This window comes from Gracilinanus agilis, chromosome 6 (genome assembly GCF_016433145.1).
Source record: "Gracilinanus agilis isolate LMUSP501 chromosome 6, AgileGrace, whole genome shotgun sequence".
Taxonomy (NCBI): Eukaryota; Metazoa; Chordata; class Mammalia; order Didelphimorphia; family Didelphidae; genus Gracilinanus; species Gracilinanus agilis.
The window spans coordinates 54,226,830-54,298,918 of NC_058135.1; the positions used below are offsets into that span (position 1 = coordinate 54,226,830).

The following is a 72,089-nucleotide window of genomic DNA, read 5'->3' on the forward strand; positions in this document are numbered from 1 at the left end:
TGATCTCCAAGGTATAAATGTTTATGCTGAAAATGTAATAATTAGCATTTGAAAGCTAGCATAAGTTGATTCCAACATATCCTTGATATACACATTATATTATCAGATGGATACATTTAGATTAAATAAAGATCAGGAGACTATAGTAGCTATTAGGCTGAATGCTTCATTATTCCAATCTTTTAATTCTTTGTAGAGGGCAGGAGTTCAAAAAGACATCAGAATTAACCTGGAGAATCAGATTGGGATCACAAAATGGATCTTGGAGGTCATCTTTACAGTGGCTTCAATAGAGGACTATAGGAGAAAAAGAGAAGGCTCAGGACAGAGCCCCGGCGACCTGGATGAAGATGCAGGAACAGAGAAGTAGAATAGTCAGATAAGTAGGAGGAGAATTAGGATAGAATAATGTTAAAGAAACCTGGAGAGAATATAATATCAAGGGAGTGATCAGCAGTGTCAAAGACTGAAGAAAGGTCAAGAAGGATGAAAGCCACACTGATACATTTAAATTCTCACTTTTCTAGACTACTTTGTGATGTTTATTACTAGTGGTTTGCTTTAATAACTGAAAACCACTTTTAGGATATGTCATTTACAAAAACAAAGTATGGGTGAGAATATGACAATATTAATAAAAGGAGGACTCATAAAAATTTTATCATAAGAAGGACTAAAGCTAGGTTCAAAATATTATTTAAAAAATCAAAAGAAAATAATGGGAAAAGTAACTAAGATAGAGAAGAGAAAATCTGAAAGGATCAATATGAGCAACTAACATTAATCCTATTGTGGCTAAAAACAAAGCTGTAACCTAGGTAAAGTAGAAACAGAACCTCTAAAAATAATTCAAATATTGAGAGGAGCTTCCAGAGCACAGAGTTCCAGAATCAAAGAGCTGAAAGGGATATCAGCATACATCTTGTCTAATCTGCTACCTGAAAACAATCTTTTCTACAACATTCCTGGCAAGTTGTTATCCAAAGTCTCCTTGAAAACCTCTAGTGATGAAACGTGAAACCCACGACCTCCTTGATCTATTAGGAATAGAGAAACTTGTGGACAGTTCAAGTTACTGGGAAATTTTCCCATTCATGTAGCCAAAATTGGCAATTTAGCAACTTCCAGTGTGACATAGTCTTAGACAGTAAATCTTAGGTTAAAGTCCTACCCCCAACACTTAGTAGCTATGTGAACTTGATAAGTCATTAAATCCATCAGTGTCTCAAATAATTCTCTATATATTGCTATATAACTTCCAGATGAGTTGCTAATCTACATGCACTGAAAGGCTCCCTATACTAAAATTTCTGAACTGATGAAAACAAAAATTAAAGCATTATCTCCTATCTCTCCTAGTGCTCTGATCTCTGGGGCCGAATAGAACAAATACTTTTTTTAAACATTTATTAATATTCATTTTTAACATGGTTACATGATTCATGCTCCTACTTTCCCCTTCACCCCCTGCATTCCCCCCACCCATGGCCAATGCACATTTCCACTAGTTTTGTCATGTGTCCTTGATCAAGACCAATTTCCAAATTGTTGGTAGTTGGTGTGGTAGTTTCGAGTCCACACCCTCAATCATGTCCACCCCGACCCATGCGTTCAAGCAGTTGGTTTTCTTCTATGTTTCCTCTCCTGCAGTCCTTCCTCTGAATGTGGGTAGCGTCTTTACCATAAATCCCTCAGAATTATCCTGGGTCATTGTATTGCTGCTGGTACAGAGGTCCATTACATTCAATTTTACCATAATATATCAGTCTCTGTGTACAGTGTTCTTCTGGCTCTGCTCCTTTCGCTCTGCATCTGTTCTCGGAGGTCTCTCCAGTTCGCCAGGAACTCCTCCAGTTTATTATTCCTTTTAGCACAATAGTATTCCATCACCCGCATATACCACAGTTTGTTCAGCCATTCCCCAATTGAAGGACATCCCCTCCTTTTCCAGTTTGTTGCCACCACAAAAAGCACAGCTATAAATATTTTCAAACAAGTCTATTTATTAATGATCTCTTTGGGGTACAAACCCAACAATGGCATGGCTGGATCAAAGGGCAGGCATTCTTTTATAGCCCTTTGAGCATGATTCCAAATTGCCAGCCAGAATGGCTGGATCAGTTAACAGTTCCACCAGCAATGCATTAATGTCCCAATTTTGCCACATCCCCTCCAACATTCATTACTCTCCCCTTCTTTCATTTTAGCCAATCTGCTAGGTGTGAGGTGATACCTCAGAGTTGTTTTGATTTGCATTTCTCTAATTATTAGAGATTTGGAACACTTTCTCATGTGCTTATTGATACTTTTGATTTCTTTACCTGAAAATTGCCTATTCATGTCTCTTGCCCATTTATCAATTGGGGAATGGCTTGATTTTTTATACAATTGCTTTAACTCCTTGTATATTTGAGTGATTAGACCCCTGTCAGAGTTTTTCGTTATAAAGATTTTTTCCCAATTTGTTGTTTCCCTCCTGATTTTGACTACATTGTTTTTGTTTGTACAAAAGCTTTTTAGTTTAATATAATCAAAACCATTTAATTTACATTTTGTAATTTTCTCTAACTCTTGCTTGGTTTTAGTCTTTCCTTTCCCAGAGATCTGACAAGTATACTATTCTGTGTTCACTTAACTTATTTATAGTTTCCCTCTTTATATTGAAGTCATTCACCCATTCTGAATTTATCTTGGTGTAGGGTGTGAGATGTTGATCTAGACCTAATCTCTCCCATATTGTTTCCCAAATTTCCCACCAGTTTTTCTCAAATAGGGGATTCATGTCCCAAAAATTGGGCTCTTTGGGTTTATCATACACTGTCTTGCTGATGTCATTTACCCCAAGTCTATTCCATTGATCCTCCTCTCTGTCTCTTAGCCAGTACCATATTGTTTTGATGACTGCTGCTTTATAGTATAGTTTAATATCTGGTACTGCTAGGCCTCCTTCCTTCACATTTTTTTTCATTATTTCCCTTGAAATTCTTGATCTTTTGTCATTCCAAATGAAATTTGTAATAGTTTTTTCTAATTTAGTAAAGAAGTTTTTTGGTAGCTTGATAGGTATTGTGCTACATAGGTGAATTAATTTGGGTAGAATTGTCATTTTTATTATGTTAGCTCGTCCTACCTATGAGCAATCAATGGCTTTCCAATTGTTGAGATCCAGTTTTATTTGTTTGGAAAGTGTTTTGTAGTTGTTTTCATATAATTGCTGTGTTTGTTTTGGTAGGTATATTCCTAAGTATTTTATATTGTCTAGGGTGATTTTAAATGGTGTTTCTCTTTCTACTTCTTGCTGCTCTAGTGTGTTGGAAATGTATAGAAATGCTGATGATTTATGTGCATTTATTTTGTATCCTGCAACTTTGCTAAAGTTGTGGATTATTTCTACAAGCTTCTTAGTTGATTCTCTAGGATATTTTAAGTAGACCATCATATTATCTGCAAAGAGTGATAGCTTAGTCTCCTCCTTGCCTATTTTGATACCTTCAATTTCTTTTTCTTCTCTAATTGCAACTGCTAGTGTTTCTAGTACTATGTTGAATAATAGAGGTGATAATGGGCATCCTTGTTTTACTCCTGATCTTATTGGGAAAGCTTCTAATTTATCCCCATTGCATATGATGTTTGTTGATGGTTTTAGGTATATACTGTTTATTATTTTTAGGAAAGGTCCTTCTATTCCTATACTTTTCAGTGTTTTCAATAGGAATGGATGCTGTATTATGTCAAAGGCTTTTTCAGCATCTATTGAGATAATCATGTGATTTTTGTTTGTTAGACTGTTGATATGGTCAATTATGTGGATGGTTTTCCTAATGTTGAACCATCCTGCATTCCTGGTATAAATCCCACCTGATCATGGTGGATGATCTTCTTAATTACTTGCTGGAGTCTAATCACATCTATTTTTACTTTGGCTTTGTCATAAATCATAATAGCCCCTCCTGCCTTCTTTTTCTCATTTGACGCCCAAAAGATTTTGCTCAAGCCCTTAACCTTAAACTTGTGTATGTCCACCCATCTCATATGTGTTTCTTGTAGACAACATATGGTAGGATTTTGGTTTCTAATCCACTCTGCTATTTGCTTCCGTTTTATGAGCGAGTTCATCCCATTCACATTCAGAGTTATAATCATCAGTTGTGCATTTGCTGACATTTTTGTATCCTCCCCTATTCCTACCCCCTTTTTCTTATACTATTTCCTTTTAAACAAGTGGTTTGCTATTTAGCCGCTATCCCTTATCCCCTCCCTTGATTAACTTCCCTTTCTACCCCCTCCCTTATTTTTCCCCCTCTTTTTGTTTTTAAAGGCCTTATGAATTCCCTCCCCCATGTCATCTTAAATTATTTAGTGTTCCACCCTTACCCTGTGAATTATTCTTCTGATTACTATAATAGTGAATACTATAATAGTGAATAGAGTTCACTACAGAGAATTATACATAACATTTCTCTACATAGGAATATAGATAATTAGATCTCACTGAGGCCCTTAAAAAGGCAAATTTAAAAATTATAAGTTTTCTTTCTTTTCCCTCTGTATCTTATTTACCTTTTCATGTTTCTCTCGATTTTTGTGGTTGGATATCAAACTTTCCATTTAGCCCTGGTCTTTTCTGTGCAAATACCGGGAATTCTTCAATTTTGTTGAATGCCCATACTTTCCCCTGGAAATATATAGTCAATTTTGATGGGTAGTTGATCCGTGGTTGCAGGCCCAGCTCTCTTGCCTTTCTGAATATCGTATTCCAAGCCTTGTGATCTTTTAGCGTGGAGGCTGCCAGATCCTGTGTGATCCTGATTGGTGCTCCTTGATATTTGAATTGTCTCTTTCTGGCTTCTTGTAAGATTTTTTTCTTTTGCTTGGAAACTCTTGAATTTGGCAATGATATTCCTGGGCGTTTTCTTATCTGGATCGAATGTCGCGGGTGTTCTATGGATCCTTTCAATGTCTATATTGCCCTCTTGTTGTAGGACTTCAGGGCAATTTTGATGAATTATTTCTGTTACTATGGAGTCCACGTTTCTATTAATTTCTGGTTTTTCTGGAAGACCAATGATTCTCAAGTTGTCTCTTCTAGACCGGTTTTCTTGGTCTGTCACTTTCTCATTGAGATATTTCATGTTTCCTTCTATTTTTTCAGTCTTTTGACTTTGTTTTATTTGTTCTTGTTGTCTTGAGAGATCATTAGCTTCTAATTGCTCAATTCTAGCCTTTAGGGATTGGTTTTCGGCTATAATCTTCTGGTTTTCGGCTATAATCTTCTGGTATTCCTTTTCAATCTGGTCATTTCTGGTGTTCAATTTGCTTATAATTCATTTGGTTTCTGAGCCTCACTTTCCAATTGCAAGATTCTACCTTTTAAACTGTTATTTTCTTGCCAGATCTCTTCCATTTTCCTCAAAATCTCAGTTTTGAACTCTTTCATAGCTTGTGAGGAGTTTTCCTTGTTTGAGGAGGGTCCGGATGCTTGTTTGTTCTCCTCCTCTGTTTGCTCGGTTGTCTGGATTTTCTCTGTGTAAAAGTTGTCGAGTGTTAAAGACTTCTTTTTCTTGTTCTTAATCTTTCTCTTCTGAACTTCCTGAGACTGGGTAGCCATCATTAGCCCAGCAGCTTCTCAGGTTTATCCTCGTGCTCAGGGTCTGTCCGCGGTCTTTTGGCTCCTGAGGTCTGAGTTCTGGTTTTTTCCAAGGTCAAGCCCCCGGATGGACCCCCTTGCTTGATCCTCTGCCGGAGGTTTCTTTACAAGTCTCAGGGCGCTGCTTCCACAGTCGTATACCCGTCTGCACTGGTTCCCCACTCAGGGTTTCAGAGCCTTATCTCGTGGCTGTGTCTGCCTCCACCTGCGCCTCCAACCGAGCCTGAGATCTGCACCCTGCGCCCGCGCTCAGAGTTCGTTTGCGTTCTTTAGCTTTTTGGGGTCCTAAATCTTGCTGCTCTCAGGAACAGGCCCCGGAGCTGCCAATAACTCGATGGGTGCCCCAAACTTGCTCTATTTCTTTTTAGCTGGCTTCGGCGTTATAGGTGGTGTGTGTGTGGAGGGGTTAGGGCTGGGGTGGTTGCTCAGCCCGCGATTTAGTGAGAGCTGTTTCACCCCTTTATAGCATGGAAATGCCACAATTCCACGTACCTTCCACGCTGTGCCCTGTTGTGGGGTTCCTCCGTTCGTCTGGACTTGTTTTTATGTCCGCTTGAGGAGTTTTGTGTTTTTCAGTCAGGAGACGTTAAGAGCTGCTTCTTACCCTGCCGCCATCTTAACCCGGAACCCTCAAATACTCTGTTTTTATGAGTCCACTTTTCAAATAGTTGAAGATCACTATCATATCTTCTGAAAGATCTCTTCTCCTAATTAAATATCATAAGTTTCTTCAACAAATTCTGGTGTGGCACATAGCCAGTTTCTGTTTATTCTCCTTTGGAAATATTCCAGTTTCATCAATTTTTATTATTTTTATCAGTTTTATCCCTAAAAGGACCATGAGATAGTCATAATGACACAAAAAAGGAGAGGGGAAAGGAAGAATAAAATGAAACACCGAAACATTGTAAAATATATAGAGAATAGAAAGAAGTACAAAAGTTAATCTAGATAAGCAGGATAGTGCTGATACTACCATGTTCAATTTAATATATACTTTTAAAAAAGCTGTAAAAGATTCGCAATATCATATGCAACTCTCTTTTCCTGTCCTTATATGTGGAAATGTTCATATTTATCAAATTCATGATAATGAAAAAACTAAACATACTGAATACCCTGATAAAAAGAAAAAGGGTTATGTGATGGATTAAAAACAATAATTCACCAATATGTTGCATATTTGTGTATTACACAATTGATTTTAAAAGTTACCTAAGGGGCAGCTGGGTAGCTCAGTGGAGTGAGAGTCAGGCCTAGAGACAGGAGGTCCTAGGTTCAAACCCGGCGCAAGTCACTTGACCCCCATTGTCCACCCTTACCAATCTTCCACCTATGAGACAATACACCGAACTACAAGGGTTTAAAAAAAAAAAGTTACCTAAGTTCAAACATTGATGTAAATAATTATTCTACTGCTAATAAAAAAGAGAAAATTATCTGATGGTATTGACAAATTATAATTAAACCAGAAAGGACTGAAATATAAAGAAGGATATTATATTTTGCTGAAATTATATATTCAAAATGGGAGCCAATGCATTTAAAAATATTTGCTCATTTTATAGTAAAAATTTGTAAAGGAATAGTTTACTTTGTAAAAACAGATTAAAGATTAATAACAGTGAGAACTGTAAAGACTATATCAGAATGTTAAAAAAATCAAGAAATTACAATGTTAAAATGGTATATTAAATTAGGCTTAACAAATATGTAATGGCTACATGAAGAAAAGCTAATGTTTCCATAAAGCAAATACAATTTTTTTCATATAAACATGTTATATATGTAAAAATTGACCATTATGGGTAATAAAGACAAATTTAGAAAAATAGAAAATTTATATTTTGCAAATAAAGAGTATAATACCATAAAACTTTTTTAAAAAAACAACTGATTTGGGGGCAGCTGGGTAGCTCAGTGGATTGAGAGCCAGGCCTAGAGATGGGAGGTCCTAGGTTCAAATTTGGCCTCAGACACTTCCCAGCTGTGTGACCCTAGGCAAGTCACTTAACCCCCATTGCCTACTTTTACCACTCTTCTGCCTTGGAGCCAATACAAAGTATTAATTCCAAGACGGAAGGTAAGGGTTTTAAGAAAAAAAAAAGAAAAAAATTGACTAAAGAATTCATTGAAAAAGGAAGGAAATTATAAAAACAATATGAAATACATTATATGAAAAATGACAATATAAACAACACTCTCCAAAATCTATGAGAGATATAAGGAACAGATGCCGATCAATAGCTCTGAATGTCTGCTATACCAATAAGTAGCAGGATAACTTACAGAGTTGAGTATGTACTTTAAAAAAATGTAACTATTAAATCACCATGAAAGAAGAAACAAGCAAAATATGACTACAAATGAGAAATTTCACCAAATAATAAAACTAAGACCTGTTTTTTGAAAGGCCAGAAAACTATAAATAAGTAGCAAGTTTAATAAAAGTAAGAGAAAGATCCAAATTATTAAAAGGAGAAATGAGAAAATGAAACTCACCAGTCAAAAAAAAAAAATAAAACAAAACCCACAATAATCATCAGAGCTTCAAGCAACTCAAAGCTAATAAAAATACCCAAATTAACAAAATAAGAATCAAATAACATGAAGAGACCAATCTCAGAAGAAATCAGATACCTAGGTCATTAAAATTTTACCCTGCAGAAAGTCACTAAAACCAAATGGATTTTATAAGCAAATTCTATTAAGCTTTAAAAGAACAAGTAATTCCTATATTATCAAAGATGTTTCTGAACACAGAGGATATGGTAATCTATCAAATTCCTTCTCAAATAAAATGTGATTTTGTTATAGAAATTGGACAAAAAGAAGGCAAAAAAATCATAGGTCATCAAGTTAAATAATGTTGAAACAAAAATATTAAATAATATGTTTGCAAATAAAACAGGATATATCAAGGAACATTATACATTATAGTCAAGTAGTAAAGAATTTTTTTTTAAACAGCTCTGAGGTATCAGTTCACATTCATCAGATTGGCTACCATGACAGAAAAGGAAAATGACTAATACTGGATGGGATGTGGGAAAATAGGAATATTAAAGTATGAATTGGTGAAACTGTACCTGGTCCATTCCAGAGAACAATTTGGAACTGTGAATATCCTTTGATCCAGAAATTCCTCTAGTAGGTCTTTATAGACCTATGCTTTATAGACCTAAATGCTTATGCATAAGAAGATTTAAAAAAAGGGAATAGGACCTATATGCACGAAAAATAGTTAGAGAGGCTATTTTCATTAGGTCAAAGAATTGGAAAGTGAGGGGATATCCATGCATTGGGAAATGGTTTAACAAGTTATGGGAAATAAATGTGATGGAATACTATCCTGTAAGAAATGATGAAGGGGATAGTTTCAGAAAATCTGAGAAGACTTTTATGAACTGATACAAAATGAAGTGAGCAGAACCAGGAGAACAATCTACATAGTAACAGGAATATTATAAATAGCTATGAAAATTTTAGTAACTGACCAAAACAATGATCCACAACTCCAAAGGGATCATACAGAATGATATCCACCTCCAGACAGAGAATTGTCTCAGAGTGTGAATTGAAGCGTATTTTTTTCCTTTTTAAATTTTCTGTATTTTGGGGGGAGAACATGGCTATTGGGAAATACATTTTGCATGACTTCATATATGTAATGAGGATCATATTTCTTGCCTTCTCACTTGTGGGGTAGGGGTTGGAAGGAAGGAGAGAATTTAGAACTGAAAAAAAATTTTTTAATGGTTTAAGACCAGGAAATCGATGTCATGTGAACAAGTGAAAAAATATATTTCTAAATGGTATTATCATTAAACAGTAATAGTGTCTCTGTATTGAAACTCTAAAAATGGAGAAATATAAATTTATATATGTTTATATGCATAAATATATATTTCCTTTCCTTAACAAGATTAAAACAGTACCTTTTAAACTATGAAGTAATATAACAGCAAAATATGAGAAGCATTCCTAAGGGAAAAAAGGGTATAAAGCAGGACTAGACACTTGCTATTTTCTATTTGGCAAAGTCTTAGAAATGTTACCTAAAGCAATAAAGTATGAATAAGAATAATCATTGACAAATAAATTAAAATATTCTTATTTATAAGTATCATGACTGTATACCCAGGAGACCCACAGCACTAATAACTCTAGAGAAGTAGGAAAAGTAGACAAATATTGTCTGGATTCCCATGTACCTTTAGGACTAGGCGAAGGATCTCTTGGCTGTAGAGGTTTTAATACTGGGACAGGGCTAAGATTTTAAGCCCTAAGGGAAGCATGTGAAATCGAGGCAATAGATAAGCAATTGAGAACTGTCTATTTTCAGAAGCTTAATCTTCACTCCTTGATTGGCTGAAAAGTTCACTTTTACAAATATCCTGAGCTAAGACCACATGAAAAAGATATTTGAATTTCCTAGTTATCTCTGAAAAAATGCAAATCATGATAGCCTTAGGCTAGCAACATGAATCCACAAAATGAAAGTAGCAAAAAAAATTTTTTTTGTAAAAATTCACTGATGGTGGGGGGATGGGTTTTGTGGGGAACACAGACCCTCTATATCTTTAATGGCATTAATACAAACATGTTGGAGGATAAGGTGACAAATGTGAGTCACAGAACTGATTAAATCTTCTGATTAGCATAGAACATCAGAATTTGTTTGGAGGATCTTAAATCTAATTTTGGCTCTCCGGCTTATTACTTTAGTCACCCTGGACATCTTTAGTTTGAGTCTTAGTTTCCTCAATTGTAAAATGAAAGGACTGGACTAAATGACCTTTGAGGTCTCTTTACTTTCATCCTGTGAACCCCTTCAATCAAATTCTATCCTAAAGTGATTAACGTGAAGCAGACTGATATCTACACAAAATGATCCATAGTTTCATCATGATGAAGAATGTCTAGTGATGAAAAAATAGTTGGGGTAGTGCAATACAGTAGAAACGGCTCTGGTTGTAGAACCAGAGGACCTGGGTTCAACTCCTTCCAGTCCCTCATGTTTTACTTATAAAATGAAAGGCTTCTGAGGTTCCTTTCAGTTCTATAATACTCTGATGAAATGGTATATTCTGATGTATTAAAAATAAGACACATATGAATAATAAAAGCAATATTTTATGTAAAAATGAGAATAAGAAAAGTAGCATATTTACAACTATTACAAAACAAAGACAACAGAGCTTTATAAGTAATTGCTTTTGATTATTATATATCCTTATAATTGTTAAATTTGTAATAACATTTTAAGTTTTAAAAATTAACATAAAAATTTAAAATTAATCTTTAAAGGAATTTAGTAAAAATTTTAATTACATTTAAAATAAAATTTTAATAATTCTATTCAAATATATCAATCAATCAGGTATATCAATAAACTTTAATTAAACCTCTACTTTGAGCAAGGCATTGTGGATACAAAGTCAAAAATGAAACCATCCCTGCTCTCAAAGAACTAACATTATATTAAGAATATTGATCTTAGAAAGAGTCAGGCCAGGAAACTGGGAAACTACATCACTTGAGTAGAAATTATGTCGACTATTCTCTTCCATTATATACTATAATAAGCTCAAAATGGATATGTGGCCTAAGTTTAAAAGGTCATATTGCAAACAAAAGAAAAAGTCAGAAAATAACTATTAGATTTTTTTTTTGTAACTTTGGGTCAGGAAGATTCTTTTATCAAACAAGAAATATGTGGTGACACAAGATAAACCTGGTAATTCCAATTACATGAAATAAAAAAAAGTTTTTGCACAAACAAAATCAATGTAGCTAAGAAACCATTATGGGGGAAACAATTTTTGCATCAACTATTTTTAAGACAAAGAACTATTGTCCATTGGATAAGTGGTCAAAGGCCAGGAATTAACAGTCTTCAAAACAGTTGCAAACCATTAACAGGTTTATGAAAAATTAATCCATATCAACAAGACAAATATACATCGAAATATCTGTGAGGCTTCGCCTCCCTCTTGGCAAACTGGCAAAAATGAGACAAGATGGAGACACTGCAAGGAGGACAAGGCACATTTGATCTGAGGCAAAAGTATGAGAAGCTCTTTGGCACCAACTGTGGATTTGCTCAAATATTCTGGAAAGTACTTTGAATTGTGCTTTAAAAAAATTAGGTGAGTAAAATAGCCATATTTTGGTCCATGGACTTGCTAAACATATACCTTATGTAGACAAATATATGAAATGTCCATTGACTGATAAATCGTGCATGTGAATATTAAGAAGGCAGCTAGGTTATACAGTGGATAGAAGGCTGGATTTGGCAGTCAGGAAGACCAAATCCTGCATCAGCGATTTATTAGCTGTACGATCCTGGGAAAGTCACTAAACTTTTCAGCCTCAGCTTCACTCTCAGTATAATGGGAATAAAAGCACCTACCTTGACCTTGTGAGGTTGTTTTAAAGGTCAGTGCAGATAACATTAAGTAAAGTGCTTTGCAAACCTTCCAGGGCTATCTGAATGTTCATTATTAATATGAAAGGAATATTATTGTACTCTAAAAATGATACATATGAATTAATATGGAATAACCTGTTTTGTAGCTATAATGACCAAGCTTGGAGGAGAGTTGAAAAGATGTACCTCCCCTCCCCTGCTGCAGCTGTGCAATGTTATCTATACTGTTTGCGCCCCCTCTGTCCCCCTCTCTGCTTTCTTTGTTAAAAGTTCACAGGGGAGAGAAAAAGAGAAAGGACATATTAGGAGGTGAAAGGGATTATAAAAACGAGATATTAATAAAATAAACCTAAGAGACATAAAATAAGTAAGCCAGGGAGTCAGGATGGAGGCAAGAGGCACGAAAGATGTAGGAATCTATGTCCTTCTTGAAATATCCCAAAGGCTGGGGAATCCTGGGGCAAGGATTCGGGCCAGGAAAAAGAACTGCCATTGATTGCATCTACTCCCTCATTTTACATGCAGGGAAACTAATGTGGAGATGGTAGAAGGGGCTTGTTCAAGGTGCCCCAAAGAGAGCAGAACAAGAATTCCAGGCTGACTGCATGTCTGCTTTTTTTTATATTTTATACCTGCCAAGTAATTTGCAGTTCACAAGGATTATCCAGGTTTCTAGTTTCTGAAAGTAGGAAAGAGAGTCCATTTTAGAAAACAGAAGTTGTATCTCTGAATGACCAAATGAAGCTTTCTTAAGAGAACCACAAAATATAAATCAGTGTTAGCTAGAAGCAGCGTGTGAGAGAAAGGCTTGACTTGGAGCCAGGAAGATCTGGGTTCAAATTCAGCCTCTGACATTAGAGAGCTGTGTGATTTACGGTAAATCACTTAAACTTTCTGAGCCTCAGTTTCCTTGTTTGTAAAAAAAGGGGTGGGACTAGAAGGCTCTGAAGTCCTCTTTAAATATATCATCTTGTGTATAAGATTCAAAATTGAAGCAATTTTAGGGGAAACAGAGGTTGTATCTTCAGGTTAGTATTTTCTCTCACCTCAAAAACTGAGCAATAATGTATGCGTTAAACATAAACTAAGTCTAAGACATGGCAATTTGCCAAAGCCCTCTGAAGGCTTTTCCTCCTCACCCTCTCAAGATAAATCCCAGAGTGCAATGCCATAGAAAGGGGAAAAAGAGGTAAGGTCACCAGACCACTGGTCAGTCATAGCGGGTTGGGGGGGGAGGGGTTTCAGGAAGACGAATATATTTTTTTTGCCCTTTAATTAAAAAAAAAAATTTGCTGTTGAATTTCCATAAGCTACACTAGAGACCCTGAACATTATGAAATTTTTATTAAAAATTCTAGACAATTTTGACACCACATATTTTTAACAAAATAAAAATATATTAAAGGTAGATTAAAAAACCCAACTAGCTTTACAGTTTTGTCAAACAATATTTTCTGAAAAGAAACAATTGGATAGCTTGGTCCTGTAACTTTTTATTAAGCAACACATTAAATTTTTTATATCTTCAGCACAGAAGTTGTCACGTATGTTGGGTAAGACAAAGCAAATGGAGCTCAGCTATTTCTTAAGTTTCTTCTGAGCAGCTTTCTTCTTGACCATCTGTAGCCGCTTCATGGCATTGAGCTGTGACTCCTGGGAAGTTGGACCCTTGAGTGAGGAGGATGACGGGTTGCTGCTAGAATCGGAACTAGTTTTGGTGGTGCCCCCACTGGTCCCCGCTGCTCCACCACTCCCATTCCCACTGCTGAGCTGGCTACCACCTCCTGGAACTAAGCTACTTGGGCTGGGAAGGCCAACTTTGCTCACATTGTCACTACTCACCGAGCGACTGAGGCCAGTTTTGCCTAAGGTTAGAGGAGGCAGAGGTTTCAGGGATACGGGAGTGGTACTGCTGGTAGGAGAAGCTATCTTGGAACCGAGGCCTGCTTTAGACGTGGTTGCCAGGCCAGTCAAACCCACTGCTTTCTGGTTGGCTGAGGAAGTGGCAGGTTTCCCACCAGTGTTCTGTGTTGTTGAACTAAGCTTGGCTGTCGATGGTCCGGCAGAAGAGGTTTTGGCTGCAAAAGCTGCCCATCCTGTTAGGCCACTGGGGGCGGAGGAGGAAACACTAGAATTGGAAGAGTTTCCTGAAACCACTGTAGATGGCTAAAATAAAAAAATAAATATTACATTAGAACAAATATTCATTTCCTCAAACAGTATAAGAAATTTAATCCCTATGTTCTTTAAAGCATGGGAAATATATCAGAATGTTAAAACTCAATCCAAATATAAGGGGGATATGTGTATGTGTGTGAGACAATGAAACAGTTAAAAAAAATAAAAAATTAAAACACACATGCCAGAACTTAAAACCTGAGTTGCTTCTTTCATAATATGCATGCTGTGTGTGTGTGTGTGTGTGTGTGTGTGTTTTCCACACCCTGTGCTACAAAATAAGGTTCTGGTTCTGATAGGAAAGTTTTCACAGCTGCTTAAAAGTAGAATTTCTGTAGCCCTGACTTGTACTCAGATTCCTAACACTATTTCATTATAATTTCTCCCATTAACTGAGCTGGCCAAATTTAAGCATCCCTGAATGCAGACAGCGAAACCATGTGGAGAGCTCACCATCAATGACATTTATTTCTGCATTCATATTGTATACTAATTCCTTCAAAAGAAATTCATGTTGGCATCTTTACCCTCCTAAACCATAAAGCAATTTAATGAAAAACAATCCTGACCAAGAAAAAAACAGTGATATTTGCCCTGTCTAAAATAGTTCTGTATGTGTGGCAAGGGATACCCTGAAAAAACATACCTCCTTACATTAAAGCTGGCTTCATAATGTCTGTTTGAAAGCATTGTTATTTTTTAACCACTGTGATCAATAATTGAAACGAAATCTAAGTTGTCTACTTTGTATGGGGGAGAATAATGACTTTGGTTCGTCGAGTGTGACAAGTGCTGAGATTATTACAGGAGCTGTATAGGACAACAATCTCACAAGGTTATCAAAGGCAGCATTTGCTTCAAATAAACAAGCCACAAAGTAACACACTTAGGTCTTCCAAGAACAAATCAGTCTAGAAATCAAAAGGCAGGTGTAAGAAACTCATAATTTTCAGCAAAAGCCAAGCTAATGTTTTTTTCTTTTCTCTCTAAAACAAATCATCAGCCATATGGCAAAATGATCCCTCAATAAACTGCACAAAATACAGTCTGTTTGAAGTCATTAAAAAGACTAACACTTGTGAGGCACAAATAAGGAAGACAATCCTTCAGACTTGGTTATTTTATTCTAATGACTTGTGGGTTACCTAGCACTGCTATTCAGCTGGACAACAGATGGACCATCACATAATCAGAATCTAGATAATGAAAATAATGAAGACAAAAACATTTTCTCCATTGTTTCAGGTAAGAAAAGTTTTTTGTCCCTAAGCTGTTTAAACTTAAAACATATTCTTGGCTCTTATCCTAGTTAGTTTCTTCACCTACTGTGAGCAAATGAGAACAAAATGAAAATGAATTGTTCTGATGAATTCATTTTTATTTGCTCTTTTTATCATGTCATGAGAAGCACCCAACCTCCACCTTAAGGCAATAACAAAAATCTAGGCAAAAACTGAACAAGGAATACAGAACTTTTAATTGAAGTACTTTTAGAATCCTTCTGCTTGTAAAAATTTATCTCAAAAAACCTTTTTATCAATACATTTCCTATCTCAATCTTTACAGAACCTCTAGCCTATCAAAGTCCTAGAAAAACAGACAGGTGAAATTTCCCCATTTTCTTTTATGAGGCATTAGTTAACTTTACAAAGGCATAGCTAGATATTTCAATAAGGGATAGTCAGAAAGATCTGAATAGGTATATAGAATTTATAATTATTTTCTACCAAGAACCATGTAACAAATGATTCAAGTACTGTAACTTAATTTCTCTATTTGTTTCTAAAAAATTTCATGTTATATTTTTCAAAATCTTTGCTATATGAAAGCTATTTGAATGTAATCTATTTTAGAAGTGATTCAATTTAATACAATCAATCCTTATCTTTTGCAGGGGTAACATTCCTAAAAACAGTGGTGGAAAATAAAAAAACAATGTTGATATGTTGAATCTATGGGAAATAGGGAGTTAGGTGCCTGTGTCCACCAAAAAGTGTAATCATTCATTAAAAATGGTTGGAAATGCACTTTTCTGCATACAACTCTTTATAATAAAACATTAAATCTGATAATATATACTTTTCCTAAAATAAAAATCATGAAATATCCCATAAAATGCAGGGGAGAGGAGAGACAGTGCCTGATGGGACTGGGAAGGGTGAGAGCAGTGATGTCTAAAGAAGGGCAAGGTGCCACCTCTAATCTCCATTTCAGCTTCATGGTTGAATTGTTCCCCGATGAAAGGCACATGCCTTGGGGTGAATCTCTGAGCCCCACTCTGAGCTTCTCCAGCCTTGGACTGCTGGTCTGATCAAACATGAGGAGCCCACTCTGCTCTTCCATGCCATGCAGGAAAGGAAGCTCAGGTGCTGGCAGTGGGGGAGGCTGGACTCTTGCTTGGCCAAACAAGCAGTGAATGAGTGAAAAAAAATGAGGATACTAATAAAATCATGTGATCACTTGAAGTCAAGAAAGTTAAATGCATGAATGTTGAGGATTGGCTGTATATAGCAACTCACAAAATTAGTTCTTCTTGCTTGTACCAACTGGATCAGAAATCATTATGGAAGCCACAGTGACATGAAAATGATCAATTGTTATTGCTTTTTACAGAGATAGCACAAGGATCAACTCACAAGTGAAACAATATAATTTTTTTTAAAAGCCAGATTTCCTCATGTACATATTTTCTACTCTTAGGAGTTTCTGGATCTATACTACTAAGTGTAGCTTGGCATACAGAGTTTATTAGATTTTATTGGCACCATATTTAGAAAGCTTTGGAATAGTCATTTCTTCTACTCTAGTAGGTCACTAAATAAAACTAGAATACTGTTTATGTGTAGCTCCATGATAAAAAGAGAAGGGATATTTGAAGCATTATCAGGCATGGAACCTCTAACGTGATATAGCCACTCTAGATGATTCCATCTGGGGCTTCTAATATGAGATAGAGATGCCATGAAAGGTTTTTCCCCTTTAATGAATAAAAAATTAAACAGAACTCACAATGGAGGAACCTTATGATTTCAATTAACCTTAAAAAACACAAATCAAAATGAAGAGTGAGAACTTAAGCTCTGAGGTAAACACTTCCTTTTTCATGTCATGTTGACAGGAATAATCTCATTTGTAACATAAATTTTGATATATTACAGGAAAAATGCACAAAACTGAAGAAAAGTTCTGCTGAACTAAACAAACTTTATTAGAATAAAAATATAAATATACTCTACCTTAACTTCTGTTCTCTTGAATGCTAGAAAAGTTGTTTCTTGCTTCAGTTTAGTTTCAGGTTTTTTAACCAATGGATCTTTAACAGCAGGAGCTACTGAAACAACTGCAGGGGCTGGTTTCTGGGCTGGTTTCTGGGTCTTCTGAGCCTGTAGAAATAGTCAAGTACTTCTATGAGGAACACAATGTGGAGGCATTCAATTAAAACACCACACCGGAAAAAAGACCAGTAAGTCTCTTTTCTACATGAACTGATTTTGTAAGAAATTCTGGCAGTAGTTAATATTTTATCATTCACATAAAACATAGAATCTGGAGCAAACTTATTATATGCCACATTAATGAATCTAGCAGGCATAATTTCTGGCAAAGAAAATAGTACATATGGGAAATGATGATGATTAGATATAATACAATATTATCTAATGTCAGCTGAAAGGATTCAGAAAGAGAAGCCATTTAATCAAAGCAAGCCTGTTTCTTCACAGAGGCTAATCTTACTTGAGGTAGTTGGAAGAATTCTCCTTGGACCAGTAATTTGTCCTGAATCAACAGGTCAAAATTAAGAATAGGAGTTGCTCCCCTCCCTCAACCCCAACGTAAAAAAGACAGTAACAGATCTCCAAATAGAGATGGCAGAGGGAATCTATGACTCTTGCTAATACCCTATTCCCCAAACTAAGAGTCATTTCTGCTCTATGCTGAATTCTAATGATTACCGAGTACATCCAAAGCAGATTTTTCCTCCTAAAATCTACCCCTCTTTCAAATTTCCTATTTTCTGTCAAGGACATTTCCATTTTTCTAGGCTCTCAGGATTACAATCTTGTTATTATCCTCAACTTCTCTCTCCTTCACCTTGACATTTCTAATCTGTTGCCAAATCTTGCTTTTTCTATCTCTGCAACATCTCTCATATCCGTCCCCTTCTTTCTATCCACAAAGCCACCAAGACTCTAATTCATTCCCTTATCATCTTTCACTTGGACTACTGTAATCACCTCTTAATTAGTCTCCCTGTCTTGTTTCTTCCCACTGCAATCTATCTTCCACACAGTTGCTAACATGATTTTCCTTAAGTACAGAAGTAGTCATGCCATTCCTCTCTGCAATATAATCCAATGGCCACCTATTGCCTTGTGGATCAAGTATAACCTCCTTTGTTGTTTAAAAAAAAGTACAACCTTTACCTTTCATCTTAGACTCACTACTGTGTATTGGTTCAAAGACGGAAGGGCTGTAAAGGATAGGCAATGGGAATGAAGTGACTTGCCCAAGGTTACATAGCAAGGAAGTATCTAAGGTCTGATTTGAACCCAGGACCTTCTATCACTGGACTTGGTTCCCAATCCACTGAGCCACCCAGCTGTCCCCATTTGTTTGGTTCTTCTTCTTTTTTTTTTTTTTAAACACATGTCTATAAGCCTGAATTTATTCATATGTAATACTGGGATAATAGTTGTTTGGTTCTTAAAGTTCTTCACATCCAGGCCCCACCCTGCCTTTCCCATGACTCCTGGTCTCCCTCTCTGTTGAGCTAGTCCCACCCCCCTGCCTCAAACACAGCATTCTACTTCTTATCTCTCTGCTGCTTCTGAACTAGCTGCTCCTTATTCCTAAAATGTTCTCATTCTTCACCTCCTCCTCTTTATGTCCCTGTTCAAATCAAAACTTAGAACACATATCACCTTCTTCTGATCTCCCAGATACCCTCTTGCTCAAAAAATTATCTTGGTTAATTACTTTGCTTTATAAATCAAAACAAAACTAACTAAAACTCATTGAGCTATTATTGTTTAATATCAACATTTAAGTTCTTAGCCTACATAGAGAATATAAAATAAAGGAAAATGCATGGAAGTCTAAAGACCCAGATCGTAATACTAGCTATGACACTAATTTTTTAAATCTGTTTCAGAGAAATCATTTAATCTCTTTCAATTTTTCTGCTTCTAAAATTATCCCACAGAATTCAATTCAGTTCAGTTCAGCCAAATAAATATTTATTATGTGCTACCACACACTCTGAAAAGTAAAGAGTATTCTATAGTATAACGGTGGCATATTGAAGAGTCTGGAGCCAAAGTACCTGGGTGTGAATCCTGGATTTGCAAATTACTACCTTCAAGATTTTGAGCAAATAATGTCAGTTCTGTGGGCCTCAGTTTGTTCATCTACAAAATGAGGGAGTTGGACTGGATTTCTAAGGTCTTTTCTAGTTCTAAATCTATTATTACATAAAACATCACAATAGTAACTTTATTTAGTTACTCAAGAAGAGAGATTCAGTATGGTGTAGCTGGGAGATGGTTGGAAAACTAAGGCTTTATGTCAGAAATACACCAACTGCTGTATGACTACTGGCTGGCAAGTCCTTTGAGCCTCAGTGAATTCTAAGTCTAAAAGTTACACTGATCTATGTTTATAGAGAAGGTTTCTACAAAAATTAAATCAAAGGTCAAAGCCAAAGAAAACAAAACATCAACGTTATCTATGATTACTGTTATCAGTTCTAAAGTAGACAATACATTATGTTATTTGTCAAATGGAGGATCATGATATATCACGATGAATAATTTGCTAAATATGAATTAGTCTAACTTCCAAATTATAGTTGGACAAATTCTCAAGTTCAAGCAAAATGTTTTCATCTCAGCTTTTTTCCTAGTAAATTGTAACTTAGCTGAAAATAAACTATAATAAATATCTCAACCATTCACTCTAACTTCTTGTGATTTACAAAGATAGACCAGGTCAGACACATTGCCTTAGGTTTTTAGATGCTTGAAGTTTTATATAAGATATAAAAACTATTTTAATGAATGTCACTGTGCAAAGACAAAACTTGAAGACCAAATACACAGAAAACAACTGTATTTTTTTAAAGTCAGAAACATAAAATATTGTACTCCTCTTCAATAACATGACAAATAGAAATATTCTTTAGTTCTATATAATCACAAGTTAACTATGAGATGAAATAAAGGTGAGAGAAAGTAGAGGAGGAAAATGAGAAAGACAAAAAGAGAAAAACAGGGAACAAGAGATGTGAACATAGCAAAAAATTATATCTACAAGCTGAGAGGGGTAAAGAGAAAATGACAGACCCTGAAAACCACATGTAGTAATATCTCCATCTTCTGGCCTTTTCTGATATTACCACTAAAGACTTCCAGAACTACGTTGTATTTTCACAACTCTAAGCATCAATGAGATTACCACTTTTTGGTGCCTACCCCAATGGCCTGAATGAAATTAATCTCGAGCTCAGATCTGGACTGTGACTAGATAAATCACGGTTGCTATGGACTAAATAGAAAATACATACTTGCCTAATCTAATGCACATATCACATACACACAGTAATATAAAAATCCCAATATAACAAACATACAGCCATTTTAAAGGGTTTTTCTTTTACGCTTACATTTAAATTGTTATTAGGGGAAATTAACATAAGCATGAATTAATCTTGACAATAGAGACTTCAAAAAAGACAAAGAGCCAGTTCCTACCATTCTTTTCATTTGCCTGGTGCACCGAGCACAATACCAGACAAGGCGTGGGTCATTCACTTCCTTGTCAGTCACTTGGGGTTTATGGCAGTCCTGGTGGTAGAGATTATGGCATTCTTGACACTCTACTAACTGATTGCCAGATGCTACTGTCATTTGCCTAAGAGAACAGATTGTTTAAAAACATTATTTTATTAAATGCAATAGTTTGAAGTCATGTCAGAGGCATGGATTTTGATAATATTTAGTATTAAAAATAAAAATTAAACCTACCAATATTCAAAGTTTCTATATTTTCTATCTACGGCAAAAGATTCTTTATTTTGTTCTTATATTCAAATACTTTCCTGGACTTCTATGTATTTAGTTTATAATGCTAGATGCTATTTTATAAATATAAATTGTAAGTATTTCAAGATTTTAAAATGACTGCCACATGTGAATATAATGCCAAACTGGGCAATGGAAGGAAAACTGAGAAATGCTTAGTGCCCTAAGAGAACTGTGAATACCACTTCATTAAGATTAATATGGAAATTTTAAAGTTAGACAAAAGGAAAAGGAATAATAACACTATCCACTTTATAGGGAAATATGCACAGAATTTAAGATATAATTTTTAAAATCATGCAATTACAGAAAAGGCATTAGTCACAGTCTTGACTTTCAGAAAACAAGGCAGCTTATAATGAAGACTTCATTTCTTTAATTTATTTAGGTCTCTGGTGAAAAGAGTCACTTGGTATAAATGAAAAATTAGTGATATGCCTGTAAGTGGATGTACGTCTATGAATTAGCCAAATAGCATTTTCCAAATGATTTCTCTTTTCAGATGACAAATCAGGCTATTTAATTGCTAAGCGGCTTTTGTACATATCCCTGAGGACCAGGTATCTGGGTAACCATGGCAACTATGTTTGTGGATGGGTGGGGAAAGGTAATACCTTATTTCTTTACTTAATAAGAAACTGAAGACAGAAGAAATTGTGCAGATGGTTTTATTGAAATGTTTTATGAATATATTTTAAACTAAATATTTCAGATTTAGAATTATATATAGAGACACACATATATACACATTTCAGATTGTATTAAATGCTCTCCTGACTCAATTCACTTTTAAAAGTAGCATTTTATCTAAAATAAAAGGATCTTCACACTTGAAGACACTTTCAAAAGAAAAATTATTTCTACTAGAAGCTAAAATCAGATACTTAAGGTTTTAAAAACACAAACTGAATACTTTATATTAAAATAAGAAACGATTATATTTGCCAGAATCCATTAGACATACTGCTCCTTTAGAATTTCCTTAAACTTAAAGAAGAGGTCTTCAAAAATATATAAATTTAGACAAAAATGATAACATCTTTAGGTGACAAAGTTCAAGTCATGATTTTTAAAGATACTTTTTTCATCAATAAATACCTAAATGACCTTTGGGATTAAATCAATATATATATTTCCTATCTACCATCATTTCCTTTCCTCCTCCAAAGACTGAAAGGGCTGGGAGTTCAATTAATATAAATTCTTCTGTGACAGTAATCAGCCAATACTAGCTTAGAAGCAGTATGATTTGTCTCATCAAATTGGAATCATAATTCCTGGATTTTTCCCCCCCTATTCAGTTCTGACATAGGTTGACTTTAAGCAAACTATTTCCCTTTTTATTTTCTCTTTTGTAAAATGAGGACATTAGTTAATTTAAACAATAACCTTAAAATGGGGTTTAGTTTTATGATTAAAAGAAAGGAAGGAATAGAGGTGAAAAAAATTAATGCATTGCTCAAGTAGCACAGACTATCAGAAAGAGTACTAGAATGGGAGATAGGTCTGTTGCAAATAGACCCAAGTTCAAATCTCATGTCAGGCACTTAAAAGTTATCAACCAATGAACAGGTCACAACCTCTTGGAACCTCATTTTCCTTATCTGTAAAATGGAGATGATAATGCTTATACTACCTCCCTTCAAAGGGTTACTGTGAGGAATGTTCTCTATATAAACACCAAAGAATATATGAATATGATTTGTTATTATTATTTGGCTGCAAAGAGATCTCTCTCTCAAAAGAACATTAGCCTTCTCTTTGTAAGTCAAAATGATGATCACTAAGAGTCCACAAAGGAATTTGAAAATGGTCAAACTAATCCAAATGACAAAAATCAAACAACAAGAATCTGTTGTTCAGGCACTTGGGGCTTTCAGGAATTGTACGTAACCTAAATTCAAAGATGTTTTATTTTCCCTTGTAACCATTTTGTTCTAAAAAAGCTCCCCTGTAACTAATCTTATTACAATAATTTTTCACTCATACTTTAAATGTAAGTGATAAAAATCAGTTAAAAATTAATTAGGAGGCAGTGGATAGTCCTGGTTTCAAATCTGGCCTCAGATACTTCCTTTGTGATCCAAGGCAAGTCACTTAACTCCAATTGCCCAGACCTTACCACTCTTTTGAACTGGAACTCATACTTGTATAGCTTCTAAGGCAGAAGGTAAGGATTTAAAAATTTTTTTTAAATAATATAAAAAAATTAAATGGTACAGATACTTTTTTATACAAATTAAATCTTTTAAGTTTACCTATTTTTGTATGTAAGACTTTCTTTCCCCTTCTTATACTTTAGTATCTTCGTTAAAAAATGGCCTGTCTCAAATGATTATTGACAAAATCAAAATTTAACAATTTAGCAAGCAGGCATACATAAAGAATACTACATCCTTCTAAAGGAAGAATAGAAAGAATGGAAGCAACCATGCTTGTTGAAGGAATTTTACTTAATAAGCAGAAAGCAAAGATCGCTTCCCCTGCAGACCATGAGTCTGTAACAATCTCCATATTCAGAAGGGGGCTATCAGACTTAAATGCTAGTAGAACTGGGAAGGAACCATAGAGATAATACAGAAACAGCTTCCATTTATGTGGTTCTTTAAATTTTAAAAGCGCTTTCCTCATAACAGCCCTAGGAGGAAAAGAAAGTAAAAGCAGGACCCTTGGCCTTTTAGAGAAGAGAAAACTGAAACTCAATTTGAATGAGTCACCTCTGTTCCCATAGTCAGTGCCAAGCCCTCTGGGTCTTAGTCCAGCCATTTTTCCACAAAACCATAATGCATAACCAGTGATCAAAGAAGGCATAAAACAAGAAAGTAAAAGAACATCATAATATTTGGCAGCTTTACTAGCTGATTTCCTAAACAGTACATGGAATTCACATAGGCATAGACCAATTTATTTTTTCTTCCCTTCATCTCTGACTCTGTGTCTGTCTATTCATCTCTCTTTAGGGCAAGGTACCACTTACCTACAAACTACACAAGCCAATCCCATTTCCATGGCAAAGTCATCAGCACTGGTCTCATCAAAACTGGAGAGGTCAGGCATGGCCAAGTCCTTGCTGGTTTGGACCGTGATGGGAGAAGAGCGGGACTCTTGCTTCTCTAATCGGGGTTTCTTTGGTATATCAACTCCTTCACTGGTGTCAACCTTCATCTATTAAAAAGAGCACATGTGTGCGCACACATTGAAAAGCAAAAGACATTAGTGTTGTGATCAACAAGTACTACGGCCAAAATAATTACAAAATACTAAAAATACAGAAAACAAAGATGAAAATACAGATAGAAAATTTAAAAACAAGAGTAGCTTGTATCTAGAGTACTTTATGTATATTATTTCATTAGGTGGCAAAAAAAAAAGCTTGGGAGGTTTAAAAGTAATTTTTTGCAACCAGTTAAAAATCACTAAAGAGAAAATTTTGTGAAATCAAAACCTTTTAACATGCTTCTTTTGTACTTGTTTTTCTATAGACCAGGTAAACAAAAGTGGGCATTGCATGGGCTCTACTTTCTAACTACGTCTTTTCATCTTTTGAACTGAAGTCCAATGTGACAAATTGAGTCTCCATGTTTTTTTGGTTTCCTGTATGGCCAAAGAATAATTATTACTTATCAAATCCCTCCCTGCTCAGGTGCCACCTTCATGACTTCCATTCAATGAATGACTTCCTATTTAGTTATTTCTGGTTTTCTTTGTTCCTTTTGCCATAGTTTAAGAAAGACATGGATAGACTAGTGTAGTGCAAGAAGAGTGCAGTGACTACTCTGATGGGCCCCAAGGCATGTTTAGCTTGGAGAAGAAGGGGAGAATTACAATAGGCATCTTTAAATACTTGAAGGACTGTCTTTCAGAAGGACTGGACTTTTTCTGTCTGGCCTCAGAAGGTGAAATAGAATGGTGCAAGAAAGCAATTTAAGCTTTATGTCTAAAAAAACTTCCCAACAATTAGAGAGATCCCAAAGTGGAATGTGTGTCTTGAGAGGTGGCAGTGGGTTCTCCTACAACAAAGACTTGAATTCAAGCACAGACTATTTGTCAGACATGTCTGAGTGAAGGTTCCTTTCTAGATATGGGTTAGGCTAGGGAGCCAGTGAAGTACTTTCCAAACCTAAAAATTTTGCAACTCCTTCTTAATCTTTCTTAGCAATTAATTAATTGCTATCAGCATTCTATCTTAATTAATTTAAATGAATATTTGCTACCATAAGTTCTTCATCCTCAGACCCAGAGGACTTAGCAATTGTCCTTATCAAAAACCAATCCTGAGTCAAATGTAAAGATTTTGCTATTTTGCCATGTGTAATATTTACCACCTTTTCCCCCTGCATGACCTCTCTAACCACTGTCACTTCAGAAGCAGGATATTGATTAGCTTGAAAGTACTTAGAACAAAGCATCCAGAATGGAGGATGACTTTGAGATTATACTATTTGAGTTGAAGGAAATGGGGATGTTTACCTGGAAAAGAAGAAGACTTACAGGAGACAAGATAACCTTTTTTATATATTGGGTTGTCATAAAGAACAGGAATTAGATTTGCTTGACTTATCCACAGAAGGCAAACTAAGATTAATGAGTGGAGGCAAATTTAGATTTAGGCTTGATGTCAGGAAATCGTGGAATGTGATGCTTCAGGATATAGTGGGTTTCCTCTTACTTGGAATCAGGTCCTCTCTCTTGGATATTTTGTAGTTGTCATCTTACTTGACCTAGAACTCACTCTGAGGACAATTCATAGTACTGTTTTCATCTCCTTGACTGTCTTACTCTATATTAAATCTCTCATGGAGCTTAAACAACTTTAAGGTTTTGGCTGCTATTTACATGGTGTGACTATAAAGTAAAGAGACTAATTTTCTTGTGTGGCTTATAGAGTAATGAGCAAAACACTGGAGCTGTAATCACAGGAAGATTATATTACAATTTATTTCAACTTGCAGCAGGAATACTTAAGCTAGGCTAGTAAGTCTTATGGTATTAGTTCTTGGGAGTACAAGTATCTTTCTTGTCAAAATAAGAACAAATAGCCATCTTTTAGAAAAGTAGTTCTTAATCTGGAGTCTGTGTATAGCTGGGAAAAGCATTACAACATTTATTTTCCCTAACCTCTAACTGAAATTTTTCTGAAAATTAATTCTGAATTCAAATTGTACATTAATTCTAATCCTAATTCTAAATTATTAACTTTAAAATTAAATGTTAAATTAATTAAAATCTCATCTCTAGGATACATAACATAGCTTTTGCAACACTGCCAAAGGGGTTGGTGATAGAAAAAAGTTAAGAATTCTTGAGTAAGAGTAAAATAGTGCATAATTAAATTACACACAAAATGTTAAAAGATTTATTAAAAGGATTAAAAAAATCTATAGAGATTTCTTGTGGTGCACAAAAGTTAAAGTCAGGGAAGATGACACATGAAATGGTCATCTAATCACTCAAAGATCCAACTAAAATCCCACAAATCTGTCTTGTTTGTAAAGACTACTCTAAGGTGGCCAGTCTTATTTGAAATAATTACTCATGTGAAAGAAAACGTGAAAATAAGCACATTTTGACTGATAATCAGGAATATTGGGGATCTGACATTTGTTTTTATTTTTCAAGTCAAAGTGAACAAAAAAGGGGCATTTCTGATCAAAACAGTAACCAGCAATAAATAATGGTTCTTCTTGTATGATTCAGAGATAAAAATTCAAAATAGATGACAGAAAACTGCAAAATCCTTGAAATACAAAGAAGTAAATATGTCAAAATGACAAGTGAAGATGTTGATTTTTTTTTTTTGCCATCAATGATACTTTCTATACTTTCTATAAGGACAGTCACAATTAGGCTTATTCTAAGTAAGAAAATGAATGAGGCAAAAGGAGTGAACCATGACCCTTGAATCAGTTTCTTTTGCATGCCAATTCTCCAGTTCTTCATGGGCCTATGTATCTATGAAATAGCTGTTGACCAAAAATGATCTTAACCCACTTTAGTGATTATATTTGAATACAAATGACTTTTATCCATTTCTAAAAATCAAATATACTCTTCAAGGAGTTCTTACAAATTCCTTAGCTGAGTATTGAAGGTCTACTACTCTCTGGCTTACTGTTTTCCCACATCTCTATATACCTGCTATACTATCCTGCTGGGTAGTCCCTGATCTTGTCCCACCACTGTGCATTCCCCCTGCCCATCCCTAAAGCCCAATATATGCTTTATATATCTGTCTTCTAAAATCCTTCTCTTCCTTCCAGGACTAGCTTACTTAGGTACTGCCTTTCCAATGATCTGCCCAGCTGGAAGTGACATCTCCTTTTAATTCTTAAAGAACTTTGTTTAAGCATCTTTTCTGCTTTATCATCTTTAATTGAAATACATGCTTCATCCCTCTTTTTACACTGAAAGTTCTGTGAAGGCTGGGCCTGGATTGGGTCTTACTTCTGTGTCCTGTGGTATTGGAAATTTGGGGGTCCTTGAACTAATTTTGAGGTCTCCGATATAAACTTCCTGTGAACATTTAGGGCTCTTTCAAACTACATTTCCCATGATTCCTCTTGTGTAATCACATAGACAGGAAGTGTAATAACATAGAGAGAAGTATAAAAAGGAAGTGCCTGAAAGGGCACACTCTCTTTTCCAGCTGAAGCAGCAGAGTGGTGAAGGTATGGAGGGTCTTTCAAACTAACTCTTAATATGGCATGTGGCTTCATTTTTCAAATGGATACCAATAAATCCTTTAAAACCCTAATATTTTTAAATCTATCCTTTTATATCCATTTTAATTCTTACAGTCCCCAGAGCTCAGCTCACAGAAGGGGCTTCATAATCATCTGAGTAATGAAAGAATGAAAAGACAAAGTTATGCTACACTTGAGGATGCCTTAGAGTGGTGATGGCAAACCTATGACACATGTGTAAGCACTGATATGCGTAGCAATTTTCAATGACATGCGGCCGCATACAGAGAAGTATGAGGCCGCATGCCGAGGATGAAACATTTGCTGTAGTGTAGTGTAGACACTCTGTGCACTATAGATGACAATTCTACCTATATTAATTTACCTGTTTTGGTTTATTAAATATAATTACATATTACAATTATACATTTTTGTTATTTAAACTATAAATATTGCAAAATTATGGTGTTTTTTCTCAAAGTAACATACCATCTGAGTTATGCTTGTTTTTTTGGCAAATTTTGACACACCAAGCTCAAAAGGTTGCCCACCACTGCCCTAGAGCACATGCTCCAGATCCTAAGGACAATCTCTGAAAAAGTTTCAAGGCAATGATACCGAAGGGAATTACACTGTACCTAAGCCATGATGACACATTCAATGTCAAAAATGAATGTCACTGTGCACATAAATGAGTGTGTGCCTGTAGATGTATGACTGTGCATACATCAATCTTCCCTCTCTAAGGCAGTAAGTAAAATTCAAGAGTTCAGCAATAGCATGTAGGTTGTTGTTTTTTGTCTGATTTCATCAGAGTAAAGAATTTCTGAATAAAATACCTCTACTCACAAAGACTGGTAACTAATCTGTAACTTATATTCTCAGAGATGTGTAAGAGATTAAGTAGTTTGCCCATGGTAAGAAAGCCAGCATCTGCCATTGGCAGGACCGGAAACAAGGTCTTCTTGACTCCAAGGCTAGTCCTTTAATCAGGCTGCACTGCTCCTCAACATTCACATCTACTCTCCAATCTTAGTATCACCTGGAGCTCAAATATATGCTTTTGCTGAGGATAAAAGCTATGCTAAACAATTTTCTAAAATTGTATTCTTTAATTCAAAACTCAACATATCAATCAGGAATTATTTAGTGAGTCCCTAACTTACTATGTGCCTACACTGAGCACTGTGGGGGATAAAAGAAGCATAAGAGGTTCCTTGTCTGGGTAATTGATGTTACTCTAATTCCTATGCTCATTTAACAAAACAAAACACCTTACTTTATCAGCAGGCCTTTTTTCAGCTTCTTTCTTGACTTTGTCAGCTGTGGCAGGCTTGCCATTATTACCAGAAGGGAGAGTGGAAGAAGTTTTGGGCTCCTGCTTAATGGAAATGGCTTTAGTGCTTGATACTTTGGGAGGTTCCACTTCCTAAACAGCAAAATAAAAACAAACAGATGATTAAACATCACACAATTTTTGGCAAGTCATAGCTTTTACAAGTCATATAGCTAAGCAAATGTTGCAATTAAAAAGATTTTCATATGAGAAATACAGGGATCGTGCAAAAAAAGGGGAGAGGCATAAAGCTGACATTTTATCACAATTTTTGGTTAAGGCTCAAAAGAGATCTCCTTGTCTTATAAGTACTTTAACATTTATTCTTTCTTATCTTTAGAGTAGAAGATTTTCACATGTTTTTGCAAACAAATGAAGTTTTTTCCTTGTTATGAAACTAGGGACATGAAATTTAGTCTTGTCTGGAAGTTAACTGATGTTATTTCCTCCTGTTCTTAATTTGAAACCATACTGACATACTAGGGCTCTAGCAAAAAGCAACACTGCCAACTGACAAGGTGAAAACCAAGTTTTTTTGGGGGCAAAAGAAGGCTTTGTCAACCTCTTGATTTTAAAGCAATTAAGTGCTATATCAGTGGACTTATAGTTTTTATTTGCTTCAGAATAGGACTATTTCAAGGCTTCCTTGTACCATGGAATACTGACAATCTGTCAATCTGTTTTCCTCAATTGAAAAGCAAGAAGTGCTTTAAAAGTGACAGATGAGAACCAACAGCATTTCCCACAAAACGAACATCATTCAGTTTAGTGTTCCTTTATAATTCTCTGTCTCTTGATTCAGGATATTTCAGAAATTTGTATGCACTTTTCATATATAATCATTGTTAAACCCAATGCTTCACTTCCTGTTTCAGCTTTTAAAGTAGGACAGAAATTAAGAACAAACATAGGTTCCCAGGGCAAGGCATCCTCTCTACAAAATTATAGTGGTGAGAATTTTAGCCAAGTGCTATAATTAAATGAATCCTTCTGAGTGCCTTTTAAACACATAACAGAATATTTTTCTAAATTGAGCAAATCAGCAAAATGAATAACTGTTGTTAATGACTTAAAAAAAGATTTCCCCCACCCCAACTTAAAAAATTATTTATTCCTTGTTTCAAAGTTTCAAAATATTATTTTTCCACTGGAGCAATAGCATATAAAAGAAAAAAAAATTATTGCTTTAAAGCTTGTTTTGGCATTGCCTTGCTATATAACTACCCATGTGTCCACCCAAGCTCACAAAATCATTCACCTTGCTCTTGCTTCTAAGGTTATCTAAAGTTATCCAAGACAACTGGCAATGGTCTGGGATGCAGTGGATGACCTTCAATCTGGTTTAGTCCATCTGCTGAGACTGTTTTACCAGAGTGTGGCTGATGTACACGCTAAGGCTCCTTGGATCCACAAGTAAGAGTGCTGTTATCGTCTACATTTTACAGATGAGGCAGATGGAAGTTGAGTTGCCCAGAGTCCCACAGTCAGTAAGTATCTTAGGCCAGATTTGAACTCAGAAAGTTGAGTCTTCCTGATTCCTGGTCTGGTACTCTATCTGCTGGGCCACCTTGCCACTCTATAAGGAGCTACCTTTCCAAGCTGGCTTTTATTGGGGCAGCTAGGTGGTGCACCAGTCACGGCTACACTCAGAGACGTGTAAAGCAATGAGGTGGTTCAGCTGATAGAGCACTGGGTCTGTAGTCAAGAAGAGCTGACTTCAAATATATCCTCAGATACTTATGGTGAGAAGTACTAATCTATCCCTAATTCTGCAAGAATCCTTTCCCAGCAGTTTTTTGTCAAATAGTGAGTCTTTGGCTGTGTATTATTAATCTGTTCTACTGAAAGACTTCTACTTTTTAACCAATGCTAAATCATTTTTATGTACTGCTTTGTGGTACAAAATGAGCTCTGGTACTGCTGGACCTTCTTCATTCCCAATTTTTTTAATAATTTCCCTTGAGATTCTTCATCTTATTCCTCCAGATGAATTTCATTATTCTTTTTTCCCCCTAGCTCTATACTCTTTTGGTAGTTTCATTGGTATGGCATTAAGTAAATTAACTTTGCGAGTATTGTCTCAATTATATTAGCATGCTGTGCCCACAAAAAATAACCATTTCTCTAATTATTTAGATCTATTTCTACAAAGTGTTTGATAGCTAGATAGTTGTATTCAAATAGCTTCTGTGTATGTCGTGATCAGTGGACCTTCAAATATGCATGTTTCACACACACACAAATAAATGTTAGATATGCATGTGTATATATTTATATATACATACACACACATGTATGTGTGTATATATACACACATACACACATGCATATATACACATACATACACACATGTATATATACATACATACACACATGTATATATACACATACATACACACATGTATATATATATATGCCAGAGAACAACGAAGTTAATCCTGGAGTGTTTCCTCTTCCTGCTAGGTTTGATGATAATATATAGAAATGCTGATTATTTATATAGATTTATATCCTGCAACATAACTTTGTTTCAATTAATTTTTAGTTGATTCTTTCAAGCTCTATAAATAGATCATAAATATTATATGCAAAAAAGTGATAATTCTGTTTCTTCCTTAAAGATAATTTCTGTTTATTCCTTAAATTTCTTTTTCTAGTCTTATTTGCCATGGTTAACACTTTTGGCACTATGATAAATAAAAGTGGTGATAAAGGACAACCTTGTCTTTTACCATTACTGGAAGGTCTCTAGCCTTTCCCCATTCCAGATAATGCTGACTTGGTTTTAGAGTGATACTACTTACTGTTTTAAGGAAAGATCTATTTATTCCTATGCTTCTCACTGTTTTTAAAGGAAACAAGCATTTTATTTTGTCAAGTTTTTTTGAGATCCAGAATTTATATTCCAGGGCAGCTAGGTGGTACAGTGGATAGAGAACTGGGCCTAGAGTCAGGAAGATCTGCAATTAAATCCCATTTTAAATATTTACTAGCTACACAAGTCTGAATGAGACTCTAAATCTAACTGCCTCAGTTTCCTTATCTATAAAATAGGAAGGATAATAGTACTTATCCCCCAGGGTTGCTGTGAGGATCAAATGACCTATATGTAAAACACTTTGCAAACCTTAAAAATGTTCATACATGTTAGATATTATATTATAATGATCGTAATATTCAGTTTAGTCAGGTATGTTATTTTTGGTTGTAAGGTTTTTTATGTTTCCTTTGAGAATAATGTATTTTAACCTCTTGTCTTCTTAGTACTTGAACATTTTCTCTTTGGATGGTTGAAGTACTTTTTTGTTGAACTGGAAGCTCTGTATTTTTACAATCTTAGGAGCTTTGATTTTGAGGTTCCTTTTAGGAGGTGACTGGAAGATTTTTTTATTTTTACTTTCTATTTTTAATAGGTCTGATTATTTTTGTTTATACTTTCTTGAACAATGGGATCTAGTTCTTATTTTTGGTAATTATTTTCAAGTAGTTTTGTGATTCTAAGATTCTCTCTCTTTGCCCTGCTTTTTAGGTTGTTTGTTTTTTGATATTATATTTCTTAATATTTTCTTTGTTTTTATTTTATTTTATTTTTAACATTTCTTGTTGACTCATGGAATCAAGAGTTTTCTCTTTGACCATTTTAATTTTCAGTATGTTCAATTCTTGGCTAAGGTTTATCAAAATCTCTTCTTAGCAATTTATTCTTCTTGCCATTCTTTGGTCCCTGGCTGTTGTCTCCTTTATTATTCCATTTTATGTCTCATTTTATTTCTTCCAGGTGTTCTTATAGTCTCTGTGGATGGGGTATTGTTTTTCTCTGAGACTCTACTTAGATTTGTTGTAGAATTACTCTCTTCTCCTGGCTTTGTGTCTTGGTCTTTCTCAATACACAATATTTCTTCATTGTTTAGTCATTTTCTTCTGTTTACATCTCCAGCCTCAATTTCTGTATTAAGGCTTTTTGCCTATATCTAAATCTGCTCTGTCCCATACTTTGGAATAGAGTGAGCTAAGGCAGCTAAGATGAAGCCTTGCTTTAAAGTTCAGGAATTTCTGGGTTTTGGCTTAGTCTCTTGGTAGCCTGACAAGATTTTAGATACGACTCCTTCTGTCTTACTCTTGCACAGTTCTGAGCTAAGAGTTGGCTCTGCCCTTTGCTCTGAGTCTGCAAGGCCCCGCACATATGCTGTGGCTTGTGTTCCTATCAGACCCCAGGCACTTTGCTTCCCCACAGGGCTACAGCTATGTCTTCACATAGACTGCCTAGGCCTTGGGTACTCACTGGTCTGGCCCTTTTATCCCCTGCCCTTGTTCCAGATACTCTACCTCCTGCCTCCCTGGACTGGTCTCAGCCCAGTTCTATCAATCCATTTCTGCAGGCCTAGACTGAGTGGAGGAGCTGACTGCTCCTCTTCATTTTCTTTTTCATTGTTCCTTCTGGAACTCTAATGGTATGTAGTGTTCGACCTGGGCTCCTCTAGGTCTCAACATACTGCCACCAGCCCTTTCTATTATTTAACAAAATTCTTAGTCATTTCATTTTGGTTAATTCTTTAATTCTAAGGACTGAAGCCTTTAGGAGTAAGGGGAAAGAGAAGGAAATAGTATAATTCTCATGTTCCGAGAAAATAAATCAACTTCTATGTCAGAAATACTAGTGAGAAGAAAATGAGATATAATTTCTTCATGGCAGGTAGAATAACTATGATGGCAAAGGGATTACCTTCTCTAGAAGGCTTCGATCTTTTACTGTCTGTCACCTTCATTGCCCTAACTCCCTCTAGTCACTGGATTCCCATACATACCTTCTGGGACGGACGGTAACTTGAATCGATGCCTCTTGCCAAAGATTCATCTAACAAAGCTTTTAGCTTTTCAGCAGAATCCTTGCTCTTTGAATGGAGGAATCCCAGTGCTTTCAAAAAAATGGGATCAAGTTCCAAGTTCACAGTAGCAGCCATTGCAAAAACTAAATAAAAAAGAAACATGAAAAAAGTATTTTACTGTCAACTCTTACTGATTTGTGACAATGTTGTAGCTCCAGGTTTGCATTTCTAGGCCATACTGTATGCTTTGCCCACGCTTGATGAATGCAAACTGATTCTATTATCACCCCACGTCAAACAGATTTAGAAGACAAAAAATTCAAATAACAAGTATGGTTTCCTCAACTTAAGGCTTGATATATTCCCACAAGGCTGGCTATAAACAAAATTATTTATAACAACTTATTTCTCTAATGATTTCCAGTATAAAATCAAAGATATACTTTGACAAATAATGAAAGATATGCTCAGAGGCAGCTAGGTGGCACAGTAGAGATCTCAGAGTCTGGAGTCAAGAAGACCTGGGTTCAAATCTGACCCCAAACACTTATCTGTGTAAGCAAGTCACTTAACCTGTTTGCCTCAATTTCCGTCAATGGTAAAATAGGGATAATAATAACATCTACCTCCCAGGGTCGTTTGGAGAATCAAATGATATATCAATAAAGTGCTTAGCATAGGAGGAGCCCTAAATGCTTATTCCTTTCCCTTCTCTCTCTTTCAGACTGTAACAAAGTAACAGAGGAGAGCCTTCCAACAAAAAAACAATTGCTGAGCAGTAGCCAAACCAAGATTAGGGGGTATTTGACCAAAGAAGCTACAGGTGTTGCCCAGCTGGCTGTTGCCTGTCATGCCTTCTATAAACTTCTTTGTCCTTTCTCCCTCAATCTCATGTACCCCGGAAACTCTCCTCATGCCCTAATTTTTTATCAATTCTGTGTTCATATGTCTTGCTTTCCTATCAAGGATCTAAAAGCAATTTGAAAGAAGGGATCAAATCAAAATTATGTAAATACCATTGGGCTTATTATAATGCTAGGGTCCTTGAAGAACTTTAGAAGTTTTCAAAAAGAATAATGATGATTATTATAATCTATACTAAAAAAGCTTTATTTTCAAAAAATAATGTGGATTCTACTCTAAAGATATATCTCTGTGAGTCACATTTGCAAATGCTTTGACTAGAAAAGAACTGTAAAAATAAAAATTTACTATTTATGCTCAATCTTTTGGTCTCACCACCATGGTTTTGAATCTTTTCCTTGGCCTTGGGATTAATATAATAATAATACAGCACACTTGCACTGGCACAGTTAAGGGTTGGTCAGCAATTCCATTATAATTCTCCATTTTCAGGGGTTTATAAACCCATTAAAATTTGGTTTAAATTGTATCTTGACATATGAAAGTTTAGCAAGGAAATGTATTTGTTTTTTTTTTTCTCATAGTTTAAAAAGAAAAAAAGAATATCTAGTCCTGTTGGTTGGCAAAAGGGATCTGCTAACTTCTACCTCAGAATTTTTTAAAATTGTTTTACAGGGGTAGCTGGGTAGCTCAGTGGAGTGAGAGTCAGGCCTAGAGACGGGAGGTCCTAGGTTCAAACCCGGCCTCAGCCACTTCCCAGCTGTGTGACCCTGGGCAAGTCACTTGACCCCCATTGCCCACCCTTACCACTCTTCCACCTATGAGACAATACACCGAAGTACAAGGGTTTAAAAAAAAATTGTTTTACAAAGTTGTACAGATATTAGATTTAGCTCAAAAGAAATGAAGCAAGTAGAAATTTAACAGAATTGAAAAAATTATCCCTAGTCATGACCTCCCTACCTTAAAATTACTCCCCAATTCAATTTATCCTCCATTCAGCTACCAAAGCAGGTCAAAGAACAAATTAAAGAAACGAAAGAAAATAACAATAATGATATTAAAATTTGGGGGATCTAGCTAAAGCAATGGATGGGGAAAACTCATATGCCCATAAATAGACATTAATAAAGTAAAAAAGAGAAGACTAATGAATTGAATGTTCATTTAAAAATTAGAAAGGCAACAAATAAGACATAAAATAAGCAAAAATTTAAAAAGAAAAATAGATACACTGGAAATAACAAAAACAGAAATGATAAAACTAAATGCTGGTTCTTTGAAAGACTAACAAAAAAATCTTTAGTTGATCTAAATAAGAAGTAGAAAAACAAATCAACAAAATAACATTAAAACAACGAGGATTCACAACAAAATCAGATGGAATAAAAATAATGATCAGAATGCTATGCAATTATGAGCTAACAAGCAAAACTGAGAAGACAAAAGAGAATATCTTTTAAAATATAAAATGCCCCAAAATGATAGAAAAACAAATAGATATTTTAAACTACTCATCTCAGAAAATATAAGAGAACTAGTTATAAAGGAACTATTGGGGGAGGAGGAGAGAATTCTGATTCTGATGACATCATATCAAACTTTTAAATAATAATGAATAAATAAATCCTCAAAAGTCAACAACATTGCTATATAATAATAAAATTCAAGAGACAATAATATAAAGGAAAATCCCATTCCAAATAACTACAAAATGTACAAAGTACCTGGAAATCAATCTATCAAAGCACACAAAATATTTTTACAGATTCAGTTACAAAGTGCTCCTTACAGACATAAAGAATAACAGCTGAAGGAATAATACACACACACACACACACACACACACACACACACACACACACACACACACACACACTCACCATTCCCCAAAAGATAACTAGTCAAAGGATGTTACTAAAGTCTCAAAAGAATTACAAACTAATAACAACCACAAGAAAGAACACTCAAATCACCAATAATTAAGAGAAATGTAAATGAGAACAACCCAGAAGTTTGAACAACCCTCGCATCCTGTAAATTCGCAAAGATAAGAAATAATAGGAATGGGAATCAGTGTTGGAGGGAATGTAGGAAAATAGGTATCTGTTAGAGGAGCTGAGAGAATCCATACAGGCTATTGAAAAACAATCTGGAAATTATGGAAATAAACTGACTAAAATGTCCACATCCTTTCATCAGTTTTATTATTGGGCTTATACTCCAAAGAAGCTATTGATAAGAAAAGTTCCCATATATAATACACCAAAGTATTTATGGTAGCAGCTTTTGTGATATCCAAGAATGAGAAACATCAGTTGGGGAATGGCTTAGCAAATTGTGGGTCATGAATAAAATAAAATGTTATTGTGTTATAAGAAATGCTAACTGACAAAAATAGTGAAGCACTAGGAAAATCTATATAAACTGATGCAGATTGGCGTAATCAATTACTCTGTTCCCCAATACATAATCATTAGATCAACATAAGAAGCAGAATTACTCAAAAGAAGAGATACAAGAACTCACAGTACCCCATGTGGAGAGGTAGAAGGTACACACATGTTGTACATTGAACATATTTTCATATGTTTTTGTTGTAATTTTGTTGTAATGATAGGTTATACTAATTTTCCCCCTCTTTTTAAATTTTTTTATCTTTAAAAAATATTCTGCTATATGGGATGCATTTTTTTATTTCCTCAACTGTAAAATGAATAGCATCTCCCTCGAAGGGTTGTTATTAGGATCAAATAAGATAATATCGGCAGAAATGCTTAGCCCAGGGCCAAACACAGTACTATATAAATGCTTATTCTTTTCCTTCTCTGAAGAAGAGAGGGATACTGAGGGAATTATGGTGATTAAAAAGAAAGACAGCAATCAAAACTTATTTTTAAAGATTCCATCTTCTAGAGAGATGCTTTGGGGGGGAGGTTAGGAATCTATTTTAAGACCATAAGCAATGGCAGAGAGAGAAAATGAGGACTGTGAAAACAGGTGATAGGGAGGGATTTGGTTTAGCAGAAGCATAAGAGTACATGAAGGAGAGAAATGAGACAAGGCAAGCTACTGGTTGAAGCCAGACTGTGGAGGGGTTTAAATGCCAGGATCAGTTTATACTTAACTTGGTAGGCCATAATGGAGAGCTCTGAAAAGCTTTTGAAAAGATGAATGAAATTCTTAGAGCAGTTATATTCGATTATTTAGGTGACAAAATGGAGGATGGATTGGAGAGAGGGATAGACCCAAGGCTGGATTCACAATGGGAATGCAGGGAAGGGGACTGATAAAGAGAGAGATTTGGAGAGCTGGAACTTTGCAACATACACTTGACTGGTCAAGCTTACTCTTTGGAAAGAACTCCACAAAGAGCCCTATCAAATTCTTTTTGACACAAATGTGGAGCTGATAGCTAAACCAGTAAGAGTAAAAACAGAAAAAGGAAACTACAGGTCAATTTCCCTAAGGAATATTGATGCAAAAAATTTTAAATAAAATATTAACAAGGAGATTACAGCAATATATCACAAGTATCATATACTATGAACAAATGAGATTTATACCAGAAATTGACCACATCAATAGCAAAACCATATATCTCAAGAGATGCAGAAAAAGCTTTTGACAAAATATAACACCTATTCATACAAAAAACATGAGAACACAGGAATAAATGGAGCTTTCCTTAAAACGATAAGTGGTATCTATTTGAAACCATTAGCCAGCATTATCTGTGATGGAGATAAGCTAAAAGCCTTCCCAATAAAGAACAGGGATGAAGCAAGGACAATCATTATCACTACTATTATTCAGTATTGTACTAGAAGTGCTAGCTTTAGCAATAAGAAAAAGAAAATGAAGGAATTGAAGGCAACGGGGAAACAAAACCATCTCTGTAAATAATATGATGGTACACTTAGAGAATCAATTAAAAACCTAGTTGAAATAATTAACAACTTTTGCAAAGTTGTAGGATGGATATATATGTGTGTGTGTATGAGAATAATTTCCCAAGAGTAAAACAAATACTTTGAAAACAGTGAGAGGAAGAGAATAATAACAGCTCACAGGTGTCCAGTATATTAATATTTACAAAGTACTTTCCTCACAAAGAGTCAATGAATTAGTGAGAATACTCATGGAAGAGAAGCCTTGGCTATGATTTAGGCCAGTGATGGGCAAACTTTTTAAAGAGGGGGCCAAATGAAAGGAAATGCTCATCTGTCAGTCTGTTTCTAAGGCAACTCTTTGGAAGTTTCAGTGTACTGTATCCTATTCGTATTCACTGGATTGGGAATAATGTCCCCGGGCTGGAGAGAACATTTCAGGATCTCCCCCCCCACCCCATATGGCCCAAGGGCAGTAGTTTGCCCATCACTGCTCTAGTCAATCTTGCAGACTTAGAAAATGAAGGATAACAAAAACAAACACTACAAGTAGGCAGTGCAGGCATTATTGTTTCCATTTTTCAGATGAAAAAACTGAAGCCACTTGCCCACAGCAACCCTGGTGGTAAATGTCCAGCTAGTACATGAGCCTACATATGATGCCTCTGAGCTTAGCACTTCCATTAGCCAACCCTGCTTCACATCAAGGCTCTTAGAATTCTTCAACGCTAAGACCTGGTGCCAATCCTTAAGGGAAGTTTTTCCAGATTCACCACATTGTTAATGCTCTCCTTCTCCTCAGATCATCTGGTGTTCCCTTGCTTATTTATGTTTTCTCTCTCTGGTATAATGAAGCAGAATTTCTGACTTTATAGTTCCAGATTTAAATATAGTACTTTGCACATAGATTCTTAATAAATAAATCTGCTGACTTAGATACACTATTATTTTTAATATATTTTCATTTATTTTATTAAATATTTTCCAATTACATTAAAATTTTTTAATATTCATTTACAAAAATTTGAGTTCCAAATTCCCTGCCTCCCTCCTGCCTCTCCCCTACTCAAGAAGATAAGCAATATATCAATTATTCATGTGAAGTCATTTCCATATTAGCCATATTGCAAAAGAAAATACAAAAAATAAAGAAAAATTCAAAAGTATGCTTTAGTCTGCACTCAGAGTTCACCAGTTTTTTCTCTGGGAAGTAGACAGCATTTCCTTTTGGTAATCAGAGTGGCTATGACTTTCACAGTTGAATATGTTTTTTAAATAAACCCATACCTTCCTTCTTAGAATCAATACTGTGTATTAGTTCCAAGGTAGAAGGATGATAAGGGCTGGACAATGGGGGTCAAGTGACTTGTTCAGGGTCACAAAGCTAGGAAATAACTGAAACCAAATTTGAACCCAAGACCTCCCATTTCTAGGCCTGGCTCTCTGTTCAATGAACCACCTTAGGTGCTCCCCAAAATTAGATGACTATTTTTAAGAATAATATACTCATATGGCAGGCCTTTACCACTATAACCTATATCACCTTTCCAGGTAACAGTGGCGGGAAAAAGTCCCCACATCATCTCTTTGGCAAGCAGATAGCCTTAAGCCCAAAAGCATTACAGATGGAGAATAGACATATTTATTCTTATTGACTCTCACTTTAACACCTCAAATCAGTTAATAAAGACTAATTCACTTTGGCTGGTAAGATGCAGAGATCCTATGTAACCTCTCTACTTTTTTTCAATAAATGCAGTTAAAGCTAAGCTGTTAAGGACAGATCTTGCCTGTTTTTATCTACTAAGTTCTTACTGATTTCTCTCATTCTGGGAACTGAAGACCTGGGTTTGAATCTCTTGCTCCACCAACTCTACTGGTTCTGTGATCTTGGGAAAATCAATCAACAACTTTGAGGAACATTAAAAGAAAATGTGTTTCCCAACAAGATAATTAGATGATAAATTATTATCTATATAATAATAAATTAGAAGATAAATGTCAGCTCTAAAGCTATATAGCTATCATCTTCAGAGGCTAAGACAAGATTTAAGTCTACTTCTAAACTAACAAGTAACAGGACTGAGTAAAAGGGGGCACTGGAGAAGAAAATAGACATGTTTCACACCACTCGTACACAAAACTGCTGTTGGGAATCCTGTATAAATCCAATAGCACACAGTCCTGTCCATTGTCGCCTTCACTATTTAGTCAGTTTCGAGGTCAGAGACTCCCATTCTGCCTTGCACATAGTAAGGCCTGGCCTGGAAACATCCTATTTTAATAAAGGCTTGCTGCCTAGGGAGACTACTCACACTACTTCTCTGAATCGTCATAGCGCTGGTCACGTGTGGGTTTTTTTAATAAGACTTGTGGTTTCTGCAGTGTGGGGAATTCCTTGGGGAGGAAATGCAGAAGTTTGCCTATAGCAGAGGGGTCAAATGCCTGTGGACCGAAAGACTGCTGCCCTAACCAGATTAAAGTGCAACTGAGGAGTATTTACTGAAAAAATAAAAATATAATAATATACAATTAATGTTAATGTGCAGGTTTCCAAGTCAATGATGCTACCTTCCACAGAAATTCTTATTTAGTTTGGTGGCCCCCGTTTCTATGAGTTTGACAGCACCAGCTCAGAGAAATTGGGCTAAATGCCCAGGGTCAGCCATCCAGTGGGTGTCACACTCGAACTCAGGGGCTCCAGGAACTCTTTCCATTAAACTTAGTTGCTTCTATCCATCACCATCATTGTTGTTATTATCATACACAGAGATCTTTGAGGTGTAAAAGCACTCTCCAAGGGTTATTTCATTTGACCCTCACAACAAATATGTGAGGGAGGTGCTAGTATTACCTTCATTTTAAAGAAGAGTAAACTGAGGCCACAAGAGGTGAAGCGCCCTGATCAAGGTTAGGTGCTCTCATTATCCCCATCTTATAGAAGAAACTGAGGCAGAGGTTAAATGAGATGGCCTGGGTGTAGGGGTGTGTGTGTGGAAATTGGCCATTTATTTTAACCTCATTTTACAGAAAGGGAAATTGAGGCGAAGGTAAGCGGCACTCGACTGGCACAGTGTCCGTAGCAGGATTCGAACTCGGGTGTCCTCCAGTCTCTTCGTCTCTTCCTCTCTCCCCTCCTCCCGCCCTATTCACTTAGGACCGCGAAGAGCCCCGCCCTGGGGTCATTCCTCCTCGCGATCATCCCACCCTTCCCCCACCCACCCCCGACATCCCTCCCCCTCCAGCCGCTGTCTCCGCCCCCTCCGGCCCCTCACGAGGAGAAGCGGTCGTGAGCGCGGGCCCGTCCGTCCGCGCGGCCGCTAACTACCCTCGCGGGCTGCGGCCTCCCTTCCTCACCGACTCACCGACCCCGTTCGCGCGCGCGCGCCACGGGCCCACGCCCTCGGCCGCCTCTCCGTCCCGCCCCGGCGCCCGCTTCTGGAGCCGGGTCCCCGACACCCGCCGACTGGCTCTCGGAGCGGATAAACAAAGGTTCCAGGAGTAGATAGGGAAGGGAAATTTTTCTGAGGTGCGACGGAAGGAAGTGACGAGACGGTGCCGCCTCCCATGTTCCGGTTCGCTCATTTATGAATCGCAGCTACCGGGGGCTTCTGAGGATCTCTGGACGACAGCTGAGTTATTTGGGTGGGTGAGGAACCGGGAGCCAAGAGGCGTGGGGGCGATGAGGGAGCTAAGAGGCGTGGGGGCGATGTGGGCCGACACACCCCTTCAGCCTGTTACTAGGTCAAAAAAGCGGGGAGCTTCAGAGGGGAATCTCCGTGACCTCCGGGGTAACTGCCAGGCCGGGGCAGAGTATCCAGCCAGAGGGAAGGGATCTTCGGCGGCGTCAGTCCCAGCCCCCGGGAAATTCCAGACTTTGGCAAAGAGCCGCTGAAAGCTGTCAGGCAACAAGCATTGATTAAGCGTTTCTTGTGGTCATTAGTGCTGGGCCCTGGCGTCCTGCGAGGTTTCCTTGGGGATATCTACCAAAAGACGAGTACAAACACCGCAGAATTGAGGGAGCGGGGCTAAGGGTGGGAGGTGGGGAAGGATTTTTTCATTAAATTTCACCCTATACATGTTTTTTGGAAGACCTAACTAGCTAGAGGAACTCGTGGGCTTGTCAGCAAAAAATCATTTATTAAGCGCCTCCTATGGGCTCAGCTCTGTCCTGAGCACTTTACTCATTTTTCTCATTTGGTCCTCATAACAACCCTGAGAGGTAGGTGCTATTCTTATCCCCATCTTACACCTGGAGAAACTGAGGCAGTCACACAGCTAGAAAGTGTCTGAGGCCTGATTTGAACTCAGATCTTCCTGACTCCAAATCCAGCATTCTGTCCATTGTCACCCGCTATGTGCCAGACTCTGGGCTGAGTTCTAGGAATACAAAGAAAGCCACCCCTCTCCCCCAAAAAGAGTGAGAGACAATAAGCAAAAAACTGTGCGGAGGACACTTTATGTATAAGATAAATTAGAGATATTACTAGCTATTGATTGATCAAAAGACTTCCTATAGAAGTTGGGATCTTAGCTGGGGCTTGGAAAGGAGCAAGAGGCCTGGAAGTAAAATGCTTCATAAAAGCTAATCTTAACTAACTACCCCAAACCTTCCCTGCACTTTCACTTTTTAACCTTATCGTTTGGTGTTCCTTCTCTCATATCACCTACCACTGGAAATAAACTTGAGATTCACTTTGTCAGAAATACCGGGCATTAAAGAGAGTTAGATCTCACTTTTGTGACCTAGAACAAATCACTTAACCTCCCTGGGCCTTGTTTTTCTCACCTGTAAAATAAAGTTGGACTAGAGGGCCTCCAAGGTCTATCATCAATTCTCTTTGGGTTAGGAAGATCTGAGTCAAAGACTTGCTTTACACATAGAGCTTGTATAACTCTTGACAAGTCTCAGTGTCCCAAGCCAAGGGTCTCTTTGTCAGATGTTCTTAACCTTTTTTGTGTGTGTCATAAATCACTTTGGCAAGTGTGCTGAAGCCTATGAATTCCTTCTCAATATGTTTTAAAAAGCATGAAGTAAAATAGCATAGAATGATGTAAGAAACCAATTATATTGAAATACAACTGTCAGAATTTTTTTTTTTTAAGTTCATGGACTCTTAAGGAAAGAACCCCTGCACAATGACTGTTAGTTGGTCAAGTCAACAAGCTTTTAAGCACCTACTATGTGTTTGACACTGTGGTAAGCCCTGGAGATCAAAGAAATGGCAAAAGATGCTCACAGTCTAATGGAAGACACGTGCAAACAGAACATTTGTAAACCTATAGTGGTAAAGGGGGCTTTTCTCAAGGGGATTTCTCTGCACTGATGAAATCATGAGTCTTGACAATAAAATTGAAATGTTCAGGGATGCTAAAATTCTTCTCCCCTTCTTCCCACCAGGACCCAATGGCCTTGGAGTTTGCCAGACTTCCTGGTCACAAAGCCTCAGGGACCCCCGAGGATGCCAGCTAATACTAACTGCATATCAGATGCTGACAAGGAAAATAACTTTTTCTTGTATTTTTAGATTTTAGGACAACCCAAACAACTCACACTTGACTATAGCCAAATGATAATTTTGAATAGATTTGCTTAAAAAAACTTTGGCTAGAATTAACATTCCTTTGGGAAAATGCAAAAGCTGATGGGAACCGTTCTTTATATCAATTTTAAAATGCAAGACTTATCATTTAATTTTTTTTTCAAGCCATTTTAAATGTTATGCCATGACAGAAATAAGCTGTAATTTACTTTGTAAATAAATTTGATATTAAGACCCTTGGCTTGGGTTTGTTTTTGAAGTCAAAACATTGTATCTGACTGAGAAATTATCTTTACCAAAAAGAACAGTTATTTTTTTAAAGTGTTAGTTGAAGAGGTCAATGTGAATAAGAAATCAGTTTAAAAAAAAGAATCAGTTCAACAGTCCTTAAAAAATTTGTTTTTTGGCTGTTTCTGCTTTTGTTAAATAGCTTGCTCATTTAACATAACAACTACATTGGAAAATACCTTTTCAGTGTTCCCATTAAACTTTTTTTTCCCTTATAATACTTGTGTCATCTGTAGCTTGAAATTAAGAATCAATAATGAACTTTCAATGCCCTTTTTAAAGGTCAGCATTTTATTATAACATAAAAGCTAGGAGATTCAGGTGGCAAGTATTAGTGATGTTAGTGACTATACTCCCTGCTTCTCCCAGTATCCAAAGCTCTCTGCCTGTTTTATAATTTGTACAGAGAGTAACTACCATAATTATTTTTAAGAGGAACTCAGTCCTTGTGTTGCACTTAGGAATTAAAAGTAGTCTAAGCAGGCCACTGCTGGAATATTAATTTCAGTGATTACAGTCAAGGTGGTAGACTGCCATATTCAGGCTCTGCTAAATGGTATCAGTAACCATCTTGTGCATCCCTGTTTATGTGTTCAGGAATACCTATAAGGATTTGGGTCCCATGGCAACAGTCTTTCCTGATTGTCTCTTGATGGCCAACTTTACATGAAGACTTTTTTATACTTCAATCCAACTTTTCATCCAAAAAACAATTTGAATAGTTACATAGCTTTTTGTCTATGTACCTTGACTTTAGAATTGAACTTCAGTTTATATCGCCTTTGAATTTCACTCTACAAACTTCACCTCTGAGTCAAAGAATTTAACAGAATTCTAACTATTGGACCTTTAAGATTATCCTGTCCAACACCCTCATTTTGTAGAAGAGAAAATAGGTCCCAAAAAGTTGTGACTTTTTAGAAAATTTTTTTTTATTCCACTAATAAATCTACACGTGAGTTTTCCAAGGTTACATGATTAATGTTGTCTCCCTCTCCCGTAGTTGGCAAGCAATTCCCTGGGGTTTACATGCATTATAAGTGACTTTTCTGTGAAGGTGAGTACTTAAACTCATGAAGATCCAGGTTTCTTTCCATGATCAATAAGCCTTTCACATAAAGACTCAATGATTTTTTTTTTTCATTTACCTATAGAATTCAGGGTAGCAAAATGCAAGTGTAGACTAGTGGAAAGAATGATTCTGCAACTACATAGTTAATACTTTTTTGGGAAAATATAGAGTAATTATACTAAGGATTCCAGTGTAAAGTAGGAGGAGAACTGTATCAAAAGCTTCTATAAATCATTTAAATCTTATTTGGGAACATGATTTTATGCTCTTAATTAGAACTGGGTATGACTAATGCCTTACTAGAATTCCTAAAACAACTTGGTGTATAGTGTAAAAAGAGCACTAGACTCTGAAAGAAATGTTTGAAGTTAGATAAGCCATTTTGCCCTTACTTTCCCATATATAAAATGTGAATAATACGACTGTGAGAAGAATGCTTTGTAAACCCTAAAGTTTTATGTAAGAAAAATTACTATTGTAATGTAGTCCATAACAAACCCTTTTATTTTTTGAAGGTTACTCTTTCTTGTCTAAAAATAATCAGGTAATGAATAAAGAGAGCTGTGGGCCTGCGTAGTTAGTTAGGAAGAGGAGTTCAAATCTGACCTCAGATGTTTACTATGTGACCCTGGAAAAGTCACTTAACTGCTGTTTGCCTCAGTTTCCTCAACTGTAAAATAAGAATAATAATAGCACTTATCTCACAGGGTTGTGAGGATCAAACTGAAATAATCTGTAGTAAATTTAGCACAGTACTTAGAACATAATATGATAATGTATAAATGCTTGTTCTCTCTCTCCTTCCATCTTAGAAATTTCTTTGGGCAGAATAATCAATTAATTGGCTTATGGATGACCTTTCCTTTCAGCATCTATTGGGCTACATTTTTCTAGTCAAAGTAAAAGTGAACAGATGAGGAGAATTTAGGTTAACAGATAGGAATGTCCCACTCCTATTTGTATATCCCTAGCACTTGGTATAGTGCCCGGCATACTTTTATTTTTGTCAAGGCTTATGATTTTATCAAGGTAGATAGATCTTGGGGTTGAAACCTACAGATATTACAACTGTCCACTATGTTTAGTTTTAAGAAGTTGCCTGGGCCACTGGAAAATAAGCGACTTGCTCAGAGTCATGCACTAAGACATTTTAGAACAGACTAGACACCAGTTGGCTTGATGAAAAACAATCCCCTTAAACACCCTTTTACACTTGGCACATAGTAGATCCTAAATAAATAAGTGTGGAATTGAATATCAGCAATGAAATTAATAGAATAGACTATGTGAAGAAAAGAGGAATGCAAAATGCCTTAAAACTCAACGAACTGACTTTGGGTGTATAAATTGATTGCCAAGGCTTTTATACAGTGGTGCTCTTAGTGAATGCTAAGTTCTTATTCCATTCATGTTTGATGCAAAGATTGTGCTAAATCCAATAGCTTGAGCAAATATTTATCACAAGATAAACCAACAGAAATACCATTCAGTAAGTGAATGGCTGAAAGATCACACAGAAGACCAAAGTTCCTAGGATAATTTTCAATATTTCCAATTATCTTTCCATAAGTAGGGCCCTTGGCCATTTCAGCTGCTATCATATTTGTGCCCTATTCAAGCTACAATTACACAATTATTAGCTTTCAAAACATAGTCATAATGCATTTATTAAGTACTTAGGTGACAAAACAGCTAATGCTTCTATACATGTTTTGTCATTTGATCTTACAACCACGTGATGTAAGAGCCTTTTTAAAAATAAATATTTATCTTTTGGGTTTTTTTTTTACATCAGCTGTTTCCCCCAGCATCATTTCTCCCTGTTCCCAGCCATTCCATATGACAAAGAATTTTTTTAAAATAAAAGATTAAAGATAGCAAAATTGATCAACACAGAAAATCTGAAAACCCCCAGTGTTCTATCCCAGTGGACTTCCTTCTGCAAAGGGATAGCAGAAATATCTTTTCAAATCTCTTCTTTGAGATTTGTTCTTTGTAATTTTGCAGCATTCGGTTTAGATTGTTTTGTGGTGGTTGTTCTTTCCATTTACATTGTCATTTTGAGAGGAGGTTGTGTGTTTTGGGCATCAGTTCACTCTGCATCATTTCACGTGAAACCATGCATTATCACATTCATTTCTTATAATACATTATGTACTACCACCCTGTATTTAGCCATTCCCTAGTTAATGAACATCTATTTTGTTTCCAATTCTTTGCTCCCACCAAAACTGCTGCTACAAATATTTTGGTGCACAAGGGACTTTTTATCAATGACCTCCTTTGTGTCCATTTCTGGATCACAGGGTATGGACATACTAGTCACTTTATTTGCATAATTCCAAATTGTTTTCCAAAGTGCTTTTATTGATTCACAACTCTACCAGCAATGCCCTCTCTAGAGAGCCTATCTTCTTACCCCCTGCTGCCCTCACTATTCTCATCATTTCTCTTCTTTACCAATTTGTAGAGGGTGAAGTGAGACCTCAGTGATGTTTTGATTTGCACTTCTCTAATTATCAGGGAACCCCAGTATTCTTTTATCTGATTGTTAATGGTTTATAAATGAGAACTGTTCTTATCCTTTGACCTCTTATCTATTTGGGAATAACTTTGTGTATATGTATATGTAAAAGGAAGTTTTTTTATATATATACATATACAGATATAGCCATTAATTGTCAATACATCTTATATATCCTTATTGCTATCTTTTCCTCATTCAGTCTATTGTTTGGAATAATTATCCCTATTTTACTAATGTTGAAACTGAGGCTGAAGGCTTAAATAATTTTCCCAGGGTCTGAAATAGGTCTGAAAAATAGGTCTTCCTAACTCCTGACCCTGTGAGCTGTGAGTTCTTTGATAGCAGGGGCTGTTTGGCATTTGCTTTTTTGAATCCCCCAGTGCTTAATAAATGCTAGTTGACAGACTATCTCCAAGTCCATTATCTACTATGGCAAAGATTCCAGTAACTGGAAAGATGCCCTGATTTGTAAAAGATTTGATTGATAATATCATTAAAGCAACTTTTTTTCATAATAACATTTAGTATATAAAATCAATTTCATTTTTATTTATGTTTATGTATGAATATGGCTTGATAAATTACAGTGAAAACTTAATATCCTTGGGAATTTTCTCAAGAAAGATGAATTTATATAGCAATGTTAGACCTTTTAAACTGGTTTATATCCTTGTGAATAGTGACTTCTGACCCTGACCACTTTTCCACCTTCCTAGTCATCTCAACAACATTTTCTCTTGGGTTTATATCTGCTAAAATTATGTATAAGGTTCTTATTTAACAGTACCATCTATCTTGTATATAAAATGTTAAAAGTTATTTGGTTTTTTGGGGTTTTTTTCCTGAACTATGTCATTCAGTCATAATCCCCGCTGGTCCAGGCTTTTGAATTCTAGTTTTATCAGCAATCAAAATGCTATCAAAATATTAAAATAGAATCAAAGAGTTTGAGAATTGGAAGGACTCTACACAAACTTTGCCCAAATCAAAAAAAGAATCACCTCTAGCATATACAGTGCTGACCATTCAGACTTTGCTGGAAGACCTTCAGTGAGGGGGAGCCACCATCTCCTAAAGAAACCCATTCTGTTTTTAAGACAACTTGGTTAGGAAGTTTTCCTTAAGCACACATTTTCTTTGAAATTTCTGCCTCTTAAAACTCATTCTTCCCTTGGGGACAAAGCAGAGCAAACCCATGCCCTTGTTTGCATAATATCTCTTAAAATAATGTGAAAACAGCTATCATACCCTCTGCCAAATCATTTCAGAGCAAAACATCCTAAGTTCCTTATGTTGATTCTGATATGGTTTAAAACCAGGGTCCTTCCCCATTTATGTTGTCCTTCAAGACATTCTCCATATTATCAGTGTTCTTATTAAAATGTGGTACCCTGTACCAGCTAAAAATAGATGTTCTTCGGCTGGAGCAAAGGAAAGTGATACTGTTGTCCTCATAGGCCTAGATGTGAGGCCATTCAGTATAGCCTAAAATTGTTTTGCCTGTCATAGTGACTTAATGAATTTATAGTCTAGTAATATCTTTAGATTATTTTCCAATAAATTGCTATTCATACTTGCAAAGATTTTTTAAACCCAAATGTCATATTTCATTGTTTCACAATATTAATTTTGGCTCACTTTTTTATCCTGCTAAGACCTTTTTGAATTCTGATTCAGTTATCCAGTGACTTAGCTATCCCTTCTAGCTCTGTATCTTCTGTAAATTTGATAAGCATGTTTTCTATGCCTTTATCCAAACCACTGATAAAAATGTTAAATAGCACAGTGCCAACCACAGAGATCATCAAACAGGAATGTCTGGCCATTCAGGTTGTACCTAATCTATTTCATTGTACTTGCCTAGGCTTTCTTGGGTACTATTAAAACCCCTTTTTGTCACATTTTACTAAAATATCAATAATCTACACATAGCTTTCTAGTAGCTATATCAAAAATTGAAAAGGTAATTTACTCAATAATAGTTTCATTTAACCAGTTGTGTCTAACTTAGATTATCTGAAATAATCATTTAGATCTGGGGTTTTTAAGCTCATGTCTCTAGATTTTAAAAAAATATTTTGATAATTGTATTTCAACAAAATTGATTTCTTTTGTAACCCTCTGTATTTAAACCTGCTATTCTGAGAAGAGGTCCATAGGCTTCATTAGATTGACAAAGAGATCCATGACACAGAAAAAGTTCAGAGCTCCTGATTTAGAGGGTATTGAACAAGGCCTGGTATAGATCTGCAGATTTGAAACAAATGAGGGCAGTGTTTCTCCTGATTACCTGAGAGGGTTATCAGAAAAGGGCTCTCTTTAAAGATGCCATTAATTCCTTTCCACATATATTGGCTTTTCCAGTCCTCATCCTTCTGGATGTTTCTTCAGCATCTGATACCTTTTTCCTTATGGATTTTCTCTCTTCTCTGGGTTTTTGTGACTCTGTTCTCTCTTGGTTCTTTTTCTGTATATGAAGACTCTTTTTCAGTCTCCCCTTCTAGTTTATCATTCATATCACACTTATGGTGGCCTTTGTCCTAGGCTTTTTCTTTTTTTTTTTGCATTAGGGATTCTTAACTTTTTTATGTGTTATGAATCCCAGTGACACTGATGAAACTTATGAACCTTTCAGAATAATGTTTCTAAGTGAATAAAATAAGATTATAAAGGAAATCAATTATGCTGAAATATAATTGTCAAACTACTAAAAAAAATCTCAATTTAACAACCTTTGCTTTATATTTTCTCACTTGATGTTCTCAGTTCCCATTAATTTAATTATCTTTATAGAAATAATGCCCAGATATTTCTATCCAATCTTGGTCTCTCTATTACTAATCATACTTTTCAAACTGATTGTCCTATAGACATCTCAAATTCAAGTTCCAAATTAGTTGTTTTCCCACACCCCATTCCAAATATAGCTCTTTCTTTTATGGACCACCATCCTTTCAGTCACTCAGTTTTGCAGCTTTGGTGGCAAAGTGGATAAGAACAATGGACCTCAAGGCAGGAAGATCTCAGTTCAAATCAGACCTCAGACACCAGCAGTTGTGACCTTGGGCAAATCACTTAACCTCTAATTTAACTTACTTAACTAACAACCTCTGTTTGCCTCAGTTTCCTGATCTACAAAGTGGTAATAATAATTTGCCTTCTAGGGTGGTTGTAAGAATCAAGTGAGATATTGGCAAGTTATCATTGTTAAGAATTTTAGCACAGTGCAGAAGCAGATAAGAGATTACAGGCCTGAATTAGGGGCAGTGTGAGTAAAGAGGAGGAGACAACTGTAGATATCATGGAGTTATCATGGAGGCAAAAGTGAAAAGAGTTGGGCAGTGCTCATGAGTGACTGATATGAGAAGCAAGAGTCAAGGTGACTTCAAGGTTATAAGCCCGGATGACAGTAATAGAGAAACTGAGAAAAAGAAAGCCATGTTTAAGGGGGAACAAGAATGCTTCCAATTTTCAACATGAATCTTGAGGTGTTGGTGGGACAACAGTTTAAAAATGTTGAGCCAGAAGTTGGAAGTGATCTCATGAGAAACTGGAACTAGCTAACTAAATTTGGGAGAATATAGGTAAAAGAGGGCAGCCTTGAAGGACACCACTTAGAGGGCAGAAAGAGAAAGAAGAACCAATGAGGAAGTATTCAGATATCGGGAATAGACTAGGAAGTCTTGGAAACCAAGGAAGTGGAGAGTATTCAGGAAGAAAGGGTAGTCAACTGTGCAGAAGGAAGTATTTCATTGGGAAGAAGGGACTTCAACCAAGGCATATTGGTTTTAGAGGGAATAGTAAAATAAGTGAGAAGGGGACAGGGATTAGAGAATTAGAGCCCACTGGAATAAGAAGGAAAAGTGAAAGGAGGCAAGGATTAGTTGCCAATTGATGATGTGTCATGAATGGAAATTTCAGATATTTTAGTGCCAATGGGAAAGTTTTTCACCAAAATTAAATGTACTACCATCATTAAGTACCATTTTTATAGCAAAAAGTGAGCTGTGTTTGTATATCTTAAAACTATTATATTGGGGTAATTCTTATCCTGAGTAGTTGGTTCCCACAGTGAATTCTTTTAAAGGGCACCATCTAGCATTAGCTCTAGAATTGTGGTTTAAAAATTGGCTTACATGGGAATTTTTTTAAGTGGCTGACTACAGCTACCCTCAGTTTCAGGACTCAAACTCTATAAATTAAATACAGTTATCTCCTCCACATCATGACTTTCCCCATCATGATTTCAGTATATTATGGGTCAGCATAATAAATAGGAATTTGGGGGGAGTTTTACAGAAGGCAAAGATGACATGCAAAGGCCAGCAGATAACACAGAAAAGTTTAGAAACACAGCAATGCATATTTAACCAAATTTTTACAATAAGGTACTGTAAACACTCCATGAAAGAAAAGGAAAAAATTCAGACTTCTTCCCTGGTTCAAAGAGAGGACCAAAAATTTTATACAGATTTTCCAGATTGTGAAGGTACTGAATCCCTAACTCCTGTGCTGTGGAAGGAATATGGAAATATGTCTTTCATGAAACACTGGTGTAACCTGAAATAGTTTTGACTTTACCTTGATATATAGTGTAAGATGTTAGCAAATGGACAGTTTCTATCATATTGTTTTCCAGTTTTTCTGCAGTTTTTGTCAAATAGTGAGTTCTTTCCCCAGTAGCTTGGATCTTTGTTTTTACTGACCTCGAGGTTACTAAAATCATTAACCTTTGTATGTTGATTACTTAACCTATTCCCCTGATCCTCTACTATATTTCTTAGACAGTACTAGATAGTTTTGAGGATTCCCAATTTATAGTATAGTTCAAGATCTGGTATGGCTAGGCCTCCTTCCTTCATGTTCTTTTTCACCAATTCCTTTGATATTTTTGACTTTTTTATCTTCCAGTTGAATCTTTTAATTATTTTTTTCTTGGAAATCATTTTTGAGTAGTTAGATAGGTATGCCACTAAACAGGTAAATAGATTTATGTAGTATTATCATTTTCATTATACTGGCTGAGCAATTTATATTTTTCCAGTTGTTTAGGTCCAACTTTATTTGTATGGTAAGTGTTTTGTAATTGTGTTCCTATAGTTGCTGGGATTGTTTTAGTAGGTATACCCCAAGATTTATATTGACTACAGTTATTTTAAATGGAATTTCCTTTTCTATCTCTTGGTGTTGAACTTTGGTGGTGGTAAATATTGATGGTGTATATGGGTTTATTTGGATCCTACAACTTTATTAAAGTTGTTTATTGTTTCTGTTAGTTTTTTGGTTGGTTCTCCATGTATACCCTTATTATCTGCAAAGAATGATGATTTCATTTCTTTGTTACCTATTCTAATTCCTTCAGTTTTTTCTGTTCTTTTTGCTATTGCTAGCATTTCTAGTTCAGTATTGAATAGTAATGGTTAATGATTTGCTTAATCCCTGAGCTTATTGGGAAAAGTTCTAGTTTACCCCCATTACTGATAATGCTTGCTGATAGTTTTAGATAGATGGTGTTTATAACTTTCAGGAAAGCTCCATTTATTCCATTGTTTTCTCATGTTTTTATAAGGAATGTGTGTTGCATTTTGTCAAAGACTTTTCCTGCATCTATTAAAATAATTCATCTGGTTTCTGTTGGTTATGTTATTGATATGATCATTTATGCTCATAGTTTTCCTAATATTGAATCATTCTTGCATTCCTGGTGTAAAACCCACCTGGTCATAGTATATGATTCTTGTGTTATAAACTGATAACATCCTTGACTTTATTTTATTTAAAAGTTTTGCATCTATCTATTAGGGAGATTGGTCTAAATTTTTCTTTCTCTGTTTTAGTTCTTCCTGGTTTTGTATCAGTAGTATATTTATGTCATAAAAGGAATTTGGAAGAATTTCTTCTTCCCCTATTTTTCCAAATAGTTTGTGTAGAATTGGAGTTAGTTGTTCTTTTAATGTTTGATAGAATTTGCTTCTTAATTCATCTGGTTTCTAGGGCCTTTTCCTCAAGGAATTCTTTGATAATTTGTTCAGTTTCTTTTTTTTATGACGGGATTGTTTAAGAATTCTGTTTCCTCTTTTGTTAATCTGGGAAATTTATATTTTTGTAAATATATTCATCTACTTCATTTAGATCAGTGGTTCCCAAACTGTTTTGGCCTACCACCCCCTTTCCAGAAAAAAATATTACTTAGCCCCGTGGAAATTAAAATTTTTTTAAATTTTAATAGCAATTAATAGGAAAGATAAATGCACCTGTGGCCATCACTGCTCCCGTGGATCGCTGTAGCAACCACCAGGGGGCAGTAGCACCCACTTTGGGAATCACTGATTTAGAATGTCAGATTTATTGGCATTTAGTTGAACAAAATAACTCCAAATAATTGCTTTAATTTCATCTTTATTGATTGTGATTTCACATTTTTCATTTTTGATAATTTGGTTTTCTGTTTTCTTTTTAAAAATCACATCAACTAATTTGATTTTCTCTTTTCTTTTTTAAATCAAACTAATGGTTTGCCTATTTTACCTATTTTCTCAGAAACCCAGCTCCTCGTCTTATATATTAACTAGTTCAATGTTTTCTTTCAATTTTATTATCTCTCCTTTGATTTCCAGCATTTCTTTGTTTTAATTAGGGGATTTTAATTTTTGCTCTAGTTTTTTTAGTTGTATACTCACTCAATTGGTCTGCCTTTTCTCTATTTTATTGATGTAGCATTTAGAGATAAAAATTCACCCTGAAATATAGCTTTGGATGTATCCAATAAGTTACATTGTCTCCTCATCGTTCTTTAATGAAATTTTTGACTCTATCATTTGTTCTTTGACCCATACATTCATTCATTCATTCTAAAAGCATTATTTAGTTTCCATTTTGAATCTTTCTGTTGTCTTTTGTTGAATGTAATTTTTATTGCATTATGGTTTGAAAATGATACAGTTAATATTTCTGCTTTTCTACTTTTGATTGTGAGGTTTTTATGCCCTATTATAGGTCAGTTTTTGTGAAGGTTTTATGTATAACCGAGAAAAGAGGTATGTTACTTTTTATTCCCATTCAGTTTTCTTCAGAAGTCTATCATATGTAATTTTTCTAAAGTTCTATTTACCTCCATAACTTCTTTCTTATTTATTTTTAGGTTGAATTGTCTACTTTTGAGAGGGGAAAGTTGAGGTCCTCTACTAGTTAAGTTTTACTATTTCTCCTTTTGGAACTTGGTGCTATGCCATTTGGTGCACATATGTTTAGTATTGATATTGTTTCATTGTCTCTGCTGCCTTTTATGAAGATGTAATTTTCTTCCTTACATTCTTTTGATTAGGTCCATTTTTACTTTTGCTTTGTCTGAGGTCATGATTGCTCCTCTTGCATTTTTTTAACTTTAGCTGAAGCATAATAGATTCTATCCCATCCCTTTACCTTACTTTTACTCTGTGTATCTCCACATTTTAAATGTGTTTCTTATGGACAACATATTGTGGTATTTGTTTTAATTCACTATGCTATCCTTTATGATTTTGTGGGAGATTTCATCCCATTCACATTCATGTTATGATTATTAATTGTGTGTTTTTTTTCCATCTTATTTTCTCCTTATTTATCCTTCTCTGTCTCCTTCTGGCCTTTCCCTATTAACAAATGTTTTGCTTCCAACCATTGCCTTATCCAGTTCATCTTCCTTCTTGTCCATCCTCCCCCTTTCTTATTCTTCTTGCCTTTCTACTTCTCAATAGGGTAAAGTAGGTTTCTATAGCTGGTTGAGTGTGGGTGTTATTCCCACTTTGAGCTAATTCCAATGAGAATAAGTTTCAAGCATTTCTCCCATACACCCCCATCTTCTCCACTGTATTGACTCTTAGGCACTTCTTCATGTGAGATGATTTACTTTCTTCTATCTCTCCTTTTCTCTTTTATTAGTGTGTTCCTCTTTCTTGTCCTTTGTTTTGTTTTCTTTTTATAACAACCCATATTATTCCACTTATTCTCTTCCTTCTTTCTATGTATATTCCTTCTTACTGTCCTAATAGTGATAAAGTTCTTAATTATTTTAGATACTTGAATACTTTATGTGCCTTAAGTATTTCAAGTATCATAGATATCTTAAGTATCTTAATTATCACCTTCCCAGATATTAATGTATTTAATTCAACCTTATTGAAACACTTAAGTTTTTGCTTTTCTATTTACCTTTTTATGCATCCCTTGAGTATTGAATTTGTTTGTCAAATTCTCTTTTCAGCTCAAATTTTTTTGGGTTTTTTTGTTTTTTGTTTTTTTGGTCAGGAATGCCCAGAAGTCCTCTATTTCCTTAAACATCACTTTTCCCTCCTGGAGGATTATTTCTAGTTTCACTGGGTATCTGATTCTTGGTTGTAGGCCTAAATTCTTTGCCTTTCAGAATAGCATATTCCATGCCTTTTGATCCTTTAATATAGAAGCTGCCAGGTTTTCTGTTATCCTGACCATGTATTCATGATATTTGAAATATTTCTTTCTGGCTACATATAGTATTTTTTCTCTGATCTTGGAGTTTTTAAATTTTGCTACAATGTCCTAGGATGTCTTATTTTAGGATCTCTTTCAGGAGACAGTCAATAGATTCTTTCCATTTTTATTTTCCCCTCTTGTTTCCATTTCCATTTGGCTTATTCTACTTTTTATGGAGTTATTTTCTTCAGGGAATGTCTCCATGTTTTTGAACCTTTCTGAGATTTCTTTTATTCTTTTTTTTTTTTTTCACTTCTTTTCAAGTTCTTCCAAGAATTCTTTTGGAGCCCGACATCTTTTCTCACTTTCCTTTAGGACTTTCATTGAACTATTCCCCCACTCTGTGCCCTATTGCCTCAGGATGTTCTGGCTTTTCACTACCCCATCCTTTGGTCTTTTCCATTCTTTCCCCTTGAAAGATGCTAGCCAAAAATCCCCTGAATAAGAGTACCAGGATACATCTTGAGAAAATGCATTTCTTTCCCCACATTTTCTCCTTTCTTTCAACATGCCTTTCATTTCTGTAGTGAAAGAAATCAAGAATTCATAGTATCTTCGATCTACAACAGATTGGATGAATGAATGGTTAAATCAACAGATAAAGTATTATGTTCTGGGGGCTTAGTATTAGTGATATAAATGTAAGCAAGCAAGAAAATCAATGCTCTTATATTCTATTTTTTCAGTCTTTTGACTTTGTTTTATTGTTTCTTGATGTCTTATGGAGTCATTAGCTTCCATTTGACCATTTCTGATTTTTAAAGAGTTATGATCTTGAGGTTTTTTTGCCTCTTTTACCAAATTGTCTGTTTCCATTTCAGAATTTTCTTCCATTGTGCTCATTTCTTTCCTCATTTTTCCTCCAATGCTCTGATTTTTAAATTTTTTTCCTCTTTTAATCTCTTTTTTTTAGCTCTTCTAGCAATTCTTATTTGCCTTGTGTCTAATCTCAGTTTTTTTTTTCTTTGAGACCTGGCTTGTAGATATTTTCAAGTTGACATCTTCTTCTCAGTTTTTGTCTTGAACTTCCCTGCCACCATAGTTTTTTATACTTAGGTCTTTTTTTGTTGTTATTTGCTCATTTTTTCCAGCCTGTTGACCAGAAACTTTGAACTTTATGTTTCTGTTGGACTTTCTTCTCCTGTTTAGAGGGAATGATGAGCCTATCTTCTATGGCTCAACATGGGCGTGGATGGGTTTTTGCTGCTTCCCAAGTGGTGTGATCTGCAGAGAGTTCTGGTCACTGTCGATTTCATTAATGATCTGTATTCTGGTCTTTATTTAGTTATTGCTTCTTCTCCCTTGTATCTCTGGCCACTCCTCTCCACTCTGGGAAACTATTACCCAATATTGGGTAATGGGTAATAGAACTGCCCAATGTCACTGATTCTGTTCCAAATGCAAGTAAAGGGTCCTTAGGGATCTCTTTTTGATCAGGTGTTCAATCCTCTTACCATACCTGGGCACTGCACCTATTGTTCTAATTCTTTTACCTGTAGCTGGCACTACTGCCACTATGCCAAGCTCTCAGCCAACTCTAACTCCTAAGTGGCTATGGGCTGGAAAAATGATTGACTCTGACTTGTGGTAGGTTTTCTTATTTGGTTTGGTTTGTCATGCTTTTTAAAGTTCTTATATAGAGGTGTATTGCCAAAAATAATTACTCTACTCTACCTTCTTGGCTCTACTTGCATTCTAGTAGAGAAAGACAACACATAAGGGGTGCTGGGGGTTTGGGGTGGCAATATTTGAACATGATGTTTTGGAGGTCTGGGCCCTAGAAGGATAAGGGAAAAGCTTGCCTATCCAATAAATTCCTTCCCCTCTATTTTTGGAATTAACTTTTGAAAAAATATACTTTTACCTCCAAATTTCTGTGTCCTAAGCCTTACATCCACTTTAATTTCCTCTTCAGGTAATCCAGTACAGGAAGGAAAATGAAAGGCAATGGGAAAAGCTTTGCAGAAGAAAATCTGTATTTGGAATTTTCTCATCAGGTGGAAAACTGTATCTTTCCCCTGCATACATCTGTAACCTTGTTTCTGCTGTCTTATTGTGACTGCAAAGAATTCAAAATTTTCTTAGTCTCTAGCAAAGGGAATGAAAATCTTACTATACTTCCCCAGGATCTAGAAGTTCAGATTATCTCGAGGCAGGAGCTACCACTAATGGTCCAGAGCTGCTGTTTACCTGTTGTAGTGAAGAAGGCCGAAAATTTCTGTCGAGCAGGACTCTCTGTCACATTAAGGCACATCATACAGAAAACATATGAAGCTGATACATCAAAGAAGGAAGTTTTGGAACTGCTAGGTTTTAAGAAGACCTGTTTGAAAGCTTGTGCTGAAGTGAGTACATCATTTATTTTTTCATATTGTTACTTAAAAATAAATTCTATATTCACACCACAGAATAGTCTTCTTAATGACCTAATCCCAACCCTACCTTTCTAGCATTATTACGAATGACTCTCCTGGTAATGTGTTGTCAGCCAAAAACTGGCCTTCTTGCTTTTCCTCACATAAATAGTCCATTTTCCCACTGTTCCCCTCTCTCTCCTTCCTCATCTCTGCCTCCTAGTGACTCTGGCTTCCTTTAGTGATATGCTTTAGCACCTATATGAAACTGTTCCAGATCTTCCCTCCCTTCAACCCACCTCTTCCCCATCCTGAAATACCCATGTAGCCACTTGGTCTATAGTTCTATATCAGTGGTTCCCAAACTTTTCTGGCCTACTGCCCCCTTTCCAGAAAAAAATATTACTTAGCCCCCTGGAAATTAATTTTTTAAAAATTTTAATAGCAATTAATAGGAAAGATAAATGCACCTGTGGCCATTACTACCTGCCCTGGATTGCTGCAGCACTCACCAGGGGCAGTAGCACCCACTTTGGGAATCTGTTCTACGTAAACATGTTCCCTCTCATAGAATACAAGCTGCTTGCGGGCAGAGAGTTGTTCATTCTTATCTCTGTATCCCATTCATTGACACCTGGTGTGTTAAGGAAATACTTGTGGTTTCACTGATAATTCTCTAGTGATTTATAATTTCCTAGGCTCTTCACTTATATTCCTCATTGAAGACTCTTAGCAATCCTTTGAGTTAGGCAATAAAAGTCTTATCATACCCATTTTACAGATGAGAAAAGGGTGACTAAGAGAGGCTTAGTGACTTGTCTGGAATCATGCAAATGGTAACTATACCATGCTCATATGTGTGTGTGTGTGTATAGTATATATGTGTGTTTATATGTATATAGGTAAATGTTTGTATGTGCCTATGTGTTTATATATTCTATACCTCTGATTTACTCTTTATTTAAAGAGCTTATAGACAATGGGTTAATACCTGGCTTTATTTAAAGTTTTAAGTACAAATGTTGACAAATTCTCTTAGTTTGGGAATTTTATTTTTCCTGTGAGGCTTTAGGCATTTGGTCATTAACAGATAGTTTCTAACCAAAATATTTTTGGGGGTAGTTTTAAGATCACTTTTGTGGATATTGTTAGGTGATAATCAAGAAAAACTGAATGTGGAGTGATTTTTTTTTCGTTTGAAAAGTATCTAGAGAGAGGCAGGAACTTATGTGGACAAAGCCTTTTTATCTGTTGCTTTCTAATAAGCTCACTCTTCAGGAATTTGGAACTCTGGGGTATGAGTCTTTGCTGCTCCTTCAAATCCTGTGCAGATATATGCTGGAATTCCTCAGAATTGGTTTTATACATCACTGGAATTTTTTCTCATTTTAGTTTGTTACAAATAAAGATCCATCCCATGTTCATATTATCTCATTTCTTTTCTTATAGGTTAGCCAGTGGACCAGACTCTGTGAGCTCAGCATTCCTTTGGCTGTGGAGAGGTTCCTACATGAACCTTCTGATCTATTGCCCTCTATCCCAGAGGAAATCCTACAGCTGGAAAAGAAGCTCGGAGAGCCTGTGAGAGTGCACAATGATGACAAAATCCGTAGGCAAAAGCTGAAGCAGCAGCAGGAGGAAGGACCTGGGCACAGCCCTGGCTCTAGGCACCAAGGAGCATGCGGAGAAAGTACTGAACCTCCCACAGACAGCCTAGAACTCCAAGTGGCTTTATCTAGACTCAAAGTCCAGGAAGCTCCTTCTGAGACCAATCGGGAACCTGTGCACATCAGGAAAACTCAAACCTCAGACCTGCCGCCTCTGGACCACCTCTTTGCGGAAGGCCTTTATTTCACCCTTGCTGATATAGTCCTTTTGCCCTGTATCCATCAGTTTCTGGTAAGGCTTATGTTATAGAGAGTTGGAAAAGGTACAGAAAATGTCTTGAATTTAAATGACCTGAGGATTGGTACAAGGCCCACAAAGGACACCTGGTACTTGATCAGAGTAAAGGACTTTTGTTTCCCAGGATGTTGAATATGTAGTGGGTAAGGGATAAAGACATTTTTCTCAGGAAGCATCTGTTAAAAATGGTAAAATACAAAAAGGCACCTGAGGATTTAATAGTTATCTTAATGGTTCTTTAAATGCCTCTCATTATCCCAGTGGAAGGTGCTGCTCCAGGTAAAGGTTTTCTGTTCAGTGACAGGCAGCCTCATTTAGGACTTTGATCCACAGAGTCAGATGCTGGTCCTTTTTAATTCATTATTTGTTGTTTTTTTTAAACCCTTACCTTCCATCTTGGAATCAATACTGTGTTACTGTGTATTAGTTCCAAGACAGAAGAGTGGTAAGGGCTAGGCAATGAGGGTTAAGTGACTTGCCCAGAGTTACACAGCTGGGAAGACCAGATTTGAACTTAGGACCTCTGTCCTCTAGGCTTGGCTCTCAATCCACTGAAATCTTTATAGGTGGAGGGAGATATATATATATATATATATATATANAATACAAAAAGGCACCTGAGGATTTAATAGTTATCTTAATGGTTCTTTAAATGCCTCTCATTATCCCAGTGGAAGGTGCTGCTCCAGGTAAAGGTTTTCTGTTCAGTGACAGGCAGCCTCATTTAGGACTTTGATCCACAGAGTCAGATGCTGGTCCTTTTTAATTCATTATTTGTTGTTTTTTTTAAACCCTTACCTTCCATCTTGGAATCAATACTGTGTTACTGTGTATTAGTTCCAAGACAGAAGAGTGGTAAGGGCTAGGCAATGAGGGTTAAGTGACTTGCCCAGAGTTACACAGCTGGGAAGACCAGATTTGAACTTAGGACCTCTGTCCTCTAGGCTTGGCTCTCAATCCACTGAAATCTTTATAGGTGGAGGGAGATATATATATATATATATATATCCCCTTACTGAAGGCTTTTCCCTCCAAGATATATGTATATTGGACAGATACTGTATATGTATAAAGAAGTAGGTCCTGAATTGACTAAGAGAAAGCAAGTAACCTGGATTGCATTTAGAAGCTATGCAGGACTTTTAATGCCACAGGCTCTTACTGAAACTAAAGCTCATCTTTTGAATCAGAAGCTTCCCCCGGAGATGCTCTGTGACTCTACCATGAAATAGCCCAGTCTTCAGACAATTAAAGTTGTACTTTTGTTGTCTAAAGGGTGGTGGAGAGGCATATAGAGGATATAAACAGGGTACAACACATAACCAATAAGGAAGGAGAAGAGGCCAAAGAAAGTCAGCAGAGAAATACATGCTAGAAAAGGATCTGTGTAGGGTCTGTAGGGAGAGTAAAGGCTATCCTGTGGACAACCCTCACACTTCATTGGTATCCACACCATTCTCTAGAGGTATAGAGGAAGCCCCTCTGCCACATTGAGTGGACCCCCAATAGAAAGAGAGTGTTGAGAGAGAAGTCCTAGAGGGTGTGGAATTTTTACTATTAGAGAAAGCAGCCACCTGAATGGAATCACAGGTGCATTGATGCCCTTACTGAAGGCTTTTCCCTCCACTTATACAGATTTCAGCCCTCTGAATTCTGCCTTGGTCTATTGCTTTTGCTCCTCTGAGGCTTTTCTGCAAGAGGCAGACTGATCAGTTGTATGCAAAGCAGATCTTTATTGGGGGCATATATTAACTCATGGGTGAGCAGAGAAAATCAAGAATACCCATAGATATTCACCTCAACATTAGACATGGTTACACTCAGGCTAAAGTAGGAGAAGAAAAGAGGTTAATTATCCGAACTGGGTATTTACTAGGATGTGTGATAGCCACTTCAGTATGGGGATACAACAGTTTTCATCCTTGACTCACCAGTGCAGCAAATGACACGCCTTGTCTTTGAGTACATTCTTAGACAACATATGAACAGAATTGTGTATATATGTATTGTTCCTGCCATTAGACTGTGAGCTCTTCCGGAGGAGACAATTTTTATCCCCAGTGCATAGCAGAGTACCTGGCATGTTGAAGTAGGCCCTTAATGATGCATATTGACTGAAGACTTGGCTGGTACTGTCAGGGCTAGGACTTAGGATTCCAGAGACTTTTTCTTGGAAATCCGTTGCTATTTCCAGCCACATATTATGCCATATGAGATCATTATCAATAACAGTTTTCTCAATACTTTAGAAGTACTCTGAGGCCTTTGGATAACTAATTAGAAAGGGCTATGAATGTGCTTATTAATTTGCAGTATTTGTTTATTTTCACACTATAGCTACTTTAATTCTAATTGAATCAGTTGATTAGAATGTTAAAACACTTGGTTTTATTTCTGCCATTTGGAACAGAAGAAGAAAATTGCCTTTCTGAAGTAATATTCTTTCTGAAACCAAATCGGATGTTCAAGGCACTGTTATGTCCTGATTGGGTGAAGGGGGAGTTGTCAGTGCAGTGTCAGTATTTTGCTATGGGAGAAAAGCATATTAACAGCATAATCTGTTTCAAATAGAATTCCTCAAGCTTTTAGCAATTCAGGAGTCTTCCATCCTCAAATCTCATGACTGTGTTTGCAGAAGAAGTTATCTATATTACTCAATGTTTTGAAGATAGAAATGTATTTTTCCCCTGACTGAGGCTGCCTTATGATAGCAAAGAATGTTTAGACTTATCAGGCCTTGATGCTTGGGGTAAGGGTTGCCAGCAGGTTGGCTTATGGCACGTGAGGGACCTACAGGCTAGGCTTGCTTTCCTGGACTGTACAGATGGATCAACCTTTTTTCATTTTTCTGTTTTAAAGATTTTAGATGATGGTGATGACTTATTCACAGCAGACAAACTCTGGGAGGGCTATTTCCCATTGATATCTAATAGGGCTGTCCTTCCCTTGTCAATGTAATGTATGTACCAAGCTCTGTGTAACATCAAAGTATGGTGCAAAAGTGTTTTATTCAAAGACTTCATTTACGTGTCTGTTGGCTGGTTTTCTAAGTCTTTCCCATCTGTAACTCAAAGAAGTGAAATTTCTCTTTTTCAGATTTCATTTCTCCCTTTCTAGAGATGTAATGCATAATAATGATCAGTCTCTGCAGGAGGAAATACAAACCTTATCACTTTTGTTCAAGATTGATGTCCGATTTCTCCTATAGGTCTTCCCCTAGGCTAATGTTGGCAAAGGTCTTTCATCTCCTCAGTATCGTTTGTCCAAAAAGTAGGATTCTAAGGCTTAATAATGATGGTGACGAGACTCTATAAAAATATGGAGATTTATGTAGAAAATGTTCCATATACTTAAATCAGTTTTTGCAGTTGTTTAGAAGAATGAGATTTTGAGAGTTACCATTTGGGTTCTGTTCAACATTGTAAAGGAACTTCATTGTTTCTCCCTCTCCCTAACCCTGCAAATTTGGATGTCCTGAAACTTCAGAAAAGGACACCATGCCTGTTCTTGATTGCAAATAATGAGTCTTTTCTCCTGCAAAGAGTGAGACTCTTTGAAATCCAATTTGGCATTTGAAGCTTTCTCTTTCTCATTGAAAGAAGACTTTTAAGGGACACTCCCAAGAGGAAACCATATTCACAGTTAATTTTTAAATTTCCTGATAATGATAACCTGAGGTTCTTTGCTTGTTTTCCTCTACTAAAAAATAGAAATAATAGTAACACCTACCTTTCAATGTTCTTGTGAGGATCAGATGAGGTAATAAACACATAGAAAGTGCTTAATAAAATGTTTATTCCCCTCCTTACCACTTCCTTCATTTTAGATATCATGGATATACCCCTATAAATTCTTATTCTTCAACACTCCTTTTTCTAGACTCTAAAAAACTTTTCTGTTATGGCATTTTTACTTCAGAATGAAATGTTTTAGTTATTTTTATTGTAGCTTATTTTTTATAGAGCTATAATTCCACTTATATTGGTTCATCCTGGTAGAGTTTGGGGAGCTAAACAAGCACCTTGATAATTTAGTCCTAAATTAGGACTTGGAGTCTGGCTTACATCTGTATTTATTTGCCCACATTCATTTCATGCTGATTTTTTGTTTGTTTGTTTTAATTAGCTTCTATTTCAAAGGGAGTTTGCACTGACCAATATATTGGTATTTGAGCAAATAGAGAAAATGATAGAAAATGTAAGGTTTTATAACATTTTTCTTGAGACAAAATTCAAATTTGATTAAAAATTTCTAGAAAAAATCTATAGATTTGAACCCAGATTTTTTTCTACTGAGACAGATAGTGTTGATCAATTGTCAGTTGTATTAAAGAATATATCTTGGGGGCAGCTGAGTGACTCAGTGGACTGATAGCCAGGCTGGAGATCTCAAATCTTGCCTTAGATACTTCCTAGCTGTGTGATCCTGGGCAAGTCACCCTCATTACCTAGCCCTTAGTTTGGGCTCTTCTGCCTTGCGACCAATACACAGTATTGATTCTAAGACAGAAAGTAAAGGTTAAAAAAAAATGTAACTTTCTGTCAAAGTTTTAGATATAAACTAAATTTAAAAGCCAGAAATGTCTTGGTTTAAGGGAAGTGAGGAAAAATAAGAATTCGAGATTCAGAATCTTTTCAAATATTTATTGCATATACTCTCATGGTAGGTATTAGTCAGGGGAAGAAATTTGATTTTTATTTCCCCTTTGCTTGAAATTGCCTGGAATCTACCTCACATCATGAGCCAATCTTATAAGATTAGAGCTCTTTAATATTTAATATGACACTGTCAGACCAAATTTGGCTTTTCCAGGTGACTTTTTTTTATTCTGATATTATAAGGAACAACTTACTTTAGCCTTAGAAATGGTGCATAATGCTCCTGAACTCAGTTGAAGAGGGGATTTACTTGAAGGAAAATACACATCTAAGAAGGGGCAGCTGGGTGGCTCAGTGGATTGAGAGCCAGGTCCGGCCTCGGACACTTCCAGCTGTGTGACCTTGGGCAAGTCACTTGACCCCTATTGCCCACCCTTGCCACTCCCTAGCCCGGATGAAAAAGGAGGAGGGTTGGGTGTGGGGCTAGCAACCCCACCCTGTAAAAACTACATCTGCTAAAGAAACTGCAACCTAAAGTAGGGGCAGCTGGGTTAGCTCAGTGGATTGAGAGCCAGGCCTAGAGACGAAAGGTCCTGGGTTCAAATCCGGCCTCAGCCACTTCCCAGCTGGGTGACCCTGAGCGACTGTGTGACCCATTGCCTACTGGTTGTGGCCCTATGCTCCTAAAATGGAGTCCCAGGATAGAAAAAAAAAAAAAAAAAAGAGGAGCTGGGGGTGGTGGGGGGTAGGGTCAAGGAGACCTAAGGCATATCTCCTCCATTATCTGGAAACTTTTCTTAAAATTTTTGGGTCTTTATACTACAGAAGAAATCTGAATTTTTTTTTCTTTTTTCTTTTTCTTTTATGGGGTATTTACAATACCTTATATCAGTGATTCCCAAAGTGGGCGCTACCACCCCCTGGTGGGTGCTGCAGCGATCCAGGGGAGTGATGATGGCCACACTTTTTTTTGTATTACATTCTATTCTGGAGTTCAATAAATAGTTTCATAATTTCCAGTGGGCGCTAAGTAATATTTTTTCTGGAAAGGGGGCAGTAGGCCAAAAAAGTTTGGGAACCACTGCCTTATATGCTTTTATGAGTTACCAAACTTTAAAAAATATCTCTACATTTCTAGCCTTTGTGTTCTTTTCACAAACTTTAACTTTTTACTTATTTTAACTTTAAAAAAGAAATTATGTGTATGATATTAACAGATAAAATATACTGATATTTATATAATACTATACAAATATTTTATGCATTTCTGAGTTTCTAATCTTTTTCTGTATTGTCTGCTAGCCTTCGTGTGTCATCTGCAAAAGGTCCCAAAAATTCCCATTTAATTACTTATGCTGACTTGTGATATAGCAAAAGCAATGGGGAAAGTCGCAATATGGATGGGATACCTCAATCCTTGTTTCATTGTTTAAATAATCATTTTCTTTTCAGCTAAGCAACAAAGAAACTAAATTCAGTATTATTTTCTTGATAATGAATGAAAGACTAAAGTCTGGCATGAAATCTAAATACACTTTGGGATTTTCTCTATTAAAGATGTTGCAACTCATTGGAGTTTGCCAGTTTGAAGTGATCCACTTAAAGAAAATATTTTTGCCTTGATAATTTACCCAGGACTCCAAACTCACTTCCATTTTACTTCCTGATTAAATTCTTCCTTTTTAGCTTTCAGAAATTATGTTCATAACTCAATGATTTTCTCTCATTTTTCTGTTTTAATTAGATTTGAGATTTTCCTCGAGTAATTTACTTGCCAATATGTACTCAGTTTGTGGTGTTTCTTAATATTTTCATGTTTTAACATTAGTGTAGACTTTATTTTACTTTTTTTGGCAGGGAAAGTGAATCAAACTCTTTACTTTTGATTATTCTTTTCATTTTATTCTATATTTTTAAATACCTGATCTGTGCTGTCCATTGTGTGGGGAAGTCTCAGTGGTAAAGGTGCCCCTTCTCTCAATACAGATCAACACTTTCTCTTCCATCTCTAGTCTTACAGTGTTGCAATGAATTTCTGGGACAAGATGGACACCACCTTTGAGAGACAAGACCATCAGTTGAACACCTCAGAATGTACCCAGATGCCGTGAGCCAGGGCAAAAGTCAGTTGGAGCCAATCCTATAAATACCCACCAGGCACAGAACAAGTTGGCTCAGTCTGGAGCAGAACTTGGGAGGTGGGAGGTCGAGCGAGGGAGTGTAGGTCCATACCTGTAACCCAACTTGCCTTACTGAGAGAGCTAGAGAGCAATTACCATCATTGTCAATAGAACTGAGAGAGAACAGTGATACCATCTTTCAAAGATCATCAGTAGCCTACCCTAATCTTTGATTTGGCTCCGGCCAAGTCAGGCCAGAGTTAGTGAGAAGGTGAAGAACCTCCAGTCTCTACCTGATCTAGCAATCTCCACAGTTTGATCATTAGCTTAGACTATTAGCAATAAGGTTCCCAAATCCTCCATCCTTTCCCTTGTTCCTAATGCCATTAATTAGAATTACATATAGTGTTTTGTTACATGTACCTTTCCTGAGTGGTAAATATATCCATAGCCCTTGGGAAGGGGAGTCAATCATGCAGTCAGATCCAACAGAGTTATCTGATCAGCGTACCAGTAGCCCTTGTCAATAATCATTCCAACCCCAGGTTGAGGAACTAGAGAAGTTAACCACACATACAACTTTTCAGTGGTTCCCTATGTGGGCAACTGTTAGAAGGGGATACCTGACAGGCTCAGTTTAGCAAGGAGAGGAGAGGCATAGCACCTACACAGAGGCCGTGGGTAAGAGTGTGCTCTCTCTCCCCTCCCACCAAATTCAATCCATAACCTTTCAGGCCTCATATTATTATCCTTTTTTAACACTTGTCTGTCTCAAACAGTTTATAGTATGTGTCAGAGATGGAATTTTAATTCAGGTTGGCTTGACTCAGACTCTTTAGTGTTGGGAGTTCATAGTTTAAAAAATACAAGACCAAAGGGGAGGACACCTTAGAATTTTAAATACTTGACTCACCCTGATGTTCCTCCTCCTTTGCATGCTGCCATTTTGTACACCTACTTTTAAATACTTGGCCCACCTATTTTGCCCCATCTTCTCCACCAGATTGCCCCTCTGTGAACCCCTATTCTTTCACTTACTTTCCATTTCTTCCTTCTGTCCACTGGCTGCTTCCCTATTATATACATATGACCATAACATCCTCGAAAACTCCTCCCTCGATCCATCCATCTCCTTTAGCTTTTGCCACATATCTCTTCCCCTTTTTTGGCTAAACTCCTAGAGAAGGCTGTCTACACCTGACATTTACATTTCCTTTCCTCTCTCTTCTTAACAAAAATAAGGCAGTATTGAGAAGAGTAGAGGAAGGGCCCATGGATCTTTCTGTATTGGATGATTTACTTATTATTTACTGAACTGGAAATTCTTTTATGATATATAAAGTATCCTTAAAATTTTTTTTTAAACCCTTCTCTTGTCTAAGAGTCAATACTAACTTTTGGTTCAAAGGAAGAAGAATGAGAAGAACTAGGCAATTGGGGTTAAGTGACTTTACTGGCGTCACATAGCTGGGAAATATCCAAGGTCAAATTTGAACCCAGGACTTCCTGTCCTCTAACCTTGCTCTCTATCCAATGAAGATACCTAGCCCCCCATTTGAAATATTTTTAAGGCTAGTCAGTCAGAAAACATTTTGTTAAAAATTTGCCAATCTGCCATATGCCTTAAGCCCTGAACATAGAAAGAACAGAAAGGGGAAGTGGGGAATAGTCTACTTTTGGGGAGATCACAGATCAATGGGGAAGACATCATATAAGATATATACAAGATAAACAGGAAATAACCCATAAAAGGGAAAATAATGGAATTAAGAGGGATTGAGAGAAGCTTACTATAGAAGATGGGATTTTTAGTTGGGACTTGAAGGAAGCCAAGAAAACCAAGAAATAGAGATGAGGAAGGGAGAAAATTCCATGTCATGAGGGGCAATGGAGATGGAGAGTCTTGTTCCTGATTTAAAGAGTGTGAGGGGTGAGGCATAGGGTTGGATGTGAGAGTTAAAGAAGACTGGAAAGGTTGTGGTGGGGAGAGTAGTTTCTTTAGATCTTTGAATGCTATACCATGCATAATCTTAAGTGGGATGAACTGCCTCACAGAACTCCACAGTACCCCCCAGAACTCCAGGAGAGGGGGCAGTTGGGGCAGTTAAGAATGTGGGTATAAAAAGCAGGACACCCAGCTTGGCAAACTCACTCTTTGGGGGACAGAGGGAGCTGGATGGCTGGAAAGAGGTAGGAATTACTTCTTTTCAGTAGCTTAGTTTATCTCTAACCCAGAGTGCAGGATGTTTCTTTGCTGAATGAATACTCCTTACTGACTCTAACAAAATCTTGTAAGTAGAGTCCCAGCCAATCCCTCAGCAATTACAGATCTACAATCAAGACCATCTTTACCATTGTGGACTTGTTAATATTAGATTTGAGAGAAAGTTTAGATTGTGAGGGAGTTAGGGAGAAATAATTTTATTCAGAGACATTCCTGTCTGGGGGAGGCAGGGATTGCTATTCTGACAACATCTTGAAGATATTAGTACTTTTCCCTCCTTCTCTGTTTCCCTGAATTAATAAATCCCTTCCCTTGTTAAGAGTGTGAGTGTGAGGTGTTGTATTTTTAGGCTATAGAAGCCTAATCCATACATTACCTAAGCCAAATCTTCATCCAAGCAGAGCCTGAGTGTTGTTGTGATTTAGTGACCAGGAAAGTTGCTTGAAGATATCCTGAGCATATGACCTATCTTGGGCTTAGGGAATAAGCCTCCAATAGTGGAAGTTGCCAATTTCTGTGGGATTATTCCCTTTTTGTCAGCCAATTTAACCCTGTGATAGCTAAGTCAGATAGCCTCCATTTGTGGACAGAAAGTGATTCTGTTAAGAAGTTACCAGAAGCAGCAACTGCCAAGGTGGGAGAGGAGAAAGAATTCCATCCACTTGCTCCCCTCCCCCTTTCTAGTGATTTGCAGCCTGGGGCTTGAATCCTGCTGAGACACCATTGCTAACTGGATCCATTTTTACAATGCCTAGTTTAGCTTGGACATTGGAATAGAACCTAAAACTTCCAAGCCCAAAATATCTGCTAGCCTCAGCTTCCCAGATAGAAGATCTTATAGGCCTGGCCCATTACACTTGACGATTCTACTTTCAAAATGTAGTTTTCAAAAGTACATCCTAAGATAATAGGTATAAAGAGTATGCACCCTAGCTTAATTTTCTCCACCTTTCTATATTTTGTCTTGGAAATGGTAATTCCTAATTCCTTAAATCAATAATTCCATATTTCTTCTTTTTAAAAATATTAATTGTAGAATTTTTTAAAGTAACTTTACTCAACCATTCAAAATTTTGTTTTTAGTTTCTTAAAGCAAGTGTTTATATCATCCACATTTCTTTTTATCAACTATAATAAGCTGGGTTTTTTTCCTGATATTTATGTTCTTTAAAAAGACAGGGGCAGGTAGGTGGTTCATTGGATAGAATGCTAGGTCTGAAGAAGGGAGGACTTGGGTTCAAATTTGGTCTCATACTTGCTAGTTGTATGACCCTGAGCAAGTCATTTAACCCTCATTGCCTAGCTCTTACTGCCCTTCTGCCTTGAAACTGATACTGATATCCATTCTTAGACGGTCAGGTTTATTTTATTTTATTTTTATTTTATTTTAAACCCTTAACTTCTGTGTATTGACTTATAGGTGGAAGAGTGGTAAGGGTAGGCAATGGGGGTCAAGTGACTTACCCAGGGTCACACAGCTGGGAAGTGTCTGAGGTCGGATTTGAACCTAGGACCTCCTGTCTCTAGGCCTGACTCTCAATCCACTGAGCTACCCAGCTGCCCCCCGACGGTCACGTTTAAAAAAAAACATACTGACCCTTTATGATGACTGCTTAGGTGACATGCACAGTAGATAGAGCACTGGGCCTGGAGTTAGGAAAAGAAGTTCAAATCTAACCTCAGCTACATACTAACTTCTCTTTGCCTCACTTTCCTCAACTGAACAATGAAGATAACAAAAGTACTTACCTCCCAGGATTGTTGTAAGGATCAAATGAGATAATATTTGTAAAGTACTTAACATGTATGACGTATAGTAAGATGTATATAAAATAAATGCTAACCATTCCATTTCCTTATAAGGTCCTTTAAATGAAGGGACTGTCTATGTATCCTCAGTGGTTAGCACAGTGCCTTCTACATAGTAGATGCTTAATAAATTGTTGATTGATCAGTAAATATCTCTGCTATATGTGTATGTATGTATTTTTTTAAACTGGCCCTACATTGCTACGTACAGAGTTTTCCA

At 36.3% G+C, this 72,089-nt stretch overlaps 2 protein-coding genes and 1 long non-coding RNA gene across 3 annotated transcripts in view; 2 read left to right on the forward strand and 1 right to left on the reverse strand.

The window, feature by feature from the left end:
• Positions 1-13,560: 13,560 nt before the first annotated feature.
• Positions 13,561-42,579, reverse strand: INTS12 (integrator complex subunit 12). Its single transcript, XM_044681210.1, has 7 exons — positions 42,305-42,579; positions 34,165-34,328; positions 29,303-29,452; positions 24,318-24,505; positions 21,011-21,170; positions 17,498-17,644; positions 13,561-14,249 (listed from the first exon to the last, which is right to left on the reverse strand). Exons 1-7 carry the CDS (start codon positions 42,522-42,524, stop codon positions 13,662-13,664), a joined length of 1,617 nt encoding a protein of 538 aa, XP_044537145.1. The 5' UTR covers positions 42,525-42,579; the 3' UTR covers positions 13,561-13,661.
• On the forward strand, positions 42,519-44,716 carry LOC123251885. The gene is made up of 2 exons (XR_006506517.1): positions 42,519-42,584; positions 44,341-44,716. It is a non-coding gene; the product is annotated as an uncharacterized LOC123251885 (long non-coding RNA).
• Positions 44,717-58,796: 14,080 nt separating this feature from the next.
• GSTCD (glutathione S-transferase C-terminal domain containing) overlaps positions 58,797-72,089 on the forward strand; it is a 225,811-nt gene continuing 212,518 nt past the window's right edge. Inside the window, exons 1-2 of the mRNA XM_044681635.1 lie at positions 58,797-59,204; positions 60,663-61,112. Of these exons, the coding sequence (XP_044537570.1) occupies positions 58,797-59,204; positions 60,663-61,112 (858 nt within the window). The remainder of the gene's footprint in view (positions 59,205-60,662; positions 61,113-72,089) is intronic.

What these genes read in the sequence shown, in the direction of transcription:
- INTS12 (XM_044681210.1), bottom strand. Translation starts at nt 42,524, where the DNA reads ATGAGCGAACCGGAACATGGGAGGCGGCACCGTCTCGTCACTTCCTTC. An exon ending in CCAGGCAAATGAAAAGAATG is followed by an intron (nt 17,645 to 21,010) that starts GTAGGAACTGGC and finishes CTATTTCTACAG; the next exon opens with GCTCAGAAGACCCAGAAACC. An exon ending in TCAAGAGAACAGAAGTTAAG is followed by an intron (nt 14,250 to 17,497) that starts GTAGAGTATATT and finishes TTTTTATTTTAG; the next exon opens with CCATCTACAGTGGTTTCAGG.